Raw genomic sequence first — 64,138 nt, forward strand, 5'->3', positions numbered from 1 at the left:
CAAGTTGTGTAAGACTTTAGTCTGTGATAGAGATTAAATCCTTTGCGATCAGGACCCATCTCATAACACAATTCCTAGAGACCAGTTTTGGTAAAGTAGCACTCAGAAAACGTACTGAGGACAGAGAATATCAACATATCTCATATTCTACTGATAGAACTCAGACTTATAACAACCAAAACATAATTTCCCCTGGACACTTGAGTATTCACCATGTCTGTAGGCTTTAAAAGGAAGATAATCAAAAGAAGTAAAATTTACTTTATTTCACAGACCCTAGGTTCAAGATGAACACCCATATAAGCATTATGGAAAGAAAAGATAAGAATTTCATAAATCTTGGGGTGCCTGCGTGATTCAGTTGGTTAAGCGTCCAACTCAGTTACGGCTCAGGTCATGATCTCGTGATTCGTGAGCTCTGGTCCTGCTTCAGGTGAGCTCCACTTCTCTCTCTCTCTCTCTCTCTCTCCTTCTCTCTCTCTATCCCTTGCTCACTTGTGCCCTCTGTCTCCCTTTTTTCTCTCTCTCAAAAAAGGAAAAAGAATAATTATTACAATATACTATAATAAAAGTTATATGACTGTGGTCTCTCCCTCTCTCAAAATACCTTGTTGTACAATACTCACTCTTCTTATTGTGATGATATGAGATGATGAAATGCCTATATGATCAGATGAAGTGAGGCGAGTGACATGGGCATAGCGACATAGCTTTAGGTCACTACTGACCTTCTGATGATACATCTGACGACATGTTAGAAAGAGGATCATCTGCTTCTGGACTGAGGTTGATCTCAGGTAACCGAAATGGCAGAAAGTGAAATTATGGATAAGGGGAAACTACTGCATATTCACTTATTAGATGGAAAATTTGTTTTTAATTATAATATCTAGTTTGAGCAAAAGTCTGGGGAAATGTACTATCATGTACCATGCTGGCTAGAGTGTAAAATGGTATGACTTTTGGAGAGCAATTAGGCAAATCATAACTGTATGTGAACATCCTATATGATTCCTCATTCTTACGTCTCTCTTACAAAAACACTAGCAAAACCGTGCAAAGATACGTATGTAAGAATGCTTGTCATAGCATTCTTTGTAATAGTAATACTTTAAAAAGAACTCAAAACCCTACTAATGACATGATTGAGTAGGTTATGGACACAGGACGCTTGCTATGCACCAGTACGATTCTTCACGCCTTATCTGTTTCAATTCATTTAATCCTTACCAAAAAACATTTTATTACAACACATTTTACAGATGAAGAAACTAAGACATGGAGAGGTGAAGTAATTTGCCCATGTTCACGTAGAACCTAAATGGTAAAAATGAGTTTCAAACCCGAGAGGTCTATGCTCCTAATCCCTGCACTCTCCTGCTTCTCTTACTGCGATGTTGTAAAAATAAGGACAGTTTGTATTAAGTAACCTAAGCTAGAGCTCCCCCTGGGAGTTATAGTCAGTTAGAATGATCTGAAAGATCAAAACTCGGCAGAAGCTAGTTTTCCATGGAACACCAATTGATTGCCTAAAAATTCTTAGGTAGCGACTCTTCGGATCTGGATTTGAATCAGCCATACGGAGTCACTTAGTGACCTAACAACCCCTTGAGTCAGTGAATTTTATACCCAATGCTGATTCTACACCAGCTAGTTGGGGGTGTATCAACATGTAAGTGCTGAAAAATGCAAATAATATAATCCCGATCTGATTGGGTAAACAATGCCATCCACGGAGCATGATTCTCAAGTGGTATTGGAATTCCTTAATTAATATAAACTTGAAATGAATATCCTACATTCATCAACAGTCTTTCCTTTCTTCCGCCATTAATGTGGTCATTGTGATGGTGAGAGTTGCCATTTTGAAAACCTCTATAACTGCTACAGCATAAAACATGACGGCTTTAGTAAGTTGACTAGTCATGGCCCATACGTGGCCCAGGAAAGGGGTCATTTCCAGAGTAGGGTGGCTCTGACAAGTGAAAGTTTAATCTGCCTTTTTGTTGGGCAGCTTTCTCAATAGCACTCTTGTGTGCTTGTGTGATATGCTTTGAAGTAAAATTGTTCTTCTTTCACATTTTGTAATTGAAATGACTCTTGCTTTTCAGCCTTATCTTGTTTTCACCCAACGTGTTCCTCCAATCTCGCTTTATTTTGCATTGGCTTCTCCTAATCTAACAACTCCTAGACGGTGGGAAAAAGAGCCAATCCTAATGGGCATCTCTTGAGTACCCAGGCATCGTGTGAAGCATTTTTCATACATTTGTCACTTAATTCTCCCAATAACACTTCAAAATAAATCCTATGACCTTCGTTTTCCCAGTGAAGGAACAGGTTCCAAGCAGCTAAAGGCTAGCCTCGGGTCACACCCCATGCAAGTGACGGAGCTGGGGTTTGACCTCGTATCTGTCGGGCTCCAAAGTCCATACCCACTCGATAAGCCATGCTTCCTCACAAAACATATCTATATTTCTCATGTTTATATCATTTGCTTTCCATAGCTGATTCTTAAAATTTCCAAAGCAGTGAAGTCCAGCAGGCAAAGGTTAAATCCCAGACGTTTTTCTTAGATTGTGTTTAGGGTCTAAACAGAAAGCTGAAAAGTTTTGCCAACTTGAGGACTTTCCTCATACAAGGACTACAGCTTTATTCTTTTCCAATAAAGAAGAAAAGCAGGGCTGTGATGCTGACGACACTATAATACTCACTCGGCCCTATTTGCCTGCATTGTGAGTTCAGCGCTTCAGACCAGGGAGAGAGCAATATGTTTCCCACATGTAACAGAAGTGTAGAGACGTGTTTATTGGAAAGCAAGTAAAATACAAAATTCTGAGGGAAACCTACCTTTCCAAGATCTAAATGAAATACTCATGACCAATCAACCACAGACAGGAGATTGTTGTTTGCAGATTTCACATTATTGGTGGACTGATGGATCCCCAAGTCTCTGCTGGGATATGAGCTTGACAAAAAAACTCACAGTATGTGACCAAAGAGACTGGACTTTTTCGGTCCAATTCAAAGACCACATTTTTGCTTTGTCTTTTCCTTAAAAACAACTCCTATTGCCTTTGTTGTTAATGGAAGGGTGAAAAATATGGAAGAGAATAGACACAAATACAAAAATTGTGCTTAACACTACTACCTACAAAGGACCACTCCATATTTTGGTATCATCTCTATAGATCAATGTGTATATTGATCTTACTTTTAAAAACTGCGGTTATGCTGAGCATGCTATTTTATTAGTAGCCTTTTACACTTAATTTGTTTTGAACATTTTCTTAATGTTAAGTATTCTCCTGCAATATTAAAATAATTAACCAATGGAAAAAATGACAAATCAAATGTTTCGTTTTTATGATGCGAGCATCAACCATGCAGAAGCGAACATTGTCAGAGTACCAAAATCTTGACTAGATGACTCAAGTCAACTGAGCGATGTCCCGTTTCACCAGCCTCGGGTGCAAGATGAATTCAAATCATTCTTGAAAGTGTAATTAAATTTCTCTGAAACCCCATCTCCCCAGGTGAATGTTTCTGCTCTTCAAGAGTTTTTTCTCCCATTATAACTCAAAGAACCCCAAGAATGCTTCAGGCAAGAGATCGATACTAGCTAGCACTGACTCAGGTAATAAAAAGCAGAAAATTGTGAATTAGCTAAGGATTGCTAGCTGCTATAACAAACCCCAAAATTTCAGTGGCTTATCACAATATAAGGTTATCTCTCATTCACTTAGACGTTCAGATGTTCCTTGTTGGGAGGTAGATGGTGGGAAGCAGCTCTGATTTTAGTCAGCTTGGGCATTAATACCCAGACAACAGAAGGTAAAATGCATGGGGGGAGCACACATGAGATCCCCGTGGGTCTTCCCCCACAACCCGTCGGCCAGAAGTCATGACATGGTTATAGCTCACTGCCGCTGGGAAATGTGGTCTGACTGGGTGCCCAGAGAGAAGAGAGCATCGACTCTAGTCACCAAATACTCACTGGCAGTCTTTCTCCTGCACCATAGAACACACCCACCCACCTCCCCAGTGGTGTTAGTGGAAAGTGCCACCCGGCATGCAGCTCATACTCTAGGACTTTGCTCTAATTTGCAGTTTTCCTTTCAGGCTTGGATGGGGCTCTTTGTGGTCTGGAGAGCTATGAACTAGAATATCAGTGATCTCACCTCCCTTTCTCCCATATACACACTCAACATACAGTGGTGGACCTGGGACAAGTCAACCACCATCAAAGCTCCCATCTGGAAAGGTGAAGAATGGCAGAGAGCTATCAAGTACTGATTCATGGCAGCGACGATAATCAGGGGCAGGCCTTGGAAAAGCACCTGTTCTGTCAGTGAAAGAGGTTCCATGGTTAGACGTGGGTCTGCTAAATGGGAGGAACTTGCTTGTCCCCTGTTCTCCACCTGGACTGGGCACTGGGGAGACTACCCTCTTCAGAGGGTATCATATCGCTCACTGCCTCTGCAATTTTGGCCAGTCGAGGGATGTTTTAAAGTATCAGCCTCCTTCCAGTGAGGTTCTTGGCGTGTTTGGGTATGTAATCTCCTCAAAAAATGTGCCCGCTTCTGGTCCATTTCTTTCTCAAGACCTAATTCCCATGACTCTTGCTTATTGGCCTTCTTGCCTCCATGTTTCTCTAGCGCCTACCCTCGTCCATCTTTGCAACAGAGCTGAAGCCTTTTGTTCAATTAAGAAGTGATGGTCCTTTATCCCTCAAAACCTTTTTCCATCTTCTTTGCTGCTGGGGTCCCAAGGCAGCCGGCTTCTCAATCTATATCTTCCTTTGGTCGTCATCGAAGATGTACTGACCTTGTTCTCAGTGTTCAGTCTGCCTGGACTGCGGTTTCCTCTTCATTCTTGTCTCATATAGACAAACTCACTGGCATGGGGCATCTTTCTAAAAGGATGCTTTCATTTATTTGGCCAAAATACTTGAAGCGCCCAGCATGTGCCAAGCACTGAGCACAAAATAAACGTAACACAGCATCTGATTCTGCCAAGTCCAAAACCACACTGGAATACTGAAAGCACACACAAAGAAGGAATGAGGGTGCAGGGAAGGAAACACAGGTGTCCGGGAAGATCAGGAAAGGTTTTTTGGAGGAAAGCTTGAAAATTGAGTCAAGGTTTTCCAGAAGTTCACAGGGGCAAAGGATCTTGCGGTCTGAGTAAACCGTATGTGCAAGGTAGTAACAGCTAATTACAGGCAGCTTTTATCTTTCTCTTGGCAATTGCTCGAAGTTCAGATTTTAAGTACGGAGCACTCAGAAATTATTTTTTTGACAGGCAGTCTACCTTAATACAGTGTCCCCATTGGTTGTGTCTGGTACCTTTCCTTGGCCTAGGCATTTCTAGAATTTGCTTAAAAGTTCCAGCAGGGGCACAGACATTTATGCACCCTTGACTGAAGAAGTGTCTTCCTCTGTCTGGCAAGTTCAGCCTCCTTCATCAAGCAGGCCATTTTAGGAAGAAAACATGCACAGCAGTGACGTGGAGATCAGTAGAATCAGCCGTGAAAAATCATCAGAGGTGCCTGATGTTAAGACGTTACCCTTCCGTCCAACATTCTGCGTTGGCTTTGCGCAGCTCCACTCTTCATGGCACAAAGTGGAGGATATCTCTTTTCCAGAACATTCTGTACGAGGCCCGTTTGTTGCCTGGTAAGGCATGTCTTACTTTGAGTTAGCTACGTCTCCCCTTCCGTGGAAGACGTTTTGTCCATGCCTCTGTCTCTCTCCTGTTACGGCAGCAAGAGGGGTGTTCTCTAGCTCTTTGGAAAGAGAAAAAGTCTTTAAAAGAGACCTGTGCAAAGGGGGTCAAAGGTACACACTTCCAGTTACAAAACAAACAAGTCCCAGGGGGGTGTAATGTGCAACATGGTGGCTAAAGTTAATACTGTTGCATAGCTGAAAGTTGCTGAGAGGGTACATTTTAAAAGTCTTCAGCACAAGAAGACAAATTGGTCACTATATATGGTGGTAGACGTTCACTAGAATTCATTGGGGTGATTATTTTACAATATACACAAATATCGAATCACTACGTTGTACCCCTGAAACTAACATAATGTACATGTTCATTGTATCTCAATAAAAAATACGTTCTTAAAGGAGAAAGAGGAGCGCATGGGTGGCTCAATCAGTTAAGTGTCACACTCTTGATTGCAGCTTGGGTCATGATCTCACAGTCGTTGAGATCAAGCCCCGAGTTGAGCTCCACACTGAGCATGGAGACTGCTTGGATTTCTCTCTCTCTCTCTCTCTCTCTCTCTCTCTCTCTCTCTCTCTCTCCCCCCCACCCCCACTCGCTCGCTCTCTCTCCAAACAAACAAGTAAATAAACATTTTTTAAAAATAAAAAAAGAAAGGAGAAAGAATCCTACAGATTGAGGACCATTTGCAATATTTGCCAGAAACACATTTTTCTCCCAAACACCCTCTCTTGCTAGTATATGCTGAGGTTTGACCACTAAGCTTTCACTTTTGAATGCCGCAGATGCACATTACCCCACATATTTTTACCTATGTTTTAAAGTTTATTTATTTTCAGGGAGCCTGGGTGGCTCAGTCGGTTGAGTGACCGACTTCAGCTCAGGTCATGATCTCACAGTCTGTGAGTTCGAGCCCCGTGTCGGGCTCTGTGCTGACAGCTCAGAGCCTGGAGCCTGCTTTGGATTCTGTGTCTCCCTCTCTCTGCCCCTCCCCTGCTCACTCTCTGTCTCAGAAATATATAAACATTAAAAAAAATTTTTTTAAGTTTATTTATTTTCTTTAGTAATCTCTACCCCAAACGTGGGGCTTGAACTCATGACCACGAGATCAAGAGTCGCATGCTCTTCCGACTGAGCCAGCCAGGAAGCCTATTTTTCTTTGTTTTGTTTCCTTCTTTAAATTTTAAGTCCAGTGTAGTTAACATACAACGTTATGTTAGTTTCAGGCATACAACATAGCGATTCCACAATTCTATACATTACTCAATGCTCATCAACTTAAGTGTACTCTTAATCCCTTTTATCTATTTCATCCATTTTTACCTTTTTATTTAAACAAAGTGTAAGAGACTCTTTTTAGCTACTTTTTAAAAAATTCTTATTTATTTTGAGAGAGAAGGGAAGAGAGAATGAACACGAGCAGGAGAGGGGCAGAGAGAGAAGGACAGAGAGAATCCCAAGCAGGTTCCACACTTGTCAGCACAGAGCCCATCTCTGGGGCTCGATCTCACAAACTGTGAGATCATGACCTGAGCAGAAATCAACTTAACTGGCTGAGCCACCCAGGTGTCCCCCACCCCTGTTTTACCTACTTTTAAGATGACAGAAGGAAGCTAGAGGGTCAGTGCTCACCCAGCATTACCTAAGTATTTATTCACTTTTCAATGGATCTGGATAAATTCTTAGAAGGAAGTAAATTACTGAACTGAAGTCAGGATCATTTGGGGACAAAGGACAGAGATCCAGTTACCCCAGGAAAATGGAGACTTAAATGAAAGGCACAGGGTCTGCAGAGGCACAGGGATAGTCTCAGGCAGGGGAGGAACCAGAGTTTCCCTTCCTTTCGTCTTCCAAAATCAATCTGTTTCCCTATCCCAAATTGCCAAGAGAGGAAGGAGATCAGGCCAATTCACCTTTCTCACCAGGTCCCCAGATTTTAGGTTTCCCGTCAGGTCTCCCCTGCTAGACAAGTGGCTATGGCCAGGTGTGGTGGGAGCCCTGTGGCTCCTGACCCACAAGGGAAATGGGTGAGGGAGACATCCCAAAATACATCTAACGGGTATGAGAAGAAGGGCAATAATTAGGAGTTGTCTTCTGGACGCAGAATGCCTGCTTCCAGGGTTGGCTCCACCCCTTACTAGCTGTGTGACCTTGAAAGAGTTACTTAATTGCTCTGTTCCTCATTTTTAAAATTCTTAGCATGGGGCATTTCGATGGTATCTCCTCACAGGACTGTGGTAAGGATTAAATGAGACAAAGCAAAAAAGCCCTCAAAGCTATAAATGGCATAGCCCGAATATTCAGTGAGTATTGCTATTGTACTTTCCCCGGAAAAAGAGCGCCCCTCCCTCAGTTTTCTCTTAATGCCATCAATATTCTCCCATATTTCAACACTACCGGCATACGTCAGCCTCCATGCATTGTTCAGTCTTCCTTTGTAAGTTTTCTCCGTCATTTCGGATTCATTTATTTATCTAACTTATGGTTTTTGAGCATCCATTTGCTACATAAAAATAATTTCCCCTGGGGCTCCTGGATGGTGCAGTCAGTTAAGCATCTGGCTCTTGATCTCGGCTCAGGTCATGATCTTACAGTTCGTGAGTTCAAGCCCCGCGTGGAGCTCTGCCCTTGGGATTCTGTCTCTCCTTCTCTCTGCCCCTCCCCTGTTTGTGCGCTCTCTCTCTCTCCCTACCAAAATAAAGAAATAAACTTAAACAAAAATAAATAAATAAATAAATAAATAAATGATTTTTTGCTTCCCCAATCTTGCTGGCATTTCTCCATCATAAGCCCTTAACACTTCTCACTTGGGCTGTTACAATTAGCTCTCTGATCTCCTTGGCTCCTGAGTGCCATAGCCAGATTAATTTCACTAACATAACTTCTGATCATGTTATTCCCCTGCTCAAAAGTTTTCAGTGTTCCCCTATCACTGGTATAAAGTCCACAGTTGGAAGCTTGACACTTAGAGCCTTCTACAGCTCAGAACTGATCTGCCATCGTAGGTTTATTTTCCACACGTTCCCCAGATACAGACGAAACTCTGGTGAACTGGACTGTTCTTGTTTCCGGCTCCATTGCAGCTCGTATTATACTTTCCCACCTCTGTGCCTTTTCTCATGCTGCCATCCACCCGAAACGCTAATCCCTTGCTCTCTGGACCAGGAGCACCAGCAGCACCTGGCAGCTTGGGGTTGTTAGAAATGTCATATCCAGTGCCTGCTGAATCAGAATCTGCATTTTAACAAGATCCCCAGACGATTCATTAACACGTATTTGTCTTATAAGATACTTTATGAGATAAAATATCTTGTAAATTTATTACTAGCTTGTAAATTACAGATTAAGCCACTCCATTCCCCTCCCTGTTAGAGTTCTACCCTTGCCTCAGAGCCCAGCTCAGATAATATTGCCTCATCCAGATGTCCTTGACTGCTAGAGCTGAAAATAATCTCTTTAATATCTGCATTCCCATAGCTGCTTTCTGAATCCTTTGAATTTCCCATGACTAAATTCTTTATACCTACTTGTGGTAATTAGCACATACCTGTTTTTGTTTTTGTTTTTGTTTTTGTTTTTGTTTTTGTTTTGAGTATGGGCTAACAATTCTGTAATTACTTTGTTATTGAGATATGGTTGACATATAACAGTTTCAACATACAACATAATGATTTATTTGTACATAGTGTGAAATGATCACTGTAATAAGTCTAGTTAACATCCATCACCACATTTAGTTACAAGTTTTTTTCTTGTGATGAGAACTTTGAAGATCTACTCCCTAAGCAACATTCAGATATACAGTATCATTAACTATAGTCTCCATGCTGCACATTGTATCCCAGGACTTACTTATTTTATTACTGGACATTGTATACCTTTTGATCCACTTCACCCATTTAGCTCACACACACCCCCATCCCTCACCTCAGGCCACTGCCAATCTGTTCTCCATATCTATAAGTTCAATTTTTTTCTGTTTTCTGTTTTTTAGATTCCACATACAAGTGAAATCATATAGTATTTGCTTTCTCTGTCTGATTATCTCACTTCGCATAATGTTCTATGGTTCATCCATGTTGTCACAAATGGCAAGAGTCCAGTCCTTTTTATGGCTGAATAATATTCCACTGTGTGTGTGATATACATATTTTTTATAATTTTTAAATTTTAAATTTATAATTTTTTAAATTATTTTATAATTTTATATACATGGTCTTTTCTTTATGTGTTTATCCTCAGTAGACATAGATTGATTCCGTATCTTGGCTATTGTAAACAATGCTGCAATAAACATGGGGATGCGTATATCTTTTTGAGTTGGTGTCTTTACTTCCTTGGATAAATACTCAGAAGTGGAATTGCTGAGTCCTAGGGTAGTTCTATTTTCCATTTTTTGAGGACCCTCCATACTGTTTTCCACAGTGGCTGCACCAATTTACATTCCCACCAACAGTGCACAAGGGATCCACCTTTTCCACATTCTTGCCAACACTTATTTCTTCTCTTTTTGATAATGGTCATCCTAACATGTGTGAGGTGATATCTTATTGCGCTTTCGAGTAATCTACACTCAAGGTGGGGCTTGAACTCACAACCCCAAGATCAAGAGTCACATCCTCCACCAACTGAGCCAGCGAGGTGCCCCTCACTGGGTTTTTGATTTGCATTTCCCTGATGGTCAGTGATGTTCAGCAACTTTTCATGTACTTGTTGGTCATGTGTATGTCTTTTCTGGAAAAATGTCTATTCAGATTCTCTGCCTGTTTTTTAAATGGACTGTTTTTGGTTTTGTTTTGCTATTGGGTTTCATAAATTCTTTGTATATTTTGGATGTTAACGCCTTACCAGATATATGAAATGCAAATATTTTCTCCCATTCGGTAGTTTGCTTTTTCATTTTTTCATGATTTTCTTTGCTGTGAAGAAGCTTTCTGGTGTGATGTAGTCCTGCCTGCTTATTTTTGCTCTTGTTGCCTTTGCTTTTGACGTCAGATCCAAAAAATCATCGCCAAGCCCAATGTCAAAGAATTATAGACTATGATTTTTTCCAAGAGTTTTAATGGTTTCAGGCCTTGCATTCAAGTCTTCAATCCATTTTGAGTTCGTTTTTGTGTATGGTGAAAGATAGTCGTCCAGTTTCATTCTTTTGCATGTGGCTCTCCAGTTTTCCCAATACTATTTATTGAAAAGACTGTCACTTTCCGTTGTATTTTCTTGGCTCCTTTGTCATAAATTAATTGACCACATATGCATGATTTATTTCTGGGCTCTCTCTGTTCCACTGATCTATATGTCTTGTTTTTATGCCAGTACCACACGGTCTTGAACACGATAGCTTTGTAGTATAGTTTGAAATCAGGAAGCATGATGCCTGTAGCTTTGTTCTTTTTCTCAAGATTACTTTGGTCAGAGTCCTTTGTGGTTTCATACAAATTTTAGGATTGTTTGTTCTATTTCTGTGGAAACTTCTGTTGGAGTTTTGATAGGGATTGCACTGAATCTGTGGTGTGGCATTTTAACAATATTAATTTCTCCGGTCCATGAGCGTGAATATCTTTCCACTTATCTGTGTCTTCTTCCATTTCTTTCATCAGTGTTTTATAGTTTTCAGCATATAGGTCTTTCACCTCCTTGGTTAAATTTAGTTCTAGGTATTTTATTCTTTTTGATGCAATTGTAAACAGGATTGTTTTCTTAATTTACCATTCTGATAGTTTGTTATTAGTGTAGAGAAATGCAACTGATTTTTTATATTGATTTTATACCCTGCAACTATACTGAATTTCTGTCTTCTAACAGTATTTTGGTGGAATCTTTAGGGTGGTATAATATTTCATCTGCAAATACTGCAGGTTTTACTTCTTCCTTTGTAATTTGAATAACTTTTATTTCCTTTTCTTGCCTACTTGCTGTGGCTAGCACTTCCAATACTATGTTGAATAAAAATGTCAAGAGTGGGCATCCTTGTCTGAACAAGGATGTTTCAGCTTTTCACCATTGAATATGATAGACTTGTTATATATGGCCTTTATTATATTGAGATAATTTCCCTCTATATCTACTTTGTTGAAAGTTTTTATCATAAATAGATATTGAATTTTGTCAAGTGGTTTTTTCTGCATCTATTGAGATGATCATATGATTTTTCGTCCTTCATTTTGTTAATGTGGTATATTACACTGAATGATTGTGGATGCTGAAGCATCTTTGAATCTCTGGAATAAATCTCACTTGGTCATAATTAATGATCTTTTTAATGTATTTTCAGTTTGCTAATATTTTGTTGAGGATTTTTGTATCTATGTTCATCAGGGATATTAGCCTATAATTTTCTTATGACATCCTTGTCTAAATGCCTTATTTGGTATCACGGTAATGCTCATTAAATAAGTTTGGAAATGTTCTTTCCTCTTCTATTTTGGGATATGGGAGTGGGAGGAGGAGTTTGAAAAGGTTTGGTATTAAATGTCCTTTAAATGTTTGGTAGAATTCACAGTGAAGCTGTCTGGTCCTAGACTTTCGTTTTTTGGAAAGTGATTAATTACTGATTCAGTCTCCTTACTAGTAATCAGTCTGTTCAGATTTTCTATTTCTTCATGATTCAGCCTTGGTAGCTTGTATGTTTCTAGAAATTCATCCATTTCTTCTAAATTGTCAGATTCATTGGCATAGAATTGTTCATAATAATCTCTTATGATCCTTTGTATTTCTGTGATAACAGTAGAAACATATAGTCTTTGATTCCTGATTTTATTTGTGGCCTCTCTCTTTTTTTTCTTAGTGAGTCTAGCTAAAGCTTTGTCAATTTTATCTTTTCAAATAACCAGCTGCTCTCAGCCTAATTGGTCTTTTCAGTTTCCCTTTCATTTATTACCACTTTTTTTTTTTGGTACTCAGCTGTATTTATTTATTGATTTATTGATTTTATTCTCAAGTTAGTTAACATACAGTGCAGTCTTGGCTTCAAGAGTAGATTCCAGTGACTCATCACTTACATACAACACCCACCCAGGGCTCATCCCAACAAGTGCCCTCCTTAATGCCCCTCACCCATTCCCCCCCACCCCCACCATCAACCCTCAGCTTGTTCTCTGTATTTCAGAGTCTCTTATGGTTTGCCTCCCTCTCTGTTTTTATCTTATTTTTCCTTCTCTTCCCCTATGATCATCTGGTAAGTTTCTCAAATTCCATATAGGCACCACTCTACTTTTTGTTATTTCCTTCCTTCTACTAACTTCGGGCTTCATTTGTTCTTCTTTTTCTAGTTTTTTGAAATGTAAAGTTTGGTTTTTATTTGAGCTTTATCTTGTGTCTTGATGTAGGCATTTATTACTCTGAACCTCACTGCTTTTTCTGTGTCCCATATGACTTGATATGTTGTATTTCCATTTTCATTTGTCTCAAGGTATTTTTTTATTTCTTTTTTGATTTCTTCTTTGACCCATTGGTTGTTCCAGAACATGTTGTTTAATCTCTGCATATTTGTGAATTTTCCAGGTTTTCTTCTTATAATTGATTTCTATGTTCATACCGTTGTGTTCAAAGAAGATGCTTGATATGATTTCAGTTTTCTTAAAATTTGTTTTATGGCCTAACATACAACCTATCTGGAATAATGTTTTGTGTGCACATTTTGTGAGAACGTTCTGTCTCACATTTTATGAAAATATGTATCGTGGTTCTTTTGGATGAAATTTTCTGTAAATACCCGTTAAGTCCATCTGGGTTGTTTTCTTATTGATTTTCTGTCTGCATGATTCATCCATTGATGTGAATAGGGTATTAAAGGTCTCTACTACGATTGTATTGGTGTCGATTTCCCTCTTTAGGTTTGTTACATAAATAGACAGCAATACAATAATAGTAGGTGACTTTAAGAACTTTTGAATGGGCATTTTCAAACACATACAAAAGTAGACAGAAAATACAATAAGCCTCCATTTATGCATCACTCAACTTCAACAATGATTGACAATTTGCCTTATCTCATTTCATCTATTTTTCTACTACATACACACATTTTTTCTGTAGCACTTAAATTCCATAGCAAAGCATCTTACTCATTGATACTTTATTAGTATCTCTAGAAAATATGAAGTTTTTAAAAACCTAGCCAAAATATCCTTATCACACACACACAAATAATAATTTTTAAGAATCTTTCTTTAGTAAAATACCATTTCCTGTTCAAGTTTACTCCTTATCTCAGAAACATCTTTTATAGTTGTTTAATTCAAATAAGTATGCAAGCAATATCAACCAATTGAAATTGGTTGATTTGTCTATTTCCTATGGCATTTATTTGTTGAACAAACTGTATAAATATATACATATATATGTTTCATATATATGTTTTTGAAAATCATTCTGGAGAAACAAAATGTGGCATAGGGGCGCCTGGGTGGCTCAGTCGGTTGAGCGTCCAGCTTCAGCTCAGGTCACGATCTCATGGTTCATGAGTTCGAGCCCCACGTCAGGCTCTGTGCTAGCAGCTCGGAGCCTGGAGTCTGCTTCAGATTCCGTGTCTCCCTCTCTTTCTTCCCTGCCCTGCTTGCACTCTGTCTCTCTCTCTCTCAAAAATAAATAAATATTTATTTTTTTATTTTTTTAACGTTTACTTATTTTTGAGACAGAGAGAGACAAAGCATGAACGGGGGAGGGGCAGAGAGAGAAGGAGACACAGAATCGGAAGCCGGCTCCAGGCTCTGAGCCATCAGCCCAGAGCCCGACGCGGGGCTCGAATTCATGGACCGTGAGATCGTGACCTGAGCTGAAGTCGGACGCTTAACCGACTGAGCCACCCAGGCGCCCCAAAAATAAATAAATATTGAAAAAAAAATTTTTTTAACAAAATCCAGCATGTACCTACAGTGGAGTATTATTCAGCCCTAAAAAGGAAGAAAATTCTGACACATGGTACACCATGGATGAACATTGACAGCATCAGGCTACACAGAATATGCCGGTCATAAAAGGACAAATACCGTGCGGTTCCACTTCCATAAGGTACATTGAGTAATCAGATTCACACAGAGAGAAAGCAGAATGGTGGTTGCCAGGTAGGGTGGGAGGGGGGAAAGGGAAGAGGGCTTGTGGTTGTTGATGGGTGTCAAGTTTCAGTTCTGCAAGATAAGAGTCTGGTGACCGGTTGCACAAAGATGCGAATGTACTCAACACCGTTGAACCGCACACCTAAAAACGGCTACGATGGTTCATTTTTATGTTACATGTATTTTATTACACTTTACAAACATTTTTAGGTCACTGTGGTGTGGAGAGCAGTGTGTAGCCAAGACGAAGTAGAAGCAGGCTGATCTGCTGGGAGGCTTTGGCAGTGGGCCAGGTGAGACGACCGTGGCTTGGACATTGGTGATAAAGTTTTGCAAAAAGTGGTGATCTTTTGCAAAAAGATCAGGGGCGCCTGAGGGGCTCAGCGGGTTGAGCGGGCCGACTTCGGCTCAGGTCATGATCTTGTGGTTCGTGAGTTCGAGCCCCGAGTCGGGCTCTGGGCTGACAGCTCAGATCCCGGAGCCTGCTTCGGATTCTGTGTCTCCCTCTCTCTCTGCCCCTCCCCTGCTCACGCTCTGTCTCTCTCAAAACTAAATAAACATTAAGAAACACAAAAGAAAAACAGATCGGATTTGGGATCCATTTAAAAAGTAGAAACAGTAGCACCCGTTGGCAGATATCCAGCGTGAAGGGAAGGAAGGGACAGGGGACTCCTAGGATTTGGACCTGGTGCACTGAGTTACTGGCAGTTTCGCGCAGTGAGGAATCCTGGGGGAGGAGCCGGCTACCAGGTGGCAGGTTGATTACACTGGACCTTTTCCATGGGGGGCAGGGGGCTCCGTTGTTCTCTTCGGAGCAGGCACTTATTCTGGATTTGGATTTGGTTTCCCTGGCTGTCGTCCTGCTGCTGCCAGCACTCCCTCTCTGTAGACCTGCCGAATGGCTTATAGCCTATCACGGCCTCATGCACAATATTGCTGCTGGCTGAGGAGCTCATTTTACAGAGAAGAAGCAAGCAATGGGCAAATGCCCGTGAGATTCCCTGACCTTATTGTGTATCGGAACACCAGAAGCGGGCGGCTCTGTAGAGCAGGAATGGTCGATTGGCAACCAGCTCCTGGGCCAGCTGGAGAAACATGTTGCCGTGATGCAGCATATGGTCTCACCAGCCCCGCTGTTTCTCCCCAGCCGGGATGCGCTTGGCCAGGTCTCCTCGAGGGCTAGTGGTGGCGGAGGGGACTTCTCAAGATTATGCCTACCCACTTAACCAAAACCATTTGCCTCTTCTACTCGAGTTTCTGTTGAGGGGTTTAGGCACCTGGAGAGAAACGTTTTCACCTGGGGACACAGCCTCCCAAAGGTGACTGGCTGGAATATTCTGTCAGCCAAGGCAGCGAACATTAAACCTGATCTGATTTTACCGTAGTTCTCCATTATCCATGGGGGATATGTTCCAATACACCCAGCAGGTGCCTGAAACTACGGATAGTGCCAATCCCTGTATACACTCTGCTTTTTTTCTACACATACATACCTACGATCAAGTTTAATTTATAAATTAGGCACAGTAAGAGACCGACAACTGATAATACAATAGAATAGTTATAACAATACACTTAATGAAGGTTATGTGAATGCAGTCTCTCGCCAGCTGTCGAAACATGTTTTTTTAATTGAAATGCAGTCGACATATGTTGGTTTCAGGTGTACAACATAGTGACTTGACAATCACGTATATTACAAAAGTGTCACCATACGTGTAGTTTCCATCGGTCACCATACAGTTATTACAAGATTATTACTATATTCCCTCTGCTGTACTTTTCATCCCCGTGACTTATTTATTCAACCCCCTTTGTCTGTTTGATCTATCCCCCAACGCCCCTCCCCTCCAGCAGCCACCACTTTGTTCTCTGTATTTATGAGTCTGTTTCTGGTTTTTACTGTTGTTTGGTTTTATTTTTTAGATTACGCACATCAGCAAACTCTTACAGTATTTGTCTTTCACCGTCTGACTTATTTCATTGAACAAGATCCTCTCACCCATCCATATTGTTGCAAATGGCAAGATTTCATTCTTTTTCTCTCAAAATATCTTATTGGACTGTGCCTACCCTCCTTCCTGTGATGACGTGAGATGGCAAAATGCCCAGGGGATGAGGTGAAGTGAGGTGAGTGACGTAGGCACCGCGACGTAGCATTAGGCTGCTATAATTGACCTTCCGGGGACGTGTCAGAGGGACGATCATCTGCTTCCGGACCACAGCTGACCGAGGGTAACTGCAACAACAGAAAGAAGAGCTGCAGCTGGGGGGAGGGGGGGCTACTGTATGTGGCAAAGTAATGTCCCTACATCATGGAGCTTTTCACACACATCATCTGTGACCCTCATTCCCTGGTCTCGCGTCTTCTATCACATCGGAACTCCCTCAAAGCCTCACCTCCCATGATCTCCATGGGCAAGTCTTCCTGCTGCCATGTTCCTCCTTCCCTGCCCCTCGCTCCAGCTTGATGTCTACTGCCCACGGGGCTGCCTGAAGGAGGTTGTCTGCTGCCCTTGCACGCGGCCACCAGCACCTCTGCCAACAGCCTTTAACACAACACGCCGAGGCCACTGGAGAGATGCTGGGATCCACTCTCACATTGTCACCCGGGTCACTGCACCTGTGCATCCTTTGGGGGGGGGTGTCTCCCAAAGTCTCAAAAACAGACGCTTCTGGTTCTTCCTTTTTGTTTCCTACCTGAAAACCAACAACTGAGACTTGACCAAAAGCCTTTTTCCTTAGGAACTAGCATCGTCTTCATTCATGGCAAGCCAAGACTCTCCCACCACTCGCACCCCAAATCAAGAAAACTACACTGGGGCGCCTGGTGGCTCAGTCGGTTAAGCGGCCAACTTCGGCTCAGGTCATGATCTCGTGGTCCGTGAGTTCAAGCCGCGCGTCGGTCGGGCTCTGTGCTGACGGCTCGGGGCCTGGAACCTGCTTCTGTTTCTGTGTGTGTGTCTCTCTCTGCCCCTCCCCCATTCGCGCTCGGTCTCTCTCTGCCTTTCAAAAATGAATAAATGTTAAAATTTTTTTTTTTTTTTTTTTAAAGAAAACTACACTCACCCAAGTACCCAATGCACACTTCTCAGTTAAAGGTGATGTCCCGGGTCCTTGGAGAGTAACAGGTACTCCTTTTGTAGTAAGAAAGGGCCTATTCTAGCCAACTTCCTAAAATAAACAGAGTGGGTACCGTACTCAGATCTTAAACTCAGGTGTACAAGAAATGCTTTTTTTACACCGCAACGTTTTTCCCCTGGGATAGTCACCACTCACCACCACGCCTCGTTCCGCATGGTGACAAAAGTGAAATCTTAGCGAACTGGGATCATGGTTTCTCCACAGTACAGGCTACTCCCCTCCTTTCTCCCAGGGCTGCGTTTAAAGGCTGGGAACGGGGGCCAGGGGAGACTTCCAGCATCCGTGGGAAGAGAAGCCTGACCTCACCGGCCTCCTCTGAGTCCCTGGCTCTGTTACAGCGCCCTCCTGGGTTCTCTGCTGCGTGCACACTGCAGACACACAGGGAAATGCTCGGCTGCCACGCGCCTCACAGGGCGCCCAGGACACTGCGGTGGCCCCGGGCCCCTGGAACCCTTTGGGGCTGTCTGTCCTCCACCGTTCCCAAACCACGCTGCCTGGGGGCTCCCAAGGCCTGTCATTCCCCAGCCCCACTGCCTCTCAGATGTCCTCACTTACCTGGGGGTTATTATTAGCAAGTTTGCAGCATGGAACTGGGATGTGGGTTGATTGGTCACCCTGCCTGCCCAGACAAGCCTTCCTCCCCTCCTCATCTCCCTCTGGGCCTTGCCAGGGAAAGGGGGCAGGCTGAGCCTAGATGCTTGCTATTTTTGGGGTCCCTTCTGGTGTGTAGAAGTCCCGTACCCACCTTAGCTTCTGTGTGACAGTCCACTGTCAAATGCTCCCTTTCCCACAGACGAAATCAGGAGAAAAAGGAAAGGCATCTGTTCTTCTGGAAACTTTCTTTTTTTGTTTGTTTTCCTTTTTTTTTTTTTTTAAGTTTATTTATTTATTTTGAGAGAGAGAGAGAGAGTGAGAGAGGATGCAGGGGAGGGGCAGAGAGAGAAGGAGGTAGAGAAACCCAATCAAGCTCCGGGCTGTCAGCGCATGAATCTCATGAATCGTGAGATGATGACCTGAGCCGAACCCAAGAGCCAGACGCTTAACCACCTGAGCCACCCAGGCACCCCTGTTCTTCTGGAAAGTTTTAAAGATTGTCTCAAAGGCAAAACAAAGCAAACATCGCATCCCTTTCAGGACGGGGGATGCTTTTTCCCTCTGGCATGGAAACTGGGATCCTGCAAAGCGCAGCTGGTCCGCAGTGGCTTCAGGAACGCAAGGCAGGTTAAAGGGTTGCTGGTGGGCCTGAGACATGGGGTCCTCTACCTGGGCGGGCAGAGCTGGGGTCCACGATGTGGAGCTGGGAGCCACAAGCTGCAAAACTTTCCTTTTGTAAAGGAAAAAGGTCGGTTCGGTTAGGAATTCACCGAAGAGTTTTAAATTCTCCTTTTCTTACCCCTACGTTTCTTCCTCTCCTGGCTGTCCTGCATCGACTCAGATGCTATTTTTTTCAAATGCAGTCTCCTCTTGGCCCACTGATACTTCTAGAACCACAATGATTCCTGAGTAGCTTGCCTCAGCTCTGCACACCAGTTTGTTCATGTCCTGGAGTGACCTGTCCCAGATTCCATTCTACAGTTTGTCATCAGTCTGCAGAGCCAATGTGTACTTTGACCTTGGGCAATAATTTCATCTCCCTGTGACTCAATTATCTTATGTAAAAATGGGACAAATGATACCTACAGCATAATGACATGCAAAATCCTTCGAACAAAGTATGGTACGTAGTAAACAGCCAATAAATACTACCATCATTATATTGACTATCTTTGTTACTGTTACTCTGACAAATCCTTACATGAATCCCTACATGCAGCCGGGGTAAGTCTCAGGTCACAACTCAAAGGCAAAAAATGTAACTTGCTTCATTTTTCCGTAAGTCTATTTAGTTTCTTTTGTGTGTGCTCATTCTCCTGGGTGGCAGAGACTTCATTCCAGTTAATTCAGAGTCTTTCTCCCTAGGGTTGTGTCTAACTTTTGGACCTGGGTCCTAGGCCAGCCATGCACCCAGGTGCCTACAGTGGAAGTGACTCCCCAGAGAGCCCAGCTTAGACCCAGTTCTTACTTCCTGGGGAGAATGGAAGCAGAGAACACCTCTAGAAGGAGTCAACTCTCTTTGCAAGTTCAGGGGGAATGACAGGAGGGAGGGGCCGTGGTGGTGTAAATTTTTAGAATCCTATACAATGTGTTTTTCATTACTGCTAATTCATTTTTACTCTATGGCCCTTTACCAGTCAAAGTAGACAGTGAGGCACCCATTGTACATCCCAGGGAAGGGTTAGTATGTCGGAGAAGCAGAGGAAATGCTTTTTGGAGGTTCAAACATCTGGACATTTCTGTGTCAAAAGCCTAGCCTTGAAAGAGTCACCGCATTCATTTGATGCCATAAATGCTAGATTGGCAAGAATATGAGGTGATGGTAAAAGTCAGGTCTTGCAAGCCAAAATGAGATGCAGATTCTGTCAGTTGGAAAAGAGGAGAGTTAGAAAGGAAACCGATAAATTAGATTCTGTGGGGGTAGGGTGAGCATGTAGTTTAGCATCTAAACTGGTTCACTTTTGAAAGCAAAAAAGGGCGGGGCGCCTGGGTGGCTCGGTTGGTTAAGTGTCCAACTTCAGCCCAGGTCGTGGGTTCGAGCCTCACCTCAGTATCTGTGCTGGCAGTGCAGGGCCTGCCTCGGGTCCTCTGTCTCCCTCTTTTTCACTCTTGCTCTCTCTCTCAAAAATAAGTAAAAAAAAATTTAAGAAAAAAAAAGTGAAAGGGAGCTCTATTACTATGCCAGCGCCCCCTATCCATGGGGACATGTTCCAAAACCCTCAGTGGATGCCTGAAACTGTAGACAGCACCAAAACTTATACATGCTTTTTTCTATACATACATACCTATGATGAAGTTTAATTTACAAAGTAGACACAGTAAGAGATGAACAATAGCTCCTAATAAAATAGAACGATTATACCAACATACCGTAATAAAAGTTATGTCAGTGTGGTCTCTCTCCCCGTCTCTCAAAATACCTTACTGTACTGTACTCACCCTTCGTCTTCTCGTGATGATGTGAGACGATAAAACGTCTACATCACGAGATGAAGTGGAGCGAGCGACATAGGCGTTGTGACAGAGCGTGGCGCTGCAATCGACCTTCTGATGACGGGTCAGGGGAAGCTCATCTGCCTCTGGGCCACCGTGGACCGCGAGTAACTGAAACCAGGGAAGACGAAATCACAGACAGCGGAGAGCTATTGAATTCTGCTGGGATCATAGGCACAAACCAGGACTGTCCCAGGCAAACCAGCCCAGACATATGTTCACCCTACACATGGGCCCCACTCCCTATCCCCACACCTGGCCCAGGACAAATGAGACGTTTCTAGAAACCATAGATTTGCTTGGGGGATCTGAAAGGAGAGCTCCTGCTCCTCTTTGCTTATGAGAAAGCTTCAGGGGTCCCATCTAGCATGCTGAGGCAGCATGGCTACGAAGCATGGCGTCATAGACACGGTGCACAAAGCCTGATGCAGTTCTCCATGTATCAATGTGGCAAGGAAGCACGGACGCTTGTTTTCTCTACCCCAAAGAGGTCAGTGGTAGCTGAGAAAGAGCCAGGCCTGGAAAGGCCATGGAGCAGCGACACAAGGGTCAGATGGAAGGGGAGCACCCCAGCAGAGGGCCGGGAGTGAAGACAGTGAGGCAGAATCCAACCTGCCTGCAGGCCATCACCACTAGGGCCTCTGTCTTCCACCACAGGCAAGCAACGACTCCTGGGAAACCAGAGGGGAGCCCACACCCACACCAATGAAGTAGCCCATGGAATGGGCAGAGATGCCCTAATTTGACTGACACTTCATTTCAGGTGCCTGGCAGAACAGGGACTTGATACAGAAATGACATGGCTGTGACTATGGCGTGACTTATCCCGCACATCTGAGTTGTGGCCTGAGATTCACACCCACTTTGCAACGAAACAGAGAACTCGGAAGTTAGAATGTCAAGTCCCAAAGGCAGAAGTCTCGCAACTTTTAGATACAAATATTGCCGGAACTGCTGGTGGGACTGCAAACTGGTGCAGCCACTTTAGAAAACAATATGGGGATTCCTCAAAAGTTAAAAACAGAGCGACCCTACCACCCAGCAATTGCACTACTGGGTATTTACCCAAAAGATACAAAAGTGCTGATTCGAAGAGGCCCATGCACCCCACTATTTATAGCAGCACTATTGACAATAGCCAAATTATGGCAAGAGCCCAGATGTCCATCAACTGATGAATAAAGAAGATGTGGAATAGAATGGACTACTACCCAGCAATCAAAACGAATGAAATCTTGCCATTTGCAACAACGCGGTTGGAACTAGAGTGTGTTATGCTAAGTGAAATAAGTCAGTCAGAGAAAGATAAATATCATATGATTTCACTCGTATGTGGAACTTAAGAAACACAACAGATGATCATAGGGGAAGGGAGGGAAAAATAAGACCAAAACATGGGGCGCCTGGGTGGCTCAGCTGGTTAAGCGGCCGACTTCGGCTCAGGTCACGATCTCCCGGGCCCGTGAGTTCGAGCCCCGCGTCGGGCTCTGTGCTGACAGCTCGGAGCCTGGAGCCTGTTTCGGATTCTGTGTCTCCCTCTCTCTGACCCTCCCCTGTTCATGCTCTGTCTCTCTCTGTCTCAAAAATAAATAAACTTTAAAAAAAAAAAAAAAAGACCAAAACAGAGAGGGAGATGGACCATAAGAGACTCTTAAATACAGAGAACAAACTGAGGGTTGCTGGAGGGCTGTTGGGTGGGGGGGATGGGCTAAATGGGTGATGGGCATTGAGTAGGGCGCTTGTTGGGATGAGCACTGGGTGTCGTATGTAAGTGACGAATCACTAAATACTACTCCTGAAACCATTATTACACTATATGTTAACTAACATGGATTTAAATTTAAAAAATATATTGCCTTAGCGTCTAGATGTCTAGGGCATTTTGTTATATGTAGACATGCATATCTACACACAGGGAAGGCCTGGACTTTGGGGAGGTACTTTGATAGAATATACAGGGGAAAAAATTCACTTAACCTTCAGCCCAGGGTTTTTAAAAAATTTTTTTTTCAACGTTTTTTATTCATTTTTGGGACAGAGAGAGACAGAGCATGAACGGGGGAGGGGCAGAGAGAGAGGGAGACACAGAATTGGAAACAGGCTCCAGGCTCCGAGCCATCAGCCCAGAGCCTGACGCGGGGCTCGAACTCACGGACCGCGAGATCGTGACCTGGCTGAAGTCGGACGCTTAACCGACTGCGCCACCCAGGCGCCCCTTTTTTTTTTTTTTTTAATTTTTTTTTTTTCAGCCCAGGGTTTTATTTCTCAGCATCTGCCTTAGAAAAAGAATTGCCCAGATAGTGCACTAGAAGGAATGTGAAAGGATTTTCAGTTATGCTGTTTATGATAGTGAAAAATTGGAAATACCCTAAATGTCAGTCAATAGGGAAGTGGTCAAATAAACAGCTGTATCTCCACACTACTCAGCAGTAAGTTTTAGAAATGTTTTAGATTTGGGGCACCAGCAGCTCAGTTGGTTGAGCGTCCAACTCTTGATTTTGGCTCAAGTCATGATCCCAGGGTCTTGGGATCCAGCCCTCAGTCTGGCTCCATGCTGAGTCGATTGTGGAGCCTGCTTAGGATTCTCTCTCCTTCTGCCCTTCTCCGCAGCTCATGCTCTCTCTCTCTCTAAAAATAAATAAATAATTAAAAAATGTGTTAGGTTTTATATTGTTCTGAAGTGTAAAAATCCTCAATATAAATTTTAAAAGCAAGATATGGAACGACGCATGCAGTCTGGTATTATTTATGTAAACACATATAACACACCTCACAAACATATACATAAAAACCTGTATTTGCCTATAAATTTGTTAAAGTAAGTGAATGTAAAAAATAAAAATCTGGAGGGGCGTCTGGGTGGCTCAGTGGGTTAAGCATCCAACTCTTGGTTTCGGCTCAGGTCATGATCTCACCACCGTTTGTGAGTTCGAGCCCCGTGTCAGGCTCTGTGCTGACATCTCAGAGCCTGCTTGGGATTCTGTCTCCCTCTCAAAAGAAATAAACAAACTTAAAAAAAAAAAAGTAATATATATAAAAAAAGAAAAATCTGGAAAGATATTCACCAAACTGAAAACAATGGTTAACTCTGAGGCAAGGGTTACAGCTGGGGGATTGAAGGTTAAGGTAGATGTTTTCACTTTATGGGTACAGTTGAAATTTTTTACAGTGAGAATATATTCAGAAAATACCCAATTTTTTTTAAAAAGGCCCCTTTGTAGCAGCCAGGAAGCAGATAGTACAAATTAGGATAATTTGAGGAGAGTTTAGTTAAGGGACAGGTTACAGTTACAGGTAGAGTTTAGGAGAACTACTCAGGAGAGTGATGTGAAAACAAGGAGAAAATCATGAGGTGACTTTCCTGGAGGAGAAATGTGACCTGTGTTCTAAGGATGCAGCTGATCAGAGGAGTTAGGAAATAAATTCCCTGACGTCATTCTCCTCCTTCCTTCCCATCGCCTGCAGGAGCTCCCCAGTGGCCAGATCCAATGGGAAGCCAGGGAGTTAGGGAACTTGTTGAAGTAGTCCACAGAGTGAGCAGAAAGTAGAAAAGAGAAAAGCAGAGGACAAAGGACTACCTGACTGATAGAAAACAACTGGTGACTTCGGATGTCTGAACAAATGTCACCTCTGCCCCTTTCCTGAATTCTGAACAAATCGACATCTATGACAAAATAAGGCAGATGGGAGCCGCGCATCATCTTCAGAAAGGAACAGGGGCTGGGGTGGAAGACACTAGCGTGAGGGACACGCGCCTTCCCAATACTGAATAGAAGCATGCATCGTGCGGACCTGTCACAGCCCTGCCGCTGCGACAGAGCAGACCCCTCCCCGAGACAGAGAGGGAGAGGGGCTGAGCGGGACCAACTGAAGTCTCTCCATTGCTCGCCATCTCCCAGGTCACATGGGCTCTTCTGGAGTGGAGTGAGGGAAGGGGAAGAGTCTGGAAGATCCGTGCCCTCACCCCTCATGTGCACTGAACTACAGAGAGAAGGGAGGGTGTGTTCTCCACTAACAACCAACAGAAAAACTGCGCAAGGGATACAAACAAGAAAGTTATATCAAAGGAGAGGAAGGGAGGGAGGCAGAAGGGGAATGGAAGTCAGAAGGGGAGAAAAGAGGACAGAGCCCTCTCCATAGGGGTGTTTATGGGGTGGAGACAGCAATGCAGAAGATACTTCATGGGAAAGGGTTGGAAACCAGGACTGGGAGAACGCTCATTTTATTCTTCATGTATTGCATTGCTTAATGTGTTATGCAGAGTGTCCGTAATTAAAAACAGCGTCTCGGTAAGTGAAAAAGCCACACGCCTCCTTTTCTAGAAAGAAAAGAGGGTGTTAATTTTGTCAAAGGCAAATGCTACGGAGAGATGAAGTGCGGACTTTGGATCGCGCTATGAACTAGGAGGTTCTTGCAGACATCAACAAGGGCAATTGAGGGTATTGTGGCAACCCCAAGTTTGGTTTTGGTGAAGTGAGGCAATGTAGGTGATGAATGAACACGTGCTTTCAAAGAACTGGCTACGGCAGGATGATGTGGTGGTGGCTGGAGGGAGACAGAGGGTTCCGGCCAGACTTTGTTTTATGGTAGGGGAGAAGTGAGCCCATTTCTATGCAGTAGGGAAGGCGACAACACAGAGGGAGAGAGAAGATGGGCCACGACGAGCAACGTCTCCGATGAGACAGATGGAGGGCAATCTTGGCCTCTAAAATAGGCGGGGAGGAAGCAAGGTGAGCACAGTTGCAGGCAAGCCTGCGGGTGAGAAAGGAAGACCGTTTCTGGTCAGAGAGAAGGCAAGCGAGGAGAGAGTTCCAGTTTCCGAATAGGAGCTGACAATCTGGTTGAAGCTGGAGACCACTCATTTCACCGACCCGGTAGCACCCACTGAAAGGCTGGCACAGAGACCACTAAGTTTGGTGGGTGGTAAGGAACATGCATAACACATAAGAGAGTTGTCGGAGTTCAGAACTCTTGGGAGAGGGCGATTCAGTTGCAGCCTGGTGTGGATAGAAGGGACAAAAGGGCCTCTTGATACAGAGAGAGAGCACTCTGTACTTCCCATACTGTTGAAGGAACTCCCTGTTTATTTTCTGCCACCAGCTCCTATTAGAGTATAATCATCTCCATCGTCTGTCTAGTTCTCTTTCTGAGAGTGGAGACTACGTGGCAAATGGTAATTAGTTGGTTAGTAACTGTCCCCTGAATAACTAAGGGGAAAAGGGAGGGGGGGAGTGATATGAGGGAACGGATCTCTTAACGAGCTAGAGAATAAAGTAGCGTGGGATTTCCTTTCATTAAACTTGACAAATACGGGCATCTCTTCTGCGCCTTAGGTACCAGGCCAACCACGGCACACTGGAAGACGCAGTCCTGAGTTTCCAGAGTGTAGGCTGGAGAAATACCAGAGCAAAACGTGGAGGCTACGATCAGAGCCTGACGTAACGAGGGGAGCCTGGGTGTCTTGGTTAAGCGTCCAACTTCGGCTCAGGTCATGATCTCACGGTTCATGACTTCACGCCCTGTATCGGGCTCCCTGCTGTCAGGGCTGAGCCCGCTTCAGATCCTCTGTCTACCTCTGTCTCTGCCCCACTCCTCTCTCTCAAAAATAAACTTAAAAAAGAAAATTAGAGATCGACATAATGCAATTTAAGATTTGGAGGTGGAGCTGATCTAGGTGACAACTTTGTCCAAGTCTCTTTTGATTACTGATCAGAATTGACATATGGGCCCAAGCCATATGGGAAAAGGAGGAAAGTTCCAGGCTGTGTTATGGCCGGGGGGGGAGGGGGGGGGCGGGAGGGGGCAAGAACAGTGTGCCTGGGGGCAGAGAGAAGGAATGGAGAAGATAAAGCTAGGAAAAACAGTGCGGCACATAATGATTGAGAGTATACGCTTTGATTCAGACCTGGATTCAAAATCTGACTTCCCCTCTGCTACGAGACTTGGGTGAGTTATTTCACCTCCCCGTGATTCTTCATTGGTGATTTTACCCCCGGGGAAATATTTGGCAACGTCTGGAGGTGTTTTGGGTTGTCCCAGCCAGGTGGGAGGAGAGTGGGGTGCTACTGGCATCTATTGGGTTGGGGCCCAGGATGCTGCTAAACAGAACCACCCCCTAAAAAAGAATGATCATGGGGCACCTGGGTGGCTCAGTCGGTTAAGCATCCGACTTTGGCTCAGGTCACGATCTCAGAGTCCATGAGTTCGAGCCCCGCGTTAGGCTCTGTGCTGACAGCTCGGAGCCTGGTGTCTACTTCAGATTCTGTGTCTCCCTCTCTCTGACCCTCCCCCGTTCATGTTCTGTCTCTCTCTGTCTCAAAAATAAAAAATATATATATATCAAAAAAAAATTTTTAAATAAATAAATAAAAAAGAATGAACACGTCCCAAATGTCAATAGTGCCAAGGCTGAGAAAGTCTGCTTCGAGACTTATCCATAAAATAGTTTTAATAATGCCAGTAGGTTTTATGAGGATCAAGTGATTGAATATATACAAAGAACTTGCCGTACAGTACATGATAAAATAAGAATAAGGAAAAAAATATTCAAGAGGAATATGAAGATGGCGGGAGGAAGATGCTAACGACAAATGTCTCATTGTAATTTTGAATTGAGCGTTTACTTCCAGGGCATGGAAAGCCGTCTTTGGTTTTGATTGCTGATCCTTAAAATATAACATCCTGATAGGACCAGGCCCTGGGTTTGCTGCATGTCTGAGGTAGACCCCCCCTCAGGGGGCAAACTGATATCAGCCAAGACCTTCCAAACACCAGTGTTGGCCTCACCTCCGTGAGAGAGAGAGGAAACCTCTTCAGGGTTCCAGGGGGAAGAGGTGCGGGGGTTGCGGGGCGGCCCTAACCCTAACCCTAACCCTAACCCCTAACCCTAACCCTAACCCTAACCCTAACCCCTAACCCTAACCCTAACCCTAACCCTAACCCCTAACCCTAACCCTAACCCAACAATATGGTGGACTCTGCTGTATTTATCGAATGCCGGGGTTGGTGGAAAGAGGAGGGGCCGCCAGCCTTTCTTCTGTTTCTTCTTAAGAGTTGCAAAATATTACAAACGCAGACCTGGCAGGAGAAGACGTGGCAGTATGTGTTGGCCCAATCAGAGTACCTCAATCTTTATGTAAATTTTGATTTATCTTTTCAGGGAGTCTGGGTGGTTCGGCCGGTTAACGTCCAACTTCCACTCAGGTCACCATCTCATGTTCGTGCGTTCGAGCCCTGCACTGGGCTCTGCGCCGGCAGTGCAGAGGCTGCTTGGGATTCGCTTTCTTTCCTTCTCTCTCTGCCCCTCCCCAACACCCTAAATAAATAAATAAATAAATAAATAAATAAATAAATTTTAATTTATCTTTTCAATCTCTGTGGAAGTCATTTTGTATTCATTATGTGGGGTGGGGGGGGGGAATCCGACAAAATGAAAAAGGAAAAAGCACACATAGTCTTACTATTCAAAAACAATTGGAATTATTTTGGCATGCGTTCCTTCGGGCTTTTTCCTGTGCATACAGGGCATTATGTACACCTTTTCAAATAAAATTGGAATCATCTCATTAAAAAACTCTGTAACCTGCTTTTTAATTTAATAATGCATTTTAGCTAGTGTCAATCTCTTCTGTATTCACTTGTCAAAATATAAACATCTTTCTTCCTAATTACAAAAGGAATAACCGCTAAATGTGAAAGAAATGCCAACCGTGTACAGACAAGACGAGGGAGGGGGGAACCCGCAGTATTTGTTAGGAAACTGTGACTTCGATTGGCATGAGCAACCCAACTACAGAAAGTTCAGAGGTAGGACGGGCTCAACATTGTCATCAAGATTGCAGGTGCTTTGTTTCTCTCCTCTGTGGTCTTCAGCACCCTTATCTGCAAGCCCGTTCTCCTCATGGTCACAAGATGGCTTCCAGTGGCAGGCAAGACTGCATGGTCCCTTCTTGTGTCCCTCTGCCCCGGGGAAATATCAGCTCATTCTTTAAGTCTAATGGGTCAGCTTGTGTCCTACGCCCTGCTTGACCAATAACAGTCACCAGGGCAACCCTAATCGCTCATGAGCTAGGACTGGTCAGGTACAGAGCCCAGGCTGGGGGTCAGCTTGTTCTGAAGGGCATGGCTAAGGGAGGAGGGGTGGACACCTTAACTCAGTGGGTTTTCTGTGAGGCGAGATGAAAGGATAATGTGTGGTTAGATAGGCCGTCAACACTGTTCACGTCAGTTCTCCCCTCTGGCTAGCCAACGTGCCTCACCCTTTCCCCTCTATCCGTTTGAAAAACAGCCACAACTTCATAAAATGGATGCAGCCCTTTCCTGAAGGGAGGCAACGAGGGATCTTCGGACTACTGCATACATTGTGAGTCCTGAGTCTCCGGGGGTTCCGCAGGCCTCTTTGTTCTGCTATTTTGAGCGTATGTTGTTGTTGAATTTACTTAGGAAGAGAAGCACTCTTCTGAGCCTTTCTTCCAGAACGAGCTCTTCTTTTTCTTTTCCTTTGAGGGGGTGGGAGGCAGGGTTATCCCACAGACCCCAAGACGGGTTTCTCCTTGCTTAGTCGTTTTGAACTAATGGCAGGTCTATGCGGGCCTGCACTGCACTCCCCAAACGATACCCGTGCACTGTTTGGTCATCTCCCTGTTTTTCTCAAGCATGGTTTACTTCCTCTGACTGGCACTTGGGTCTACCCCATTTATATGTATTGGTCCCAGGGCTGCCTGAGGAGACTGGGGAGGACAGTGGTTCCGCCAGCCATCAAAGCTGGGAACAATTTGCACGTTCATTTGATTTGTTTCGCTGTCGTTGAAACCCTTGACAAGAGGCCCGGTCCAATGAATAGAGAGCCTACTTTGTCCCATGGGTCGTGGTGGGGTCTGGAGGTGTGGGTTTGTCTCCCCTCTCTGGCTGATCAAAGCTGGAGGCAGAGCCCTGCTGAATGGCGTGAACACCTGGCCTTGTGTGGCCGCGGGCACTTTCCCTCACCCAGCTTGCTCTGTCCGAAGCTGTCAGTCCTTCACAAGCAATTGCTGCTAAAAGCTGATTTCTGGGGGTGCCTGGGTGTCTCAGTCGGTTAAGTGTCCACTGCCGGGTCAGGTCATGATCTCATGGTGTATGAGTTTGAGCCCCACTTCAGGCTCTCTGCTGTCAGCATGGAGTCAGCTTTGGATCCTCTGTCTCCCTCTCTCTCTGTCCCTCCCTGCTCACTCATGCTCTCTCTCCCTCTCTCTCTCTCTCTCTCTCTCTCTCTCTCTCTCTCAAAAATAAATAAATGTTTAAAAGAATTTAAAAAAAAAATGATTTCTGGACTCTGTCCCACCACTGTGGCCTTCGACCGATGTTTGGCTTTACAGTGAGGGAAAAGGGCCCCGAGTGGAACATTCCAGATCTTTTCTTTTGCCAATTCAGGCCCCTATTTCCTGTCTTTCCAAAGTGAGAATTATTTTTAGTGGGATTTTCAGAAATTCTGCCTCTTCTCACTCCAAAAAGGGAGTTGTGGATTGATTCCCAGAATTTTATATCAATTTAGGCTTAATTGTTTTGGAGTTAGATTTGTATTTCTTGAAGTCTGAAATATGAGATTGTGAAAATCCCCTAGATTCTTTGTTGGGTGATACTTTCTTTGGTATATCTTGTTTTGTTCATTCCAGTGAGTATTGGAAGGAGATTTTTGTAAACCTGCTAATCCATCACTCTTTCCTGGACGCCCCCAAAGCACTTTTCATGGTTACATAGCATCCCAATCACATGGATAAGGTCAAAAGCACTTACCCAGTTTCCAACTGGCAAACATTCAGGTGATTTCCAATTTTTTTTGTCAGTATATAAAAGCTACAAAAACTTGGTACATGACATTTGTGCGTGTCTCTGATTATTTCTTGTATAAATTACCACATTTTCAATAATGACAAGGAATTCAGCTGTATTTTGCCCCTTCTCAGCATTGTCTTAGTTTTTCAGTTAAGTGCCTCTAAATAAAAACCATCGCAAGAGTCCTTTGTCATATTGTAGAGCACTTTTCAGCTCCTGTTCTTCCTACCAGACCATATGTTGACCCAGATAAACTAATCCTTGTATCCAGGAACATGATTGGTCTACCAGGGATGTTCATTACCTTCATTTCTACTCTCCTTCTGCACCTTCTCCTGGTCTTTATCACCCCCAGGTTCTCTCCATGTACTTTCTACTTATTCTCTTGAATTTTCAGCTGGTTTTCACCATACACCTCTGAAGTTTTCAGATCCGTTTCTACCAAGGCTTTATCTTGTGAAAATCAGTGAGATAGAACTAACAACCTTCTTAGCACTGTACCCCTCAGAATAAAATATCATACACACACACACACACACACACACACACACACACGTGCTGAAACTCTGACATATCACTGTCATAAGGCAGAAACCAATAATCTTGTGTTTGTCAAACCATGAAGACCACCCACATGAAAACTCTCAGAGGTGCTTGTTAAAATCCAAATTCCTGGACTGCCCCTGGGGTTAACTGGATTAAAAATCTCTAGGGATAGGGGAACAGGAAGCTTTGTCTTACTTTTTTTTTTTTTTTATTACTTTTTAATGTTTATTTATTTTTATTTTGAGAGAGAGAAAACACAAGTGAGAGAGGGACAGAGAGAGAGGGGAACAGAGGATCCCAAGTGGGCTCCGTATACTGACAGGCTGACAACAGGGAGCCCGACGTGGGGCTTGAACTCACAAACCCGGAGATCATGACCTGAGCCAAAGTCAGAAGCTCAACTGACTGAGCCACCCAGGCGCCCCAGAATCTGTGTTTCAGTGATTTCTCTAATGATTCCGATGCTTATTAAAATACGTAAACTTCCCTTACTAGAATTCTTTTTTTTTTTTAACTTATGAAAATTCTTGTATTCAACGCTGCATAAGCCGACTCAGCAACTCCCTTTCTATCATGCCGTTTAAATAAACACGCTACTAATCATGTGCCTCAATTGATGGTAATACTGATACAATCTCCACAAAGCCAAAGAACATCATGTGCTGGAGCTTAGAAGTATCACCACATCTGACACGCCTCTCCTTGCTAGTCCCTTCCTGTTCACTTGGGGTCAAGTGACCAGTTCTGACCCCCCCCCACCCCCCCCCCACCCCCCCGGGCCATGAGTAGGATTTAGTTGCGTTCACACTGTGCCTTTGCCATGGTGCTAATGAAGCCATGTGCTAAGATGGTGCCTTGAGATAGTGAAGCCCGTGTCAGCGTCTCTGATGGTCCGTAAAGCCAGAACGCTGTCAACTTTCAATACAGCGTGAGCGAAAAAAATAAGTTACAGAGATTTTAAGGTTATTTGCCACTGCAGCATGACCGAGTCTTATTCTGAATAATTCGGCTGAGATCCCTATTTCTCGTTCGCCCATCAGTATCAGAGGGTCTTCTGATCATTTAAAACCAACTCATGATAAGAAATCTCCAGTTCTGTAAATCTGAGCTTTATTCGAACATTGCCCTCCTGAAATCCATTTTTATCTTTATAACTAATTTTACTGCATTTGCTTCCGTGCAAACAAGAGAAAACACTTTCTGTGGTTGAAAGAGGGGCGTTAGGAAGCTCGATGACCTGGAAAAAGTAAGTGAGGTAAAAATGAGTCAATCAGTGGTTGACCTGGAGAAAGAACCCAGAACTTGCTCTGTCAACCTGGTTTGACAACAATTCACTTTCTTCTTTTTTTTTTTTCTTACCACTAACCGTGATAAGAAACCTCAAATTTCTCTTAAGTCCAAAATGCATATGTACTATGATCACGATATTACATACAATGCGCTGTAATTTTACACAAAATACACTAAACTATAGATTGGGCTTGCTACCCTATTCATTGTTGAGTCAGAATGTCATTGTGATTTCTGATTATCTTATTCAATTCTGGTCGTGGCTCAGTTCCGCCATATCTGCTGATATTTTAACTCAGGGCCAGTCTTAGAAACGGTGCCAACACTTCTACCCTTCCTAACCCCCATACCTACCGGGTCTGTAAGAGAGGAAAGAGGGACCTTGCACCCCTTTGCACTTCCTGATATCAGTTCTTTGAGTCCCGAGCTCATTATTTGTTCCTCGGCAGGTAACAAATGTACGAGGCAAAGAAAAATGGGGGCAAAAGGAGAAAGACAAGGCAAGAATTGTTTTTCTCTAGCTGCTCCTTTTCGTCCTTTTTCTATTTGCCTTTCCTTCTCCTCTGTTAGCATAGTCTCTAGTGTCTACTTTCTGTTTGTCTTTGTCTTACTTTGATCATTTAGCATGTAAATTACTTAAATGTCATGAGCATCACTCAGAATCTGATAGTCTATGAACTTTCTCCTAGGAAAACTACACATAAACTCTATTTATTTATTTATTTATTTATTTATTTATTTTAACAAATGTGTTTTTTTTTTTTTTAATGTTTATTTATTTTGAGAGAGAGATAGAGAGCAAGCAGGGGAGAGGCAGAGAGAGAGGGAGACAGAATCCCAAGCAGGCTCCGAGCTGTCAGCACAGAGCCCTAAGCGGGTCTCGAACCCATGAACCGTGAGATCATGACCTGAGCAGAAGTCAAGAGTCGGAGGCTTAAGCAACTGAGCCACCGAGGCGCCCTGCACATAAACCATATTTCGAACCTCAAATTAAGTAAATTCTGTGAGAATCAGATATTCTGTCCTCAACTAAAAGTCTCTATGTTCTCTTCTAAAGTAGTCATCTGAAATCTATTTGCATTGTAAGAATCCGCCCCTGACATTTTCTTGGAACTTTTATATCCCGTTTTCTGGGTCACAGGTTCTTGATGGTAACTGAGAAAACTTTTTCCAGGAGTCAGCCTGGGGTGGTGAAAAGAACATGAACTTTACCATAACCCATGCCTAGATTAAATGGTGGCTGTAGTGCTTATTAGCTATGTGACAATAGAAAACACGTGAATCCCTTGAATCTCCCTCACCTCATCTCTCATTGCTTTCCTTCCACAGACAAGGTGAAATGTGGAGTGAGGATTATCAAGCCAGTTTGGGCCTGTGTCTGCATCTAGCATTCTCTTTGGAATGAATGGCTCCCAGCATTCACTGCTACCAGCACGAAAGTCTGTGGAAATCCTAAGACAACAACAAAAAAATTAGAAAGTAATATTTTCTCTCATCAGCAAGACAGAAACTCAAATCATGCACATTATGAGTTAGACTTGAGAGATTAATCTGATGCCTCCAAAGGATTATTTCTTCTTTTCCTTCTTAATCTTTGAGAGATTCTTTTGTATAAGTTAGTGATCTTCTGTTTCTTTATACTTCTTCATCTCATGTGGGACCTGCTCTTCATAATTTTCTTCTGTCTCATTATTGAAGAATTATTTTTAAATTAAAAAAAACTTATTTCAACAAGCTAGGTTTCATTTCGTCAAAGGTTTATCAGCTCCTCTAATTTTCCTATCTAACAAGTTATGAAGAAGGTGAATTCACACTCATCTCTTCCTTACACACTTACACCAACTATTTCTGCATTGTCTACACAGAGACATTCCTATTTGATTCTAGCCAGACAATAGTCAGTGATAGATTATTTTGTACTCAAAACCGAAAATTTCAAATACTAAATAGAATAAAAAATTCCTCTGTAAATATAACCAAGTCACAGAACCTATAATATGTTCTAATGTGCCCCTGTACAAAGAAAGCTCAACTCCAAAAGAAAACTTTGAAGAGAAATCTGAATACATTCTCTTTTCCTAACATGAAAGACCGATTCCTCAATGGGTTTCAGATGATTTTGTCTTATTTTCCCACTCACTTCTGTGGGTTTGGCACGAATCGTTCCAGAATGTCAGAAGGTGGTGATTACGTTTGATATCCCTCCTCCAAAATGGCGCCAGAAAGTTCACGCAGGGGTTCCTGCTGAGCGTGGAGGGGAAACGTCACAGCTGTATCCCATTCAAAGGGTGCTGAGCTCGGGGTTAACTGGACGGAGGAGGGAGGGAAAAGAGGAGCAAAGAAAATCATCGTTCCAGAAAAGTTGTCCCTTCCTCAGCTTGGGCCACATTTTCAGGTTATCACAAAAGGACAGTACGTAGGACTTCAGCATGAAAAAGGCAAAGAATTTGTTTGGCTGAAGCTTTAAGACAGGTGTGTTAGACCGGAAGAGGGATAAATGCAGGCATGATGTCTGGTCTTCCTCTGTCCCAGCTAGAAAGCCCCTCTTCCCCTGCCCTAGGGTGGGGGCAGGGGTCATCTGAGTTGCCTTCAGGTGAGGTGGGAACAAAGGAGGAGACTTGGCCCGGGAAGGTAGGGGAAGAGGAGGGTTTGGCATAAACTTCCTTCTCTGCTCTTCTTTGTCTGACAGCTGGCCCGGGAGCCATCCACCAGCCCCGAGGCACAGAGTCTTCCGTTTAGACCAGGGAGACCACCTCACCATAGTTTATGTGAATTCACCCTTTCAGATTCACGATGGATGTTCTTGCAAAAAGGCATCCCGATGGACCACCCATTACCTGTGTAGGTGGTGACCTTAGTCCCCCAGCTGTGGGAGGGCTGCCCGCAGACAGCTCTCAGCGACTGGCCTCCTCAGCCATTGCCTCAGTTGAAAAGCAAGTGCCCCACCCAAGGTTATACACCCTTCCCAGGGTGGCCCACATCCAGTGACTAACTGGCCTAGACTTTGACACAAATGGGGCAGCTCTGAGAGGCCGTCCCAAGTTCAGAGCTCTCTGTGGTGCCCACTGGAGCTGCTGTTAAACAGACTTCACTGCAGCCCAACTTTGCGGTGTCCCTGGCCCTGATTCGTTCTCTTCCTCTCCCTCCCTCAAGGGAGATGCTGGGCGCGTTCCTGCATAAACGCCCTACACACGCATCTTCACCTGCCAGTCAGCTTCCTGGAGGAACCTGGCCATGAGCATTGATATGTGCTTCACTGTACTGAAAACATTAGCACACACGTTCCGAATTTGATAGAAAGCTCTGTCTTAAATATGGCACAATTTCTCGAGAGACTTCTGATGGTGGTCTGTTAATAATGAGCTACCTTTATAAAAGAAATGATTCGACCCACGACACTTGTTCAGTTTCATGTGGAAAGTGACCGCCGTTAAGATGAAGGCTTAGCAACACAGGAAAGTGAACTTGGAGTCTGAGGGGACGTGTCTGCTGTCCGTGACAAAGTCTCCCAGGCACTAAGCGGGACGGGATGTCAGGGAGCAAGCCTGGTCATGTGAGCCCCAATTTGTTGCCAGCAGCTTAAAATTTTTTCAGTTGTCGCTTAGTGTCACCCCCGGTCTCCTCCTCCACTAGGAGCGGAGTGGAAAAGCACACATTAGCACACTTCGCTCAAATAAAACAACACCTCCCAGCTGTCCCCAGCTCCCTTACAAAAGACAAAACCCTCCCAGCCCACAGATGCCTTGCTTATATAGGGAGGAGAGGGGAGGGAGAGAGATTGTTCAATTCCTGAGCAGCGGAGGTGACCTTGCGGGGGGGTGGGCAGCACTGTTGGTTGGTGAGCACTAAAGATGGAAATAGAATGGGAACTCCTTTACTCCTATTAGAGAAAGTGTGAGGGAGGGGGAGGGGGGAAAATGGGAGATGAAGAGGGGAAGGAATTTTGAAGAAGAAATGATCCAGGGAAAGTACGCAGTAACAGTAGGAAGCCCCCAGTGCATGGGAATCTCCGTTTTGGTAAAAAAATCGGTGATAATTTATGTATAACTCTTGATAAAGTCTTGTTGTCTCCCGAAGGAGGTGTAACCACAGGCATGTCAAATAACAAAAAGCAAAAGAGAGGGTGCTGATTTTTTTTCCTTTTTTTTTTTTTTTTTTAAAGTTTATTCTCTTGCTGATTGATTCCTTTCCCCAGAAAGCAACTGCTTAATATTGAGAAAAGAGCTAAAACTCTTTTGTAATATGCTCTGGGGAAAGAAAAAAGAAGAGGAAGGAAAGCTGATACAATACTACGGGAAAAAAAAAAAAAAAAAAAAAAAAGCCTGTGCAGTGTTCGCTTACATTGGAAACAGTTTGGTCTCTCAGAAGGGAAAAGAAGTGTAGGTTTCCACTGCTATCCAGAAGTAAAGCGTTCCTGTGAAACCTTTCGTAAGCCAGAGTGGCGCAAAGAGGCAATTTCCATTAAAGTGGATGGGACGTTTTTTGAGTGTTCCAGACCTGCAAAATAACCTCTCTTGAGCTTTTTTTTTTTTCTTTAAAGTTTATGTATTTATTTTGGGGGAGGCAGAGACAATGTGAGTAGGGGAGGGACAGAGGGAGTGGGTGAGAGAGAATCCCAGGCAGGCTCCTCACTGTCAGCACGGAGCCCCAGTGGGGGCTCAAACTCAACAAACCGTGAGATCATGACCTGAGCCAAAACCAAGAGTGGGACACTTAGCTGACTGAGCCACCCAGGCACCCCTCTTAAGGTTTTTTTTTTTTTCTTAATGTTTTTTATTTATTTCTGAGAGAGAGTACATGAGCAGTGGAGGGGCAGAGGGAGAGGGGGACAGAGGATCTAAAGTGAGCTCTATGATGACAGCAGGGAGCCCCAGGCAGGGCTTGAACTCACGAACTGTGAGATCATGACCTAAGCTGAAGTCGGACATTCAGAAGACTGAACCTCACTCTTCGGGTTTTCTGATTTGATCTTAGGACGCATCTTGCCAACGGATGCACAAAATAGATCAAGATAAAGCACAGATGCTCGTGGACGCAGTTTCAAAGCCTTGGCCGCTTCATGCTGACTTGCTGAGTAGATTTCCTGGGGAAGGGGCCAGGCCCTGCCTGGGCTACACGCTGCCTCTCTAAGGGCTTGCTGCAAAACAAATGCTGAATGCTGTTTTTGCTTTTCACCTTTTCTCACAAAAGCAAAAATCCTCTTTGGATTCCTCTCAGGGAGAACAGGTACTAGGGTAGGTCTTTTGCAAAAGTGAAGTGGCCTAACATAAACTTTCCAAAAGTAGAAGATAACAGAGGCGCCTGGGCAGCTCAATCGGTTAAGCATTCGACTCTTGATTTTGGCTCATGTCATGATCTCACGATCTCATGGTCCATGAGTTCGGAGCCTGGAGCCTGTTTTGTATTCTGTCTCTCTCTCTCTCTCTCTCTCTCTCTCTCTGCCCCTCCCCCACTCACACTGTCTCTCTCTTTCTCTCTCTCTCTCAAAATAATAAATAAACATTAAAAAAAAATCAGAAGTAGAAGATACCTGTTTAGGAAGAAATAAATGGCCAAACAGAAAGAAAAAAATAAAACTCTGATTATACACAGGAAAAACTAAGCTATTTAAGAGAACTTATTCAGAGCATGTGTGTTTAGTTAACACATTGCTTTGGAAAGAAGTGGAAATTGCTGTCATCTGGGTGTTCTCTATCTGTTGATGATCTTGCTTGGTGTTAGTAACTGGAGGGCTTGTAAGGGGATTTTAAGGGCATTTGTAAACAGATGCTGCGGCTTATCACCAGCCACCACCACCCCCCCCCCCCCAGGAAGCCTACGGCCACCCCCATTCCATTCTGTACCTGAGAGGCCCACGGTGTTACATGCGTGGAGATACAGAGGAATTCATTAAGAAGCCTCTAGAATTACAATTTATACAGATTATAATCTTTGCAGATCGTGTGGCTGCAACTCCAAATACAGTCCTTAGGTCCTTTGATTTGAGATCATGAAAGGTAGACTTTTCTTTCTAAGAGAATCTTAACTCACTGAGTTTGGATAAAATATGTTATATGTATGCTAATCTCTCTACCGGTGTTATATTCTTAATACATTTCAGGTCCCACACGTGTTAAGAGGCAAACGGTGAGCACTAAAACGCAACATAAAGATACTTACCCTTACCCCACATATTCACCCTTGACCTCTAGGTCATTCACATCAAGCCCACCCGCTGAAGTCGTTCATGTAGTACTTTGTGCAAGTCGTTTGTGTATTTTTCTAACTTTACATCACTTATGTCTAGTTTGGAATGGAAGCCTTTTGAAAGGCGTGGTGGTTTTAAAAATACACCCGCAAGTTCTTTTTTACTCCTTAGCTCAAGAGGCGGAACTTAATTCCTCTCTCCTTGAGTGTGGGCTAGAACTCACTCAGTCTTTTGGCCGAAATTATTTTTATTATTATTTTTAAATATTGTGGTTAAGTATATTTAATATGATATTGACTATGTAACCATTTTTCAGTGGATGGCTCCGTGGACAGTTGAGTCTTGAGAGAGACCCCCCAACCCAGAATCGCCCAGCTATGTTGTTCCCAGATTCTTGACTCACCGAAAGCATGGGTGGCATCTTTCAGGGTGCCGTTCAGTGTAATGGCATTCACAGTGTTGTGCAACCAACACCACCGTCGCGTCCAGAACTTTTTCATGGTCTCAAACTGGAACTCTATCCCGATTAAACAATTCCCCCTTCCCCACCTGCCCCCCAGCCTCTAGCGACCACCGTCCTTTTATTCTCTGGGAGTCTGATTATTCTAGATACCTCCTGTAAGTGGAATCATACTGTATTTGTCCTTTTGTGACTGGCTTACATCACTCAGAATCATGTCCTCAAAGGTCCATCCATGTTGTGGCCTGTGTCAGAATTTCCTTCCCTTTTAAGGCTAAATAATATTCTACCATACGATACATTAATATGCCACAGTTGCTTAGCCCTTTGCCAATGGGCATTTGGACTGCTTCCGCTTTGGGGCTACTGTGAATAATTCCGCTGTGAACATGGGTGTGTAAGTCCCTGCTTCCCATTCTTTTGGGAATATCCCTGTGAGTAGGATTGCTTCATCGCACAGTAACTCAATGCTTAATTTTTTGCTTAACTACCAAACTGTTTTACACAGCAGCTACACCATTTTACATTCTTAACTGGTGGTGCACAGGGGTTCCAATTGTTTCACATCCTTAACAGGACTTGTTATTTACCGGTTGTTTTGAGAATAGCCATCTTAATGAGTGTGACACGAGATGTTACTTCTGACACTAGATTATCAAAAGACTGGAGCTTTTGCCTTGGATGTGTGTGGCTCTCCGTCTGTCTCCCATCACGCCCGTTGGGGAAAGTCATCTGCTCTCTTGTGGGGAAGCCTGGGGAGAGGTCCATGGGGAGGTCCCTATGTTGAAGAACCGAGGGCCCCTGTCAACAGCCTGTGAGTGAGCCTGGCAGGGCATCCTCCCCCAGCGAGCCCCGAGGTGACTTCAAATTCCCTCGCCAAACTGTCCCCAGATTCTTGACCCATAGCAACCACGAGAGAATGAACCGCTAACTTTGGGGTCATTTGTTACGCAGCAACAAACAACTATTCAGGGGGTGAGAACTTCACGACCAATTTAGTCAATAGTTCCACAAGTATTTACTGAGCAGCTCTGGTGGGCACTGTTCTAGGCGCTGGGGATACCCCAGTGAACAAAGAGGAAATGCCATCCTGATCCCATGGAACTTCTATCCTAATGCACGGAATAGGAGAAGGTGGTCAAAAGGCACACACTTCCACTTAGAAGATAAATAAGCACTGGGGATGTGATGTGTAACGTGATGATTACGGCCACCACTGCTGTGTGATGTGCGGGAAAGCTGTTAGGAGGGAAAATCCTGAGTCCTCAACACAAGGAGAAAAACTTCTCTTTTCTTTTCTTGTCTTTTCTCCTTTCCTTTCTTTTCTATTCTTTTCTTCTCCTTTCTTTTCTCTTTTCTTTCTCTCTTTCTCTCTTTTCTATCTTCTATCTCCTTTCTTTCTTCCTTTCTTTCTTTTGTATCTTATATGAGTTGATGTTAACTACACTTATCATGGTGATCATTTCACAACACACATAAATTGAATCGTTATGTTGTATACCTTAAACTTATATAGTGTTGTGTGTCAATTGTGTCTTAACACAACTAGGAGAAAAAAGATTCAATGAAGTCATAAGGTTGGGGCTCTGATCTGATAGGATTAGTATGCTTGTAAGAAGGAACACGAGAGCGCTTTCTCTCTCTCCCTCTCTCTCTCTCTCTCTGTCTACTGAGCAAAGGCCACGTGAGCAGCTAGAGAGAAGGTCGTCATCTGCAAGCCAAGAAGAGAGCTCTCACCAGAAATCCAATCTGCCAGAACCTTGATCTTGGCGCTTTCAGCCTCCAGAACTGTGAGACAAGAAATTTCTGTGATTTAAGCCACCCCGTGTATGATATTTCAATGGCAACCTGAGCCGACTAATACCGCCTCATAGATATTGTTCGTTAAAATTACAAGAATAAAGGCGTGAACTCCGGAGTCACACGTTTTGGGTTTGAATCCCAGCTCCACCGCTTACCGGCGCCGTGACCTTAGGCAAGTTACCTCTGTGCCTATCAGGAAAAAATAATTGCCTGCTTCACGGGGTTATTACGAGGATCAAAGGAGTTCGTATTTGCGAAGCAGAGTGCCTGGCTCGCGGCAAATGTACAAGCGGGTGACAAATAAATAAGAGACTGATGAGTCACATTCTATTAGGAAAACAGAAGCCACCTCCGTGGTTTGAGCGTGACGTTTAGTGCTGGGGACTAGGGACCTAAACACGTCTGGAGATAACACAGGGATGAGAGGGCATGGAACACAGAGGCAGACAGGCTCCTTCAGCACCGCAGCCGGGACTCCCAGAGTACGACTGAAAACCACAGGCCAACACCCACGTCAGCTGCGTGCAGCTGTTCACACCGGCTTCTGGGGAAGAAGGGTCCCTGCTTCTCTTCTCGGTGCCTCTCCGATGCTTTCCTGTGGGCAGGGGACGTTGGCAAGTGTGGGTCTCGGGCTGTCCACGGCCCCCGGGAGAGCTCAGGAAGGCAGGGCTGGCACCAGGTCGAATCGATTTGGTTTCCCTGCAACCCCTCAGAAGGAGGAGGTTTTACTTAACTTCTGATTATCTTCGTATGTGCTTTGCCTTCACGTGTTATTCAACATTCCGAGAGCCCTCGGAGACCTCCTGTCTAAAGCTGTATTAGCAATTCCTTAGCGTCAGGAAGACCACAATTTATACCCCTTTAACCTTCCCGTTGGACTTCCAATAGGGTCTTGCACACGTGATGCACGATGTATGCTCAAGACATTTTTACTTATTGAAGGAAAAAAACGTTATAACCCAAAGGACTATGAGAATACAATTCAAGCAACCACAAAGCAGCCTGAAACTCTTTTCGATAAGATCTGCGTTTTTTTTTAAATCTAGTTTTTCTTTTTCTTTTCTTCCAGCGATAGTAGGATTTATTATTAAAAATGCAGTTATTAAAAAAAATACCGCGGTGCCTGGGTGGCTCCATCGCTTAAGCGTTGGACTCTTGATTTCAGCTCAGGTCACGATCTCGTGGTTTTTGGGTTGGAGCCCTACCTTGGGCTTTGTGCTGACAGTGGAGGGCCTGCTTGGGATTCTCTTCCTCTCTCTCTGCCCTTCCCCTGCTTGTGAGTGTACACGTGCGTGTGTGATCGCTCTCTCAAAATAAATAAGATTTAAAAATTAAAAATTAAAATAAGATTACAAAAATATCCATGGCATGTCACAAAGACACGGGAGCCAGCCTGATGGGGCACCCATTGGCCAAATCCAGAGCGATCGGAGCACAAAAATAATTAATAGTATAAATCATTGGAGAAATAATAACCTGCAAGTCAATACTGATGACAATAGGTAATAAGCAATAATAAACGGATAAGTAAATAACTGGGGAGAAGGAGGACCTTTGCTCAGGGCTCGCTGATCAACGTGAGGGTGTGCTGAAGCTGGGCACTCATAGTGAAGCCTGTGGCAGGCAAGGATCATCAGTAGATGCTCAATCTAGGCATTTTGATGAGGGGCTTGGTCCAGAAGTGTCCACCCTCAAACCGCTTATTAGTTGCCAAAAGGGAAGAAAAGAGCAATTATACAACGGAGAAACTGGACAACTTGACTGGGGTGATCCAAATCGACATCATCAATGAAGAGCAGGTGAATATCATATACCTCCGGAGATACTACCCTGAGAAGGGGATGTCACCTGTGTAGTATTATGGCCCAGAAGGCACCCTTGCATCTAATCAGGAGGAAACACTAGCCAAACCCAAGGTGGAGGACATTCTATTTAAAAAAAAAAAAAAAAAAAAAAGGCGGGGGAGCTATATTTTTCAAAAATGTCAAGAACAGTGGAGAAATGTCCTCAACGAAGGGAGAAGAAAGAAGCATAACAACCAAGTGCAAACTGACTCTAGCCTGACTCCTGTACTGCAGGAGAATTTTCTATAAAGAACGTACTGAGGGGCACCTGGGGGGCTCAGTCGGTTAAGCGTCCGACTCGATTTTGGCTCAGGTCATGATCTCACGGTTCATGAGTTTGAGCCCTGTGCCGGGCTCTGTGCTCCCAGCACGGAGCCTGTTTGGGATTCTCTGTTTCCCTCTTTCTCTGCCCCTCCCCTGCTTGCTCTCTATCTCTCTCTCTCAAAAATAAACATTAAAAAAAAAAAAAAAAAAGAACGTTATTGAGTTAACTGACAACACAGGAATACCCGTGCCAATGACAGATTAGATTAGACAAAAGCATTATGTGGTGTTAATTTTACTGAAACTAATAACTGTGCAGTTGTTAGGAAATAAACACTGATATATAGAGACATAAAGAGTCTTATTGTGTGTAACTTACCCTCAAAGTTCAGAAAACAATTATTAGAGAGACAGGACCAATGATAAAGCAAAGGTAGCAAAACGCTAACGATGAGGGAACAATACAGATGTTCTTAGTCCTATTCTTATTCTTTCAACTTTTCTGTAAGTTTGAAATCATTTCCACATAAAAAAGGGAAAAAAAAGTTCAAATCTATGAAACAATTTTTCACTTTTACCTAATTTCCATATGACAAATTTCAAACAACTCAAAACTAGAAAAGAAACTATAACCAAATCCTGTGTACTTAATTTTTTATATATATAAAAAAAAAAAACATTAACAGCAGATGAAGTTCAAGTAGATTCCTGGATATAGTCTGGAAACTTAGGAATTCTAAAGGTATAAGGTACACCCATTGACGGACACCTGTGTTCCTAGCAAAAGGGAAAATGCCAAGTGATGGCCAGGAGGGGCCCGACTCTATCAGCCTTGAGGGCAAGGCTCTTGTCTGATCTCTCTTATGTTCAGGGCCCACCACACTGCTTGTTGGAGAGTGGGTGCCCGATGGACTTTATCGTGTGGCTGAGTGGACGGATAACGAAGGAATAAGATGTCCCCCAGAGCCCTATCTATCCCTAGCCAAGCTTTGGGGCAGTGCTGTGGTTTCGAAGTTGTATGCACGGAGAACAGGGAGGACTGGCTTGTCCCACGGCTTTCCTTTTGGTTCTTCCGGTGGCTCTTCTAATCTATAGGGCCTTGCTGAAGCTAGTTAAGTTATTCCCAACTGGACTATTCTTGTCTATGTATGTATAAGTCAGCAGTTAGTTGATTCATATAATTCACATAGGTATTTCTTTCATTATTAGATCTTCCTCTTTTTAGTGAGTGATACTTGGCCCTGAATTCAGAAATTATGTTTGGTTTTAGAATGCACATGCAAAACACAATAGGTAAATACTGAATTTAGTCCAGGGTCTCTGGAAAGCGGATGCCAAGAAGGAATTAGCTATGTAAGAAACTTACCGGGGAAAACATCCGTGAGGGATCGCAGGGAGGAAGTGGAAGGAGGCAGGGCGAGCTAGCAGACCGTGATGTGAGTCCGAGACCCGCGGAGAAGAGAGGGAAGGAGAAAAGGAAGAAGGCGGGGAGGGAGGGAAGGAGGAAAGCCACATACATCCAGCTGTGTGGTTCTAAGAAAGTTTCAGCAAGGATAAAAGGGAATCCTTGAGCCAAACTCTCATCAGAGGAGCCCCTGTCTCCCAGGAATGGTCTCTTTAGTAACCCCGCCATGCTCAGTCATTGGCCAGGAGCAGACCTGAGAAGGATGGCCAGCAGCTTGGGAGGCTGATTAATCTTCCTGCGCTAGGAGATCTGAGAGGCATTACTCCACTGGCTGCTACTGACAATAATTTGCATGATTTAGGCTTAGCTACCCTCTGCTTTTACCTGAAACAGTCGTATGATCCAAGGCAAGTTTAGGGTTTAGGCATTAATCATCCATTTGGACTCTGCTGTCATTGCCATTTAGCTTTGAAGAGGGAGTTGTAGTCAGGACATCCTGAATGAAGGTTGAGAAAAGGGATCCATGTCATACTGAAAACATTAAGCTATAGCTTTGCAGCAAACTATGTTCTGCTTTCATTTCAAGATACGGTAGGTGCGTTATTTTCCTTTGGCCTCAGAAAGACACTGATTCAAGATGCCGGGTGCCCGTTGACTTCCCAAATCTGGTGGCTGTTATTCCAAAGCCTCACTTGTTTTTAGAGACTCGTTTATGGATCAAGAGAGCTTTAAATTTGCCTTTTCTGCCAAACGTGAAGATCATCTTCTAGGGGGCCATCTTTGAGTCCTTGCTCCAGGCCTGCTAGAATATCTCCTCTCAGAAACACTGAGACTTTGAGTAACACTGACATCAACTAGATAAAGAGGGTTGGCTTTTGCCTGTGCAAGGTGACTGTTTAGGAAAGCAGTGTCCTTAGGAGGGTTTCTTTGTCCAGCCCCCTTCACCAAATCTCCCATTTGGGGAACATCGTTAAAATGTAAGGATAGATAGTGGTAGGATCTAGTAGAGACAAGCATAGTCTTGGTTTGGAGGTGATGAAATCTGGGCTTGAACCCGCCACGCTGCTGTCAGCAAGGCAGATGACCGGTAAATATCTAACTCTCAGGCAGCTGGAAAAGTTCGAGGAGGAAAGGGAGGTCTAGGAGTAGCTATTGGATATTTGGTCATAGGACAGTGACATTCAGAGGAGGAAGTCATTCACTAGGATAGCTGAAACTGGAGAAACGGAGGAGAACCCCATTCACAAGGGTAGGGGTAGTGAGGCATCAGAAGAGTAGCTGTCAAATTTCCAACCTATTAAAGTAGAAGGCAAGGACTCAGGCACAGAAGTAATCAGTGGGGAATCAACGTTCTGCAAACATTGGGGTGCGAGGATGAGATTCGATCAGCAGTGAGAGCCTGATCCAGCGTTGCGGCTGATGATCTGCTGACTAGCTTTCCTTACCCACCGTGTAGAGGATCTGAATTATTCTGGTCTGAGCTGGAACTTTCCTACACTGCAGATAGGGACTAAGCAACCCAAGATGCAAACTCGCAAGGTTCAGAGTTAGGGAGACCATAACTTCAAGAAGCTAGCAGTCCAATTTTATGTGTTCATGCTTGAGGATGATAATTTCTGCACTAATAATTTCACAAACAAGTTGAACGTCAATTTACTCAAAAGCATAAGAGATTGCTAAAGCGATAACACACTGGGGACTCTGTTATCAACACGGGACTAGAATAGGATCCCGGAATAACTGCAAATTGGCCATATTCACATACCATCAATACCACTGAGTTTTCATTACCTTTCAGATTATTGATGTACTGGCAGCTACTGCCACACGCAACCAAAGCCCAAAGTCAATACTATATCGAGGAGGTTGCATATTTAGAAGACAGTACATTTTAGAAAAAGAAAACAGAATTAGAGGTTAGGGTTCTGCTATTTTCTTATTGCTTTGTAGGGACGTAAGCCTTTATCTGGTAAATTTCAAAGCTAGAGGCATTTCTAGGTTATTCCTTTAAAGGTATTTAATCCTTGGGGCTCCTGGGTGGCTCAGTCGGTTAAGTGTCTGACTTGAGCTTAGGTCATGATCTTGTGGTTCGTGAGTTTGAGCCCCGCGTCGGGCTCTGTGCTGACGGCTCAGAGCCTGGAGCCTGCTTTGGATTCTGTGTCTCCATCTCTGTCTGCCCCTGCCCCCCCCCCCCACTCAAAAATAAATAAACGTTAAAAAATTTTTTTTAAATACAAAAAAATAAAGGTATTTAATCCTCTATTTAACAAGATTGATAGGGGGAGATACTTCTAGTCTTAAAAATGTTTGGTAAGTTTAATGCTTTTTGTTTTTCTCCAAGTTTTTTTTTTTTTTTCCAAGCTATGGATCCCGATGTGCATAATGCAGCAATCCTATCATTATCTTAAAGGAAAAAATGATGTTTTATTCTTAACTTACCCTCGAATTAAATATATAGAGAAAATGACTAAAATGATATAGTTAAGACTAAGTCTAGGGAATTCAAGAAGAAGGGGAAATTACAATGCCTATGTGTTCTATACTTTTTACCCTTCCCCTGCCATGTAAAGAATTAATTGTGGAGGTATAATCTGGTTAAAATGTTACGGAGGAGAGTATTGATGGGGAAAGGAGACAGAGAAGGGAAAGAGGCTTTGAGGGATAAATAAATAAGTTACAAAAAGTAGGCATGGTTGTGGTACAGAGATTATAAGGACACTTTATAGATTGATTTTATTTATACATGTCTATTATTGCCTAAAGTCCTTTCTCAGTAACACTTGACCGTGCTATGTCCCGTTCCCTAATTTACTACCTTCATGAGTCCAGTGCTTGGTGTCCATAATAGCATGGGCTGTACAGTGTTGAGGTGGTTATTTTGGTATGGTTTACCCAGAGGCAGCTCAGAGGTATGGTTTACTCAACGCACAGCATTTTCTTTTCAAAGTTTCCCTTGTTTCCAAGTCCACAACTTATGGTCACCAACAGCCACCACTCATGCTGATGGTTAAGACAATGATCTGGGATAAAGAAACCTTGTTTCTAGCTAAGTTATTTTAGAAAAATCCTTGAATCTTTTGAGTCAATTTCCTCCTTATTAAAATGAAGGGGTTGCATTAGGTCTCTTTCAGTTTTAAATGTTTGTGCGTTTACCAGTTATGCTTTATTATTAGGGCAGGTACTTGTTAGAGGTCAGTATTCTCACTGGGAACTAGGCTGATGAGAATAGTGCATAACCATAGATACATTACAAAATTCGGTAACTAAGAGCGCCTGGGTGGCTCAGTCAGTAAAGCATCCAACTCTTGATTTTGGGTCAGGTCAGTGGTGAGATCGAGCCCCCGAGTTGGGCTCCATGATGGGTGTGAAGCCTGCTTAAGATTCTCAATCTCTCTCTCTCTCTCTCTCTCGCTCTCTCTCTCCCCTCAAGATAAATAAATAAACTCAAAAAGATAAAAATTTAAAAAAACAACAACTTACCTGTTTAGCCTTGGATTTGGCTAGACGCAGGTGGGTAGGGAATGTTTCCCTGAGAGTTTCTTGCAACAAGCAGGTCCTCTTACGTTTGAAGGCACAAATTCACACTACCTATGTGTCCCTAGGTACCTGGAAAAGACAAATGTAAATCCATTCTGCAACAATCCAACTTAAAACAGACTTTAGTTGCGCCTGAGTGGCTCAGTCAGTTAAAGGCCTGAGTCTTGTTTTTGGCTCAGGTCATGATCTCCTGGTTTGTGGGTTCAAGCCCCACGTCAGGTTCCGTGCTGATGGGGTGGAGACTGCTTGGGATTCTCTCTCTATGCCTCTCTCTCTACCCCTCCCCTGCTCCATCTCTCTTTCTCTCTAAATAAATAAATACACTTAAAACAAAAGTAAATTAAAAACAAAAAACAGACTTCAGTGGTGCTTGGGTGGCTCAGTTGGTTAAGCATTCGACTTCGACTCGGGTCATGATCTCACTATTGGTGAGTTCAAACCCCACATCAGGCTCTCTGCTGTCAGTGCAGGGCCCACTTCAGATCTTCTGTCCCCCTCTGTCTCTGCCCCTCCCCCACTTGTTCTCTCTCTCTCTCTCTCTAAAAAATAATCACTAAAAAAAAAAAAAAACCCACAGACTTCAAGAATAACAAGGGATAAATTTATAACAACTGACTCACAGTCAGAAAATACAAAATACATGAGGAACACAAGTCATCATGAATGAGAGTTAACAGAAATAATAAATAACAGGGGCTCCTGAGTGGCTCAGTCGGTTGAGTGTCCGACTTCAGCCCCGGTCATGATCTCGCGGTTCTGTGGGTTCCAGTCCCACATTGGGCTCTGTGCTGACAGCTCAGAGCCTGGAGCCTGCTTCGGATTCTGTGTCTCCCTCTCTCTGCCCTTCCCCCACTGGTGCTCTGTCTCTCAAAAATGAATAAACATTGAAAAATATTTTTAAAAAAGAAATAATAAGTAACAGAAATCAGACTTGAAAGACTAAACATATTTAGGTTTTCAGATTTGGATGTAAAATAAGCACGGTTAATTTGCATAAATACATGAAAGAGGGTATCAGATATATGACTTGGAAACAGGAGACTCAATTATTAAGGATATTCAAATTACTTAATTTGGTGAATTACTTAATTTTAGCTAGGTGTTGTACTTTAATACTTGCTTTAAACTGTATTATTTTTTAAAATGTAAAATAAATTAGTATAAAAATAAAGAAATACTAAATTTATTTTAGTCTTCAAAAAAAAAAAGGTATCCCCATATCATGGTTGGTAAAGTCTTGTAACATTTTCTATTTGAACAATAGTAATTGCTATATACCCTTCGGTACCGGTGTTAGCTTTTGCTGTGTAACAAATCATGCCCCAAATAAAGTGCCTTGTAGCAGAGTCTCATCCTTTTAAATTTCTTTCTTTTTAAATTTATATCCAAGTTAGTTAGCATATAGTGCAACAATGATTTAGAGAGTAGATTCCAACGATTCACCCCCTATGTATAACACCCAGTGCTCATCCCAAGTGTCTCCCTTAGTGCCCCTTACCAATTTAGCCCACCCCCTCCACAACCCCTCCACAACCCTCTGTTTGGGCTCTATATTTAAGAGTCTTTTATGTTTTGTCCCCCTCCCTGTTTTTATATTACTTTTGCTTCCCTTCCCTTATGTTCCTCTGTTTTGTCTCTTAAAGTCCTCATGTGAGTGAAGTCATATGATATTTGTCTTTCTCTGACTGACCAATTTCGCTTCACGCAATGCCCTCCAGTTCCATCCACGTAGTTGCAAACGGCAAGAGTTCATTCTTCTTGATCGCCGAATGATAATACTCCATTGTATATATGCATACCACGTCTTCTTTATCCATTCATCTCTTGGTGGACATTTGGGTTCTTTCTACAGTTTGGCTACTGTCGATAGTGCTCGTGGTGTCTCATTCTTTGCTCACAATTATGTGGGTAAGCAATCGGGGTCTGTTTTGCTGCATGTAAGGTGAGCTGGACTCAGCTCACTCTATGTCATCTGAAAAGGCTGGATTGGCTGAGAAGTCTGGCTCCTCTCTCCTAGGGCTCTCTCACCCACTGGGAGACTAGTCTGGACTTTTTCTGAGTAGGAGTGGGCAGAGTCCCTGAGAGAGGACAAGCCTTTATGCATAAGTACTTTTCAAGCCTTTGCTTGCAACCTATTTGCTAACGTCCCATCGGCCAAAGCAAAGCACATGGTCAAATCCAGATTTAAGGAGGGTGAACTAGACTGTTTCCTGAGGGGAGGAGCTGCAAAGCAACGGTGCAAAGGGGTATACACCTACGATAGAAAGAATTGATAGCCTTTTTTTTTTTTTTTTTTTTTTTTGCTGTCACAGTACATTAGAGTGACTACCCAACTGAAAGAAAAATAGGGGGAAATGTGCAGGGGCAGCTTAAAGAGTAGGCTCTGGAGCAGAGAGGGGATCATTCATTCGTTCACCAACCTTTATCAAAGACGCAGATAGTCCCGTGAGGAGCTCACACTCTGCCCCTGGGATGTGTGTGCTTTCACTCCAGATCCATTTCACTGTCATCCATTTAGGGTGTATAAACTGGTTATCTAGTCCAAGCAGATCGTTAGGTACAAATTAGGTACAAAGGAGGCAAATAAGCATATGTGTTGCATAAAGCCATTTCACTCATGTTCCCATACAGAGCTGTCTTTTAAATTGTTTCCAGTTTCCATTCTAGTTCACTTCTTTCCACTGCCAGTCCAAAACCAGAGCCATTTATTTGTTTGGTTAGTTTAGCTATATACCCCGACTGCTACTAAGAAGATTTGAGGCAGCTGCTAAATTTCTCTTTCTCAGTTCCCTTGGGTGCTAGGGAAGCGCATTCCTTTCTATCTGAGCCCTAAGTATGTATGGCCTCTCAGTGCAAGTGAAAACTGCACTCTTGATGGCCAAGTAAACCCCTACCTAGTTTAACACTGATTCTTATAAAATGTTCTTAACTCCAGTTCCCTTTTGCTGGGAATAAGAGCTGGGCTTATCTCCCCTAAGCTGTTCTTGCTCTAAAGCTCTCACATCCATGCAGAAAGGATGGTTTCTCTGCAAGCTTAATGTATTTTCATTCTTCTTCTTAAGCTGCACCAGCTCCTGTCAGTGACACAAGGCTCGTATCCTGATTTCCTTAGAAAGCATTGTCCTCTGTGTTAAAGTTTATCATATGCCTTCCACCGGGATATATTTCCCAAATCTATACATTAATTTTCAAATAGAATTTGCAAAGACTATAGCTTTCCTTTTTTTAAAAATGTGATTATTGCTAATAAATACCAAAATTTTTTTATCAAAAAATGTTCCTAATATGGAAACTCTTATATTTTTGCTGTTCTGTAACATAAGTACATAGTATATATATATATATATATATATATATATATATATATATATATATTTTTTTTTTTTTTTTTTTTTTTAAGCATACTATCCAGTGAACACTAAATTGATCTATTTTTATTCTTTCTGAAGTCACAGTCCTGATACGGTCATTCTTTTTTTCAAAGTTTCCATGCTTGCTATTTCTGATAGACAAAAATTGACTTGGGGCACCTGGGTGTCTCAGTCGGTTGAGAGCGTCCGACTCTTGATCTCAGCTCAGGTCTTACTCTCAGGGTCTTGATCTCAAGGTTGTGGGTACAAGCCCTGCACTGGACTCTGTGCTGGGCATGAAGCCTACTTTAAAAAAAAAAAATTGACTTACAAAATAGGGCAAAACTTGGTCCTAGTTGAGACACACTGTTAATATGGAAAGGGAGTTAACAGGGTGACCCCTAGAGAAAGGCAGAAGAAAAATGCTCTTTTCAGAAAACACCGAGTGGGAAGATTTTATCACATACCACTCATAATGGAGATAAACACCTAAAGTTCCCAACGTGGGGGTGCCTGGGGGGCTCAGCCGGTTAAGCGTCCAACTCTTGGTTTTGGCTCAGGCCATGAACTCACAGTTTGTGAGCTCGAGCCCCACACCAAGCCTGCTTGGGATTCTCGCTCTCTCTCCCTTTCTCCCTGCCACTCCCACTCTCTGTCTCTGTCTCTCTCTCAGAGTAAATAAACTTAAAAAATAATAATAAATTGCCCAACGTGATCTGAAGATTTTTAAACCCAACACTCCCAGATTCAAACTCTAGTTCTGCACTTTTACTGGCTGTGTGTTCTGAGGCATATTATTAAAGATTTGAAAAACGCTTAGCAAAACAACTAAACCCCCCATTATGTGTGGACCCTCTACTATTCGTGCGTCATTTATACAGGTGCAGCTCAGAGGTACTACAGGTTCAGTGCCAGACCAGTGCAATCAAGGGAATATTGCAATAAAGCCAGTCAAATGAATCTTTTGGTTTCCCAGTGCGTATAAAACTTAATGTTTACACGCTGCTGAAGTCTATTAAGTGTGCACTACCATTACGTCTAGAAAAACAATGTATCTACCTTAATTTAAAAGTACTTTATTGCTAAACAAGACTAACCATCATCGAGCTTTCAGGGAGTCATAACCTTTTTGCTGGCAGGAGGTCTTGCCTCGGGGTGGCTGCTGAAGGTGGGCGCCGCTGTGGCAATGTCCTAAAATAAGACATAAAGTTCGCCACATCAGTTGGCTCTTCCTTTCACAAATAATTCCTCTTTGAAATGTGATCCTGTTTGATCGTATTTTATCCACAGTGGTACTTCGTTTCACAATTGGAGTCAATCCTCTCAGACCCTGCCACTGCTTTATCAACTAAGTTTATTTCATATTCTAGATCTTTGCTGTCATTTCAAGTCTTCACCGGGAGTAGATCCCGTTGCAAGAAACCACCTTCTTTGCTTGTCTATAAGAAGTATCTCCTCATCTGTTCAAGTTTCACCAAGAGATGGCAGCCATTCAGTCCCATCTTCAGGCTCCATTTCTAATTCTAGTTCTTAGGCTATTCCCACCACATCTGCAGTTACTTTCTCCACTGAAGTCTCGAACCCCTCTGAGTCATCCAGGAAGGTTGGAATCAACTTCTTCCAAACTCCTGTTCATCTTGATATGCTGACCTCTTCCCGTGAATCACAAATGTTCTCAATCAATGGCATCTAAATGGTGAATCTTTTCCAGAAGGTTGCAATTTACTTTGTCCAGATCCATCAGTGTAATCATTATCTAGGGCAGCCATAGCCTTACAAAATGTATTTCATAAACAGTAGGACTTTAAAGTCAAAATGACTCCTTTATCCATGGGCTACAGAATGGATGTTGTGTTAGCAGATGAGAAAACGACATTAATCTTGTTGATCATCTCCATCAGAGTTCTTGGGTGACCAAACTTTATTGTCAATGAACAGTAATATTTTGAAAGGAATCTTTTTTTCTTTAATTTTATTTATTTATTTATTTTGAGAGAGAGAGAGAGAGAGAGAGAGAGAGAGAGAGAAAATCCCAAGCAGGATCCACGCCCAATGCAGAGTCTAACACAGGGCTCTATCTCATGACCATGAGATCATAACCTGAGCTGAAACCAAGAGTTGGATGCTAAACTGACTGAACCACCCAGGCACCCCCAAAGGAATCTCTTTTTCTGAGCAGTAGATCTCAACAGTGGGCCTAAAATATCCAATAAACCATGTTGTAAAACGGGTGTGGTGGGTTCCAGGCTGTGTTGTCCCCTTTATAGACTATAGACAGAATGGATATAGCATAATTGGGGGGGGGGGGGGCCCTAGAATTTCCGGAATGGTCAATGAGCATTGGTTTCAATTTGGAGTCACCAGCTACGTTAGCCTCTAATAAGCAAGTCAGTCTGTCCTTTGAAGCTTTGAAGGCAGGATTGACATCTGGTAGGTATGAAAGTCCTAAATGGAATCTGGCTGTTGGGTGCAAAAGGCCTAGCTTTTGGCTTATCTCAGCTTTTGACATGCCTTCCTCGCTAAACTTAATCATTTCTAGTTTTTGCTTTAAAGTGAGAGACGTGGGGGGCGCCTGGGTGGCTCTGTCGGTTGAGCGTCCGACTTCAGCTCAGGTCACGATCTCGCGGTCCATGAGTTCGAGCCCCGCGTCGGGCTCTGGGCTGATGGCTCGGGGCCTGGAGCCTGCTTCCAATTCTGTGTCTCCCTCTCTCTATGCCCCTCCCCCGTTCATGCTCTGTCTCTGTCTCAAAAATAAATAAAACGTAAAAAAAAACCAAATTAAAAAATTAAAGTGAGAGACGTGGGACTCTTCCTATCACTTGACCACTGAGAGGCCATTGAGGGGTTACTAAGTAGCCTAATTTCAATATTGTTGTATCTCGGGAAATAGGGAGGCCTGAGGAGAGGGAGAGAAATGGGGGAATGACTGGTGGGTGAAGCAATCAAAACACACACAACATGTACTGGTTACATTTTCCTTCTTACATGGGTGCAGTTTGTGATGTGCCCCACCCCCACCCCCCCCCAAAAACAACTACAATAGTAACAGCAAGGATCACTGATCAGAGATCACCATAACAGGTATAATAACAATAACAATAACGATAACGATAACGATAACGATAATGATAAAATATTGCTAGGGTTACCAAAACGTGACACAGAGACACAAAGTGAGCAAATGCTGTTGGAAAAATGATGCTGATAGACTTCATCGATGCAGGGTTGCCACAAACCTTCAATCTGTAAAAAACACAGTCTCTGCAATAAAGTGAAGTACAATAAAATGAGTATTAGGCAGTAAATTGTAGGCAATATGACACATAAAAAGGGGATGGCCTGGGCGGCTCTGTTGGTTAAAAGTTCCACTCTTGATTTTGGTTCAGATCTTGATCTCACCATCATGAGATCGAGCCCCAAGTCGGGCTCTGCCCTGAGAGTGCAGAACCTGCTTGCGATTCTCTCTCCCTCTCTCTCTGCCCCTCCCCCTCTTGCACTTTCTGTCTCTCTCTCTCAAAAATAAATAAATAAACATTCAAAAAAAAAAAACCATGAAAGGAAGGATAGCAACCAATCCCAAACTTTTTCTCCTCTTACCTGTTGCTTTAAATCAGTTCTCAGAAAGAGAAAGCAGAGTGAGCTGCATTATTATTACTATTATTTTTATTTTTACTCTGCAGAATTCTCTTTCAGATTTGAATTATTTCGTTGAATGGAGATGCCGCAACTAGCCAAAATTAAACAACTTAGAGCACAACAAGGTATATTTCTTTCCATCTGTGAGAACTGAATTAGCTGCAAGTAAGAAAAAAACATCCAAAATCACAGGGGCTTAACAAAATAGCCGATTATCCTCTCTCCCACATTAAAAAAAAAAAAAAAAAAAATCTAGCAGTAATCTCTCTTGGGCTGGTAACCTATTTCATGGTGCCAGGAAACCAGGATTCTATGTTTTGCTCTATTATCCTTAGCACATGGTTGCCACGTCATAGTCTGAGATGGCTTCTTCAGGCTCCAGATATCACATTCACATTGTAGCTAGAGGAAGGGGAAACAAGTAACAGCCCTTTCCCTTTAAGGACATTTCCTGAAAGCTCCTTGTGCGACATCTGCTTGTATCATATGGGACGGAATCTAGTCACATGACCACATCAAGCTACAGGAAAGTGGGGAAATACAGTCTTCTTCTGGACAGAGATAGGGCCCCTCAAAAACTAGGGATTCTGCTAAGAAAAAAAAGGAGAAAAATTATTAGAAGAAAACCTCTTTGTCATGGAGGGCTTTTAGATTTGTAATGTTCCATAGGTAAATTAAACACATTTTTTTTTTAATGTTTATTTATTTTGGGAAGAGAGAGACTCACAGAGTGCAAGTGGTGGGAAGGGCAGAGAGAAAGGGAGACACAGAATCTGAAGCAGGCTCCAGGCTCCAAGCTGTCAGCACAGAGCCTGACATGGGGCTCGAACTCACGAGTTGTGAGATCACGACCTGAGCTGAAGTCAGACGCTCAACCGACCGAGCCACTCGGGCACCCCACGTTCCCATAGATAAATTAATTTATTATGTAAACAGGTCAGTAGCTCTTCAAACAGCAAAGTAACTCCCACAGAGTAAACATCAAAAATCTATTTTAGAATTTTGCAAACTAAATTTAACTTTCCAAATGATGATTTAAGATGGCCTTTTTTGATAGAACCGATGAATATTCCTTTTTCTAGAAGCATACTTCATGATGAAGAAAGAATGAAAGCCAGTTGGAAAACAACATCTTTTTTTTTTTTTTTTTTTTTTTTTTTACTGTTTATGTATTTCTTTTGAGAGAGAAAGCATGAGTGGGGAGGGGCAGAGAGAGAGAGGAAGAAGGAGAGAATCCCAAGCAGGCTGAACACCGTCAGTGCAGAGCCCAATGTGGGGCTTGAACACAGCTCAGATCGTGACCTGAGCTGAAATCAAGAGCCGGACATTCAACTCACTGAGCCACCCAGGCACCCTGGAAAACATCTTAAAAGGAAGGAATTTGGTGCCACCACCCAGTTGCGTTCCGCTTGGCAAGCAGACAACACTGATACAAGTTTGGAGCCCTGCTGATGGAGTCATATGTCCCTGCTAGGCTGGAAGGACTACATGGCCACACACCTTGCATGGACCAAGGGTGCTCCCTGTCGCAATGTGTTTATTGCAGTGGCCCAAAAGCGTATAACATGGGCCAATGATGAGCTCAATTACTCCCTACAGAAGTCATATCATCTCAATATGATAAGGAAGCTTGATTAATTAGGAAGAATTGGACATTTACATGAGCGAAATTATCATAGCATGTCCTGAAACACTGCAAGAAAAACTGGGTCCTAATTATTCGATCCTAAGTTGGGTTCAACTATACTCCTCATGACTCCTTTGATCTATCTCCCAGGAATTCAAGTTATGAATAAATACCTGAATACACATGTTAGAAAGGTTTTGCCGAAGTGGATCCTATGATGTTTTGCTGGAGCGTTAGAGTCTGTCAGGAGAGAGTTGACAGAGGTAATGATTGCTAGCTGCACAGCCCAGAGAAACCCTACTTTTATGGGAAATAATTGTAGAACGAATCGGAAACCTCTAGTGTTCTACACCACACTGTACCTATAAGCAAATTTTGCTTTATCAAAAATCCCTCAGATGGGCTTAATTTTTCTAAATTTTAAGAGAATAAAAGGGTCTGAAAGAAACCACTTGTAGGATTTCCCTTTGCATTCATTCAAACACAGATAATAATAGCTAATGGATGGTACAGAAGCCTTTGAAGGCAGTGATAAACTCTTTGGGGGGGGGGAATGTTGCTAGAGTATGAACTTCCTACACTATAAAAAATAAAACCACTTATTCTTTTCATTCACAAGAGTAGCTTGGTACAAGTAGAATTATGAACATTTTTTGAAATAAAAATTGGCTTTCCTATTTTAAAAAAGTGCTTACCATTCTCTTCAGATTTTATACTGTTTTGCAAAAAGAGGTTTGCAAAGGGAAGTTTGCATTGCAAAACAATCTGGATAAACCAGGGATCTGAATAGTACGACCTGAGCAACTGTTATTACAGCACTTGAACTCGCTGGCCAAGGGGAGTTGCCTCACAGTTGGATAACTGGTGCTTCTGTTTTGGGGTAACTTCCTGGCACAACTGAGTGCTTCCTTTTTGGACACAGCTGCTCTATTGTAATACTACCAATGTTACAAGAGAAAAGTAAGGCCTAAAATGGGGATCCGGAAGCAATGTCTCATCAGTTTAAAATTTTAATCTGTGAGTAAATGAGCATACGTACAAGTGGACAACACCGTGCAAATTACATTGAATATTGTGGTTTTGTGAGCAGGGATCGGTTAGTATCTTGGGGTCATCTGTGCTATCTGTCTGATTAGCCATTTCGTATAAGACATGTGGTATCATTTTTTTACACATTTTTAAAAATTATTTTAGAGAGCGAGGGAGAGAGCGCGTGAGTGGGGAGAGGGGCAGAGGGAGAAAGAGCCTTAAGCAGGTTCCGTGCTTAGTATAGACCCCGACATGGGGCTCAGTCAACCCTGGGATCATGACCTGAACCAAAATCAAGAGTCGGATGCTCAACTGACTGAGGCACCCAGGCGCCCCGAGTTATGTAATGTTATCATTCAGATTGGACTCTAAGTTAAGTAGATAATAATTCCCCACACAGTGCTTTATTTTAATTGTGGTAACATTTTTTTTAGTTTATTTGTTTGTTTATTTATTTATTTATTTATTTATTTAGAGAAAAGTGTGAGTGGGGAGGGGCAGAGAGAGAAGGAGAAAGAATCCTAAGCAGGCACTATGCTGTCCTCACAGACCCCCAACTCAGGGCTCGATCTCATGATTGGGAGATCATGACCTGAACCGAAATCAAGAGCCACTTGCTTAACCAAGTCACCCAGGTGTCCCTAATTGTGGTAACACTTGTAAGTGTTCTGTGACTTTAAGTACATTCACATTGTCGTGCCCCCATCACTACCATCCACATCCTGTTTTCCATCATATCATACTGAAACTCTGTACCAATTAAACACAGCTCTCAATTACTCCCTCCCTTAGTCCCTGCTAACCTCTATTCTGCTTTCTTTTTCTATGAACTTGACTGAAATCGGTACCTCCTATAAATGGAATCATACAATATTTGTCCTTTTGTGACCGGTTTATTTCACTTAGCATAATGACTTCAAGATTCATCTGTGTTGTAGCATGTGTCAGAATTTCTTCCTTTTAAAAAAAAGAATGTTTATTTATTTTTGAAAGAGAGAGACAGAGCTCGAGTAGGGGACGGGCAGAGAAGGGGGAGACAGAATTCGAAGCAGCTCCAGGCTCTGAGCTGTCAGCACAGAGCCTGACATGGGGCTCGAATTCATAGACTATGAGATCATGACCTGAGCTGAAGTCAGACGCTCAACCGACTGAGCCATCCAGGTGCCCCAGAATTTCTTCGTTTTTAAAGCTGAATAATATTCCAGTGTATGTGTGTACCATATTTTATCCATTTATCTGTCAATAGACACTAGTTTGCTTCCATCTTTTGGCTATTGTGAATAATGCTTTTATGAATATTGGTGTATAAGTATCTGTTCATGGGACGCCTAGGTGGCTCAGTCGGTTGAGCATCTGACTTGATTTCGGCTCACAGTTTGTGAGTTTGAGCCCCACATCGGGCTCTGTGCTAACAGCTCAGAGCCTGGAGCCTGTTTCAGATTCTGTGTCTCCCTCTCTCTGTCCCTTCCCCTCTCATGCTCTCTCCCTCTCTCTCTCTCCCTCTCAAAAATAAATTAACATTAAAAAAATTTAAATATCTGTTCAAGTCCCTGCTCTCTTTTGGGTATATATCCAGAAGTGGAATTGCTGGATGATACGGTAATTCTGTTTTTAACTTAAAAATACTATATATGTATTTATTTTTGGGAAAGTGGAAGCAGGGGAGGGGCAGAGAGAGTGGGACAGAGGATTCGAAGAGGCCTTTTCACTGACAGGCTGACAGCAGTGAGCCTGATGTGGGGCTCGAACTCACGAACCATGAGATCACAGCCTGAGCCGAAGTCAGATGCTTAACCGACTGAGCCACCCAGGCGCTCCAACTATTTTTAACTTTTTGAGGAATCTCCAGACTGTTCTCCACAGTGGCTACACCATTTTACATTCCCATCAGCGGTGCACAAGTGTTGCAGTTTCTCATATCCTCATCTACGCTTATTATTTTCCGTTTTTTTTTTTTTTTTTTTTAATAATAGACATTTTAATGGGTATGAGGTAGTATATCACTGTGGTTTTGTGGTTTTTTTTAATTTTTTTTTTAACGTTTATTTATTTTTGAGACAGAGAGAGACAGAGCATGAACGGGGGAGGGACAGAGAGAGAGGGAGACACAGAATTGGAAGCAGGCTCCAGGCTCTGAGCCATCAGCCCAGAGCCCGACGCGGGGCTCGAACTCACGGACCACGAGATTGTGACCTGAGCTGAAGTCGGGCGCTCAACTGATTGAGCCACCCAGGAGCCCCTCACTGTGGTTTTGATTTGCAATTCCTTAATGATTAATGATATTGAGCACTTTTCCATGTGCTTATTAGACATTTGTTTATCTTCCTTGGAGAAATGTCTATTCAAGTTCTTTGTCCATTTTTAATCAGGTTTGTCGTTATTGTTGTTGTTGTTGTTGTTGTTGCTGTTGTTGCTGCTGTTGCTCTTTAGATATCCTGGAAACCAATCCCTTATCAGATATATGATTTCACATAGTGTTTTAAGGACTAATTAAGTCCACGGTTATGGCTAAGTAGTGGAGGACTCATGGGATGAACACAAGTTTTGTGTAAATGAATGAAACATACTGATAAGCAGGTCTCATGGGGGAAAGAAGAAGTAGTCCAGAAATCCCCCACAAATGCCGAAGTGAAAGAGTTTGATCTTTCAGTCTTAGGCAGAGTCTGTTTTTTATCCTCCTTGGTTGTGTGGGTGTGGCATTACCTGAAGTTTCTTCCTCCTTTTCTCAACCCCAACAACCCTATCAAAGACCCACCTCAGACAGATCAATGATTTGCTTTAGGGCAGTGTTTCTGAAAGTTTCCTCACTTAATAATTTTTTCCATATTCACATAATATGTAACATTTCTTCTAACACTTTTCTTTAAATCAACTCAATTATTTATATATATTTTTTATTTATTTATTACATTTATTAATATATATTATATATATATATATATATATATTTTTTTTTTTTTTTAAAGTAGGCTTCATACCCTACATGGACCCAACACAGGGCTTGAACTCATGACCCTGAGATCAAGACCTGAGCTGAGTTCAAGAGCTGGATGCTTAACTGACTGCGCCACCTAGGTGCCCCTAAATCAACTCAATTTTAAGAATTGAATTTATCTTAAAAGAAAACTTTAAAATCAATATTGTAAATGGAAAACCAGAATCAGGTGCCCTTCCAGCCACAGCAGATTATAAACATCAGTTACTCCTTTGTCATCCAGGATATCCCTTGCTGCTGGCCCTAGAGAAGCATGCCTTCTCACCAACAGTGGGCCCAATTACATCTGCCAGCATGTTGGGGTGGGACTATTTATTGGACAGAAGGTGCCATTCAATGGACATTCTGTACTTGTGCACAGGTTTGTGCCCAGGGAGTAGAAATGGTCTGATGGTGGCATAGTACCATCACAAATGGTTTTCTTTTCCCTTTTTTTTTTTTTTTTTTTTGAGAAAGAGAGAGGGCTCAAGTGAGCGAGGGGCAGAGAGAGAGAGAGAGAGAGAGAGAGAGAGATGGAGAGAGAAAGAGAGGCCGGGCTCACCTGAAGCAGGGCTTGTGCTCACCTGATATGGGACTCCAACTCATGAACCATGAGATCATGACCTGAGCCAAAGTCAGATGCATAACTGACTGAGCCACCCAGGCTCCCACAAATGGTTTGTATTTTTTTTTTTTACTTAAAAAAAATTTTTTTTAAACTTTTATTTATTATTGAGAGACAGACACAGAGCATGAGCAGGGGAGGGGCCGAGAGATGGAGAGACACAGAACCTGAAGCAGGCTACTGACTCTGAGCTATCAGTGCAGAGCCTGACGCTGGGCTTGAACTCACAAACCACAAGATCATGACCTGAGCCGAAGTTGGATGCTTAACCAACTGAGCCACACAGGTGCCCCAGAAATGTTTTTTTTGTTTTTTTGTTTTTTTGTTTTTTTTAACCATACTACGTGAAACACTACTCTAGCTTAGAGAATAGTTCTTAAGATTTTCTTCTTGGTTGGGGAAAGCCACAGATTCCCACAGGGTATGATTTGTATATGTGAGAAAAATGTCAGTTGTCTGAAGGTAATTCTTTAATTTGGTGGTCCTCAAACTTAGTAGTCTCAAGACCTCTTTACATCCTTAAAATTAGTGAGCTTTTGTTTATGTAGGTTTTATCTACTGATATTTAACATATTAGAAATTAAACCTGAGAAAATATGAAAATTTCTACTAACTCATTTTCTTTTTTTCCTTTTTTTAACTTGTTTATTTTTTATTTTTTTTTAATTTACATCCAAATTAGTTAGCATATAGTGCAACAATGATTTCAGGAATTGATTCCTTAATGCCCCTTACCCATTTAGCCCATCCCCCCTCCCACAACCCCTCCAGCAACCCTCAGTTTGTTCTCCATATTTATGAGTCTCTTCTGTTTTGTCCCCCTCCCTGTTTTTATATTATTTTTGTTTCCCTTCCCTTATGTTCATCTGTTTTGTCTCTTAAAGTCCTCATATGAGTGAAGTCATATGATTTTTGTCTTTCTCTGACTAATTTCACTTAGCATAATACCTTCCAGTTCCATCCATGTAGTTGCAAATGGCAAGATTTCATTCTTTTTTATTGCAGAGTAATACTCCATTGTATATATATACCACATCTTCTTTATCCATTCATCCATTGATGGACAGTTGGGCTCTTTCCATACTTTGGTTATTGTCAATAGTGCTGCTATAGACATGGGGGTACACGTGTCCCTTCGAAACAGTATACCTGTCTGTATCCCTTGGATAAATGCCTAGTAGTGCAATTGCTGGGTCGTAGGGTAGTTCTATTTTTAGTTTTTGAGGAACCTCCATACTGTTTTCCAGAGTGGCTGCCCCAGCTTGCATTCCCATTTGCTAACTCGTTTTAAATAATAATAAAGTACATGTTAACATTTTTATGAAACATCACCATATTTTTCAAAACAAAAGAGAGTAGCTTCATTCACATTTTTTAAAATCACTTTAATATCTAGCTTAGTGGAACTCATATCATATCTCATATCTACTTCTGCATTCAGTCTTTTGCAACATCACACATCATGAAGCCTCAGTAAACACTGCACTGTACATTCATGAAAAAGAGTGAAAAAGTCAAAAAATGCTTTATTATTATGAAAGGTTTTGAGGTTCCTGGGTAGTTCGGTCTGTTGAGTGTCTGACTCTTGATTTCAGCTCAGGTCATGATCTCACAGCTTGTGAGTTCGAGCCCTGCATTGGGCTCTGCACTGACAGTGCTGAGCCTGCTTGATATTCTCTCTCTCTCTCTCTCTCTCTCTCTCTCTCTCTCTCCCTCTCTCTGCCCCTCCTGCACTCTTTCTCAAAATAAGTAAATAAACTTGAAAAAACAAGCTAAACTGTCCCAGGTTTGCCTGCCACTTTAAAAATTTCTTTTAATGTTTATTTATTTTTGACAGAGAGAGAGAGAGAGAGAGACACAGAGCATGAGCGGGGGAGGGGCAGAGAGAGAGGGAGACACAGAATCTGAAGTAGGCTCCAGGCTCTGAGCTCTCAGCACAGAGCCTGACGCAGGGTTTGAACCCACGGACTGTGAGATCGTGACCTGAGCTGAAGTTGGACGCTTAACCGACTGAGCCACCCAGGCGCCCCTGCCTGCCACTTTTATTATCCATTTGACTTCGGTCAACTAATTTAACTACTTTGTGCCTTAAATAAAATAAAGATAATAATGAGGTGGTAAACATAAGGGTATATATCTATGACATTAGTAAAATAAAATAGAACCTTGAAAGGGAGGTGTATGCAGGTGCTCAGTTTAATCTTGAACTGGAAGTTCGTTTTTACTTGTATTTCCTAGTTTATATGTGAAGTTGGACATTTTTGGTATGTTTATCAGCCATTCGTATTTCTGTTTTTGACTCATTTATTAGTTTACTTTATCTCCCTTTTTGTAGAAATAGTCTTTTTACTCTTTCATGACCTCTTTATACACCATACATATATTCTCAATTCTTATATGTATTGCAATTATTTTCTCCAAATCCATAATTTATTTTGTAACTTTATTTGTGGTGCATTTTTTATCATGAAGAAGTCTTAAATTTGTATGTCAGATCTATCAGTCTTTTTCTTCCTGGCTTCTGGTTTTCATATCTTGTTACACCTAGATCGAAAGTATTCCACATTTTATTTCAGTAGTTTATATTTTAATTTTCAATATTTGGAAATGTAATACACTAAGAATTGACTTTGGAGTATTATCTGAAGAGGGGATCTAATTTTTTTCTTCAGAATGGGTAGCCAATTGTTTCAACATCATTTCTTAAATATTCTATTAATTTGCTGCCGATTAGAATGTTTTC

At 42.8% G+C, this 64,138-nt stretch overlaps 1 long non-coding RNA gene across 1 annotated transcript; it reads right to left on the reverse strand.

Annotated features, from left to right (window-relative positions):
- Window positions 1-28,091: 28,091 nt before the first annotated feature.
- On the reverse strand, window positions 28,092-50,815 carry LOC132694992 (uncharacterized). The gene is made up of 4 exons (XR_009617610.3): window positions 50,575-50,815; window positions 48,098-48,223; window positions 30,780-30,839; window positions 28,092-28,323 (listed from the first exon to the last, which is right to left on the reverse strand). It is a non-coding gene; the product is annotated as an uncharacterized LOC132694992 (long non-coding RNA).
- Between the last annotated feature and the right edge of the window lie 13,323 nt (window positions 50,816-64,138).

This window comes from Panthera onca, chromosome B4 (genome assembly GCF_046562875.1).
Source record: "Panthera onca isolate mPanOnc1 chromosome B4, mPanOnc1 haplotype 2, whole genome shotgun sequence".
Lineage (NCBI taxonomy): Eukaryota > Metazoa > Chordata > Mammalia > Carnivora > Felidae > Panthera > Panthera onca.